This window comes from Nymphalis io, chromosome 2 (assembly GCF_905147045.1).
Source record: "Nymphalis io chromosome 2, ilAglIoxx1.1, whole genome shotgun sequence".
Classification (NCBI taxonomy): Eukaryota; Metazoa; Arthropoda; class Insecta; order Lepidoptera; family Nymphalidae; genus Nymphalis; species Nymphalis io.
Window position 1 is genome coordinate 11,272,056 of NC_065889.1, and position 72,089 is coordinate 11,344,144.

Below are 72,089 nucleotides of genomic sequence, written 5' to 3' on the forward strand. Positions count from 1 at the left end.
TGTATCTTATATTATTAAGAATACAGATCAAATTTGCTTAATCAAAAATTGGTAATCTAGACTAAAAATCTATAATGGGACTTTTATTAATTAGAAAATAATTACGAATTTCGAATTTTTTAGTGGCTCTTCTTTGTTTGTTAGTTTTACATTTCATATTACCTATAAAATGTTGATTTTGTCTCTATAGCAGTAACCCAGAAAGGCAAATACGCTATCTGATAAAGTCATGACTACGTGCCCATAGACATGGCTACGGTTAGTGAAAAAAGGTCTTATCTATAAATTGAAAAAGAGTATAACAATATAATATATTTCCTTATTTTTTATTAGTATAATCTTTTTTATCTTCATGGGTAAACGAGATGACAAGCAGCGTGGTGAAATCAACTCCAAGCATTCTTTTCAAAAGAACACTAGGCCTCTGACTTTCTAGGCTCTTTAATAACTTTATAAGCTCTTTCTTTTCTTTTTTGCTTCTGTGCCATGACATCAGGCAAACAACGTCACTTTCAAAACGTTAATTTTATATTATTTGTTTAAGTGAAAAGGTCAATGACATGTTTGCAGTTAAAAATTGTAACTTAATTTTAAAGACCTTATACAATCCAGTTTGAATTAATTGTCATGTAATAACTTAGGAGTATAATTCATTTCCTATAATGGCCAAGACTCTATTAACCATGATAATTAATCCAAGATAGTACACACGTATAGTAAGACATTTAAATTACTATAAAACTAAGCCACACAAATATTTGTCTTAATAAATTGTTCATCATAAATGATTCATGTACATGTAGACAGATGTATATACCAAATTATATTATATAATTAGTTGATTATATAAATTCGTATGTTATACATTATTTCCTCTTAAGATTTTGGTCTACCTTGTTAGACAAAATGTATAAGCGTATATAGATATTCTAAATGATCCTGTGGTTTGGTGGTCGAATGATTACTAGTTAAAACCAAGAACCACTGAACTTTCATGTGCGTTAATAGTGTTATTGGGTTGTAGTATTCTGTGGGTGCGGTGAGGGAAAACATCGTGAGGAAACCTTCATATTGTTTCAAATCCACAAATCTCAAAAGGTGAGACTGTCTTAGACCAGCAGTGGGACATTTATAGGCGCTTACTTATATATTTGGTTATTTCTGATATCTAGTTACTTTAGCGTAATATATAACTTGGAATATGTTAACTTGGTATGTCTTAACTTTTATGACTTTTATGATTATTATTTATTTATTTAAAAATATTTAAATATATCTTTCGCTTATTCATGACACCTATAGTGAAAATGAGGAACTAGCTCCTTATGTTATGTAGTGAAACCTTAGTTGCATTCTTAGTTCTAAAACGTAATAAGAGATGTCGCTACCGTAAATAGAATTGCAAATAGGAGTTTTTTTCATCAATTTTATTAATGTATAAATATATTTTTTAATATTCTAAAAATATGAATATAAAAATTAGTTAATTAATCGGCGTCATTATAATTCGTAATATGTATTGTGAACCTTTTCATGATTATTTTTTTCTAAAAAGTTTAGACTTCGATGTAAATTTATGGTGAAGGCTAGTTAATTGTTCGTCCAAAAAATCGGAATTGCGATTCAACGGGAAATGCTCTTAACATCTCTTTTAAAAAATTATGAATCATATTTATTTATTTAAAACGTCAATGTACATTCTTATGAATAATGAAAAGTATAATATTAATAAAATAAATAAAAATACATATACAAAATTTGTTTATTTCTTTTAAATTAACATGACACTAATAAGTCAAAACTATTGACAGAGAACTAAAATTTTAGAATAAATTTCTTTAAATTTATCTAAGAAATAAAAACTTTTTATTTTGTTTTTTTATGTATTAAAAGGCTTGTAATCCTCCTGTAACAAAACAAAATATATTATTTATTTTATATAGACCTGCAAACAATTTGTGTAAGCCCATCTGGATACTCTCATCACATATTGGGACTCATTGCTTCGGAGATGACTACTAACCATCAGATAACCCACTGGCCAGACCGTCTATTACTATAAATCATAAAAAAAATAAAAAATATTATACGAACAAAAATCGTACCATAGTACCTGGAAGTACTCAACTTTTCATTTCACGCTTTAAAAACAAATTCAACAAGTCATTCAACTATGTGAATTCAACTGCTAAATCGAAAGCGATTTGAACAGTGTGGACGGACTTGCAATCAAATATAATTAAATATTTATTCAATCGACGTTTATTGCATTAACTTTATGATAAATATGATTAAAATCATTTAAATGGTTTAATGGAAAGTGGCATTCTGATGATGTAGTATGGGTACTTTGTAAGCTTAAATACTGGTTGTATTGATTTATTAAAGTGTTGGTCTAAATAACACGCGTTTCATTCGGACTTATACACGATAACCCTTTTTTATAGTATAGGTAGGTGGACGAGCATATGGGCCACCTGATGGTAAGTGGTCACCAACGCCCATTGAAATTGGCATTGTAAGAAATGTTAAACATCGCTTATATCGCCAATGCGCCACCAACCTTGGAAACAAAGATTTTATGTCCCTTATGTCAGTGTATGTTATTACACTGGCTCATCACCCTTCAAACCGGAGCACAACAATTCTCCTCAAACAAGTACTGCTGTTTTGTGGTAGAAATGGTTAAATGGATAGTAGCATTCTGATGATGTAGAATGGGTACTATGTATGCTTAGATACTGATTGTATTGACTTATTAAAGCGTTAGTCTAAATAACACGCGTTTCATCCGGACTTACATATGGCGACCTTGCCAGTGTGGTCTCCGCTATGCGCTCGCACTTCATAACACAATAACATAATAATAGTTAGTACTAAATCTAAAGTGTGTCTGGGCAGTGGTGACCGCTCAGTATCAGGTGGCTCATCTGCCCGTCCACCTTGCTACATTAAAAAAATAAAAAAATAAAATTATATAACAAAATAACATGTACTTCTATATTACACATAATTCCACTTACAGTATTAATTAAGACTAATTAACATACAATAGATTTGTATTATACTTATACAATGTGTGTATATGTTCGTTAATGAAACCGTAACCTTCTTATAAGATTATAATATGTACAAAATATTTACCGAATTATAAAACCACCATTTGCGTATTTTCTCATCATTAGCCGGCAATAGTTCGTTATATTCGGGCGCATCTTGGTTAACTTTGATGTGGTCGTAACTATTCTACAATAAAGGAACAAATGTATAATAAAGTTTTGCGTTTGGATGAGTCTGTACAGCATTGTATAGATATTGCATAGATTTTTATAGATTATATATAAAAATAAAATATAGATTTACATTTAATAGTATGTGTTCTATGACTTTCTAGATTTATATGTTTCAGTTAACCTTTTATATTATACTTTTAATTTTACTGGAATTTCCCCAAGTGGTTGAAACAAAATAATCTTAATCGAATATGTTTCTCGAAATGGGCTTCGTTTTATAATTTATCTCGTGTTGAGTGAGAAGGTAAACATCACGACAAAACCTGCATGCCTCTGATGAAATAATACATGTGTAGCCATCAACCCGCATAGGAATAGTGTAATCATATGAGCTTCAAATCATATTCTCAAGAAGAGAAAAAGCTTTTGCCTAGCAGTGTGAAATTCACTGGCTGCAGTTTACCCTTCATATCAGAAAACAGCAAATAAAAAATGGTATTATGGGTGATATCTTATCTCTAGATCTGAAAGGTTAAAAAAACCTTGTTAACTTATCATACAAGATTTAATATCCATTACAAATCAGACATAATATAATTGCTTGCTATTAGACGGCATCATTAATTCAGATTCTTTATGAGAGAGAGACAGGCCTAAAGGAATAGAAAAGCTGTTGACGATAGCTTGCATATCTTTTGCCATTTAACATACCTTCGACTGCTTGAACCATTCTATTTTCTTAATCTTTTCTAATTCCTCTGAATTACGCTGAGTAATATTTTCGTTTGAAATTCCACGCTCTTTTGAAGCGATTGATTGGTCCGACCGATTATCATTCTCTTTCTTGTTTCGTAAATACATTTCTTTTGTTTTTAAGTTGTACTGACAACAAAAACGATGCAGTAACTATTTTTTAAGTATGAAATAGGTATTTCAGTTCTAACCAACATGATAGTTTTAAGAATAGAAAATTGTTGATACAATGTCTACCAGATAATTACAAGCGCAAGAGACATAAAATCTTAGGCTCCAACGTTGGTTGTGTATTGGCTATGTAAGAGCGATGGTTGACATTTCTTAAAATGCCAATGTCTAAGGGCGTTGGTGACCACTTACCATCAGATGGCTAAGATATGCTCGTCCGCCTTCATATTCTATATTAAAAAAAACATGTGTAATATATTTCTTATTTACATTAAAGCCTTAAATATGTATGTACAAATGAATATTAAAAATAGCTAATGTGTAAATCGTATGAAATTAAATTAAAACAAAACTGTTCCACTGAATACTGGCAAAACTGTAATACCAAAAAATACACACATAAAATAACACTCAAAATAATAAATGATAATATAGTATATATAAATATAAAATCAAGATTAAGATAATCTTATCTTAAAATACTCATCACTCTTAAAATACACATAACATGCCAATGTCAACTTTTGTGTTCCAGTTTGAAGGGTGAGTAAGCCAATGTAACTACAGACACAAGGGACATAACACCAATCCAAAAGTTTGTGACTCGTTGGCATTATATTTAATGGTTAACATTTCTTACAGCGTCAATGTTTATGGAAAATGGTGACCACTTACCATCAGGTGCAGATAGAAAACATACTGATTAACTGATATTCTGTTTAACTCAAATTTGAATATTTGAATGTAATATCATTTGGAGATTTTTTTATCTGATTGAATATGGATGGAATTCACAAAAAGTTTTTCGCGTTATCGCCTTCTCTTAATCGTTTTCAATTCGAAGCACTGGATGGAGGAATAGAAATGCTAAATTATTCTTATCTAAATAACTTAGCGATCCAACGCACTTGATAAAATGCCTTAACTTTGTATTACGAGTGTTTTTAGATCTTTTCAAGTTGAATATTACTTACCGATTTCTCGTCTCCATTTCTATTAAAATATATAATATTCATTAATACGTTATAATAAAAATTACAGTTATTGAATGCCAAACTTTCATAAATGGATATGTATACAATTTGACTTGTTATATGAATTGTATATTATATAAATAGCTTATATAAATAGCTGTGTATTATATAAATAGTTTAAAAAAATAATGAAGATAAAGAAAGTTTTTGTATTTTTTGTAATATTTTTGTAATGAGAACAGCGCCCAGATTATATTTTATCTGAGCGATGTTCTGAAATTTGATGTAAGTTAATAAGTTTCATATTTTTGAAAATATCGCTGATATTGGTTGCACAGTTTGGAGGAGGATCTGAGGTCCCCATCAGCAGGCCTGGCGACAGTGGAGGCGATCCGTCCCCACTTGAGTCGCTGGGTAACGAGAAAAGGCGGCACACTGACCTTCAGACTGACTCAGGTGCTTACTGGACATGGGTGCTTCGGTAAGTACCTGCACGGAATAGTCAGGCGGGAGGTAACGCCCTCCTGCCACGAGTGTGGTGCGCCTACGGACACGGCATGCCACACTCTGATGGAGTGTGCCGCTTGGGGGCCTCAGCGCCTTTCCCTGGCGACTTTAATCGGCGGAGACCTTTCGCTGCCGAGCGTGATAAATGCCATGCTTGGTAGCGAAAGGTGCTGGATGGAGATGGTCTCCTTCTGCGAAAATGTCATGTCAAAGAAGGAGGCCGCGGAGCGGGAGCGTGAGGAGAGTGCCTCCGCTGACCCGCTTCGCCGAAGAAGACCGGGGAGAAGATGCCGGCGCTATGCGCATCTTCTCCTCCCGCCGTGAGTGTCGCCGGGGCCAGGGGGTCCCACATACCCCCCCACCTCATGTGGGGGAAATACATAAATGTGTTTTTCCAGCGAGAAAAAAAAATGGTTGCACAGGTTTCATAGGTTGTTATTATATAATTGTTATCGTATTAAAACATAATCCTTTATTTTCGATAGGATACTTCTTTAAAAGCTCATTTGGAAGCTTTTCCAAAGATATGCACGAATATGTTAAAAGATCACATAAGTACGGAAATTTGCTTTAAAGAGCAGAATTATCTTAAGTGATTGCCAAATGAAGCAGCTTGTAGAAAACGATAGATTTTTTTTTAAATGTCTCATTAACAATACAGTCTAGAAATTAGAAAATGTTGACGAAAATATGATAACAATCTAAAAAAAACTTACAGATAATAGGAAGTCCGTTTCTTATTATTCAAGTCATTCTGAAAAAAATAAAAGAAATAATATGTAATATTTTCTATGTATTTTCCAGAAAGATCTGCATCGCAGTTACGCGTACAATTGTTTGTAAGTTTAATTTTTTCGATAAAATATATCATTTACTACATAATAATCACTTGATTAAATATTCTCCACATAATATGTTAAATAAGCAACAAGATAAAGGACTTCAAGGAAGGTCTTCAACATCATAAAATAATTGAATTGAGAAAACGATGAGCTCAAAAATTTTTTTATCATTATTTTTATGAAAAGTTTACTGATAAATATTATTATTAAGTGTATACAGCTATATTCATATTAAGCATATTTCAACAACGTCATCACTTTACTAAGATGCTCTACAAATTTGACTGACCAAAACCTCGAAAGCAGAGACAGAATTCAGCGTAAGTTCTAGGAATTTCAAATATATGTCACGAAGCGTTATTCACATGCCTTCTCTTGTGTACGAATTTATGTACACGAATGTGGACGATGTTTAACTTGCAGTGAATACTTGGGTCCTTGCTAAATGGTTGGTAAAATCTACTTCTAAGCTTTGAATAAACCTGTTATATTAGATGTTATCTAGCTAAATATCGTAGAAAGTGCCTTTAAATAGAGTTAAGGTCGGCCAAAGTATAATATATTTCTAAAAAAATATTGTATAATACTAAAAACACGGATAAAAACATTTCTAAGATGATTCCATAATACTGATCTGATTAGTATGGATACTTCAAAGTATTGTAACTTATAGATTCAGGTAGTTTATGTTTTAGGCCGTTTGGTTTATTTTTCGTTGGTAGGGGAGAGCAGAGCATTTTTATCTTAACCCGTTGGTTCTTTAAGTGATCCATATCCTATTTATTTATTTAGTCCCTAAATATGTTATATAAGCTGTAAGTTTAAGAATATTCAAGACTATCGCAGATTCTGAGAAAGATATAATAATCTTAAAAAGGAAATCACAATAATCATAAGTATGTCCAGTAAATTGTAAAAAAATGCGGTAAATTCAGTGCGTTTTATTTATATTTAAGAAGTAGTATATCAAACGAATGGTTAAATTAAATTATTTACATTTTTGACTAGCCTTTTTATGAAATTTGTATTTGTACGTTTGAATATAATACATGATGGACTGGCATTGTAATTAGCACTAAGAGTGCAGTTGGCAAAATATCGATTGTAATATGCTTGGATAATATTCATTTAAGGTATTTTTTTTATCCTGTAAAACTAGGACATGCTTGTAACTTTTAACACATACAACTTTGTATTAAATTTGTTTTAAATTATTTTCTAGTCATATGTTCACCAGGTACGCAGTCTCCACTCTTGGACTCATCGCTCAACATAGCCCAGCCCATTTTTTCTTTCATAAAATCATTAAAAATTTTAAATGTTTAAGACTGCAATTAGTATTCGATTATTATAATAATGATCGAGCTTAGTAATAATGGAGTGAAATATCAAATAACTAAATTTCATGATTATGTGAAATCATTGAAACAAGTTAAATACGCTTTCATTTTTTGTAAACTTTATTTTATGCGAAGATAAAGTTATTCTAATAAAAATGTAAAAAGTATTTTATGTCCACGTCACGAAAACAATTAGAAATAAGTTTTTTTTTGTATTTTTGTTTGTATTGTAAGAAAAAAAAAGAAAAGTATATTATGAATATTTATATAAATAAATACTTATAAACAAACTTTACACAAATCAATTAAAATTCAGCAATTATTGAACTTTTGTTGACTTATTGATTCGATCTGTTATTAAATGCGTCATAGTTATATAAAAAGTACGAACTAAGGATGGAAACTTTATTAAATAACAACAGGCTAAAAACTTACCGAATCATATTTATTTAAAGAAGCAACGAAGACTTTCAAGCTGAGGAAAATTTTAAACTGTTTTTAAGTTCATCCCTCTTTCGCTCAACAAATGAAAGAAATTTAAAAATAAAGGAGCGTCAAAAGTGAATTATAATTAAGCCTTACCCTTTGAGCGGTATATCCAACCTTTTTAATATCTTTAGAAGCTTATTTTTTGCGTTTTCTTTTCGCTCCTGAAGATAACATTATTAAATTAAAAATGCCTTTAAACTTATTACATAGTCTTCATTTAAGTGATATTCATTTTCGTTGCTTTATACATAATACGAATAAGGTGTAAAGTAAAAAATATCTGCTTGTAAAAGTCTTACTGCTGGGAAAAACTTCTACTCTAGAGAATAATTTTTGGAACTTATCAAACATATTTGTTGGTGCACAATATATATGGTGGTTCACCTGATGGTTAGTGGTCCTCATAGAAATTGATGCTATAAGAAATATTATCCGTTGTGTAAGGAATTCCAATAGAATGCCAATGCGCCACCAACCATGCGAACTGAGATGTTATGGCCCTTCTGTCTGTAGTTACACTCACTCACTCTTCAAACTAACTCAGCAACGATAAGTACTGCGCTGATGGTGGGGTATGTGTGGTTGAATTTTCATGTGCTAAATCTGTGGCCATCATTCATCTCGTACTTAACGGTGAAGGAAAACATCGCGAGGAAACCTGCATGTGTCTAATTTCCCTGAAATTCTGCCACATGTGTATTCCACCATCCGGCATTGGAGCATGGCGGTGGAATAAGCTCCAAAACTTCTCCTCAAAAAGTTAGACCTTAGCCCAGCAGTAGGACATTCACAGGCTGTTACTGGGTTGTGTCTACCCAGGCGGACTTGCACAAAGCATCCCACCAAGTAAAAGTTTGATGTAATGTTTAAATTAATATTAATTAAAAAAAAAACATCAGTTTGAAACTTACCAAGTCCAAAACTGCAGATTCTAATTTAAACCTTGAATGAAGAATATTTATAGCATATACCGTTTACTAAAATTATATTCATAATTTTAAAATACATAATTACATATTATATCATTTATCTGAAATGTAATATGACTTTTGTGATATAAGTTTTATCTTTTTTAAATTTCTGTCTATATAGATTTCACCCCGGGTATGCTTGAAGAAATCTCTTTTAAGGTTCCAAGCATGCTCTTTATATTTAGTTCCCTTTTGATAAGTCAATTTGTACTTATTTATTAATTCTGAAGGCGAATTTGACCGAGTTGGTTGAGTAAGAGGATCTTAATCGATGTTCGCGCTTGAAACCAAGCAAACACCATTGAATATAACCACCATTAATAACGGAAAAATTTTGAAGCCTGAAGTAGCATGGTGGAATAAGGTCTTAGAGTTCTCCTTAAAGGGATAGTTCACTGGGAATAGGAAATTTTAGGATGTTACGTTAATAACGTATTTTTTATTATTTTTGCTATTTAATTAATCATTAAATAAGGTTATGTTCATGATTTTACCTCGGCCTCCCTTGTGTATCTTTTCCATTTAATGGAACAACCTGAGTAAAAAAGATTTCTAGTTGAGAATTTTTTCGCGAACGTACTTCGTTCGAACCAACCACATAGCGGAAAAATATTCCTTTCCAACTGTGCTTTTTAAAACTGTATTATGTTTCGGTAAGAGTAAATGAGCCAGTGAAAAAAAAAAAACAAGGAATAGCAAAACTTTTAATGATGCCAAACAATTTAGTTAAATTTATGTATTCGCAATGGGTAGGATGATTATTTGAAAAATATGTAATTTCAACTGTAAGGGTCAACAACCTTTTTGATAAAAGAGGTCAGTAATAAAAATACGCTGTGTATGAAACATGTCGAGCATACATTGTTATAGCATAATGGGTTTGAACCTCAACACAATCAAGACAGATCATTAATTATTTACAACAGTGAATAAATTGTCTGTTTACTAATATCTAACTTATTTATTTTAATATATAAATGTATCTTTGAAATTATAAGCAAATGTTATAGGTAAATTATACTCATACCATAAAATAATCTGCTGGAGTTCGTCGAAATCCAGAATATAGTGTTCTTTCGTTTCTACCATCATATCTAAACAAATAATTATTGTTAACATACAGACAAAAAGACATATCTATCCTTATTAACACGAGTATTATGTAATAACTCATGTGCACTATTTTGACATAACTCATTATACGCCATTTTGATCCTAAACGTGATATAATTATTATAGTCAATATCGATTATTATTTACTATCATTGAGAATTTGTTCCGGCAGAAGAGCTCTACAGAGTATTATTTTTACCAAATAGCTATTATTTGCGAATCTCAACTGAAGGTCGCGGTTTCTATTACGGGAAATTATCTCTAAGTTTCCGTATGCTGAATTATAGTTCGTCTCTTGTCTGGATATGAATGGAAATATGAACAAAACTAAAGTAAAAAGTGTCATGATGATATGTGTATCCAACATATGGCAGATTTCCATTCTCACTCTCACTATTATTGTATGGAAAAATAAGCTCCAAATCTATTGCTTTAGAAATGCTATTTGCTTATCTTAATATTTCGTAACTAGTTTTATTGTTAAAATGAGATGGTAAATAAAGTAAAAAGGGAGAGAAAAATACCAAAAGACTTAAATTGTGAAAATAATTTTGATCAAATAAGAAATTCGTGAAAATACGAACAAAATAAATGGTACATTCGTAAGTTTCCTGAACATACATATTATAACATGCGTCATTGTGAGTGACATTCAATTTATGGAAAGTGTATCCATTACATTATATAACTATATATACTCCTCGGTTTATTCTGCTTTCACTACATAATACATATTCCTGTTTCATGCACTTTGCTGTGCTTTTATATATTTGTGGTTACTGCTTTGCTATTAAAATTACCTTAAAGGTTACGGCATAACGTGAAATTACCTAGTAGTTTCATTTATAAAAAGGCTAACAAACACCAAAATAATTTTGCAAGTTGGTCTAGCAGTTACTGCGATTAGTGCACTCAAACATATAAACTCTTCAGCATTACAATATATATTACGGATAGTTATATTGGATATCCAACCGATATAATAATTTAAATTAATCTACTTAACTAATCTTCGTTTCTATGTTAAGGTCTAAAATAAGTTGTCAGACAGAGAATACCTATAGAGAAAACGTAAATATTTATTATTTCTTACCTTATGCCTAAATTATCAATATTGCCGTACACACCAGCTCCATCCTCCATTTCCTTATGAGGAAATTTCACGGCTGACTTTAACATTCCTAATGATGGCTTTAAAAGTGTATGTCCTGGTAGAATAGGTTCTGCTTCTGGTAGATGACTTGCTCGAGATGGTAGTCCAAGTATCGAAGACATCTCACGAGGATCGAACTGATAGAATCTTCTCTACAAATAAACGAAACTAGTTTAAAACGTGATACAATGACGACAAAGCTATTTCGGTGTATGATTTTTTTGCTAGTGTCAAAAATATACTTTATAAGATTCTTAAAAATATACTTAAATTTCGCACTTTAAATTAAACTTATGAGCAAATCGCATTAGCTTGAAAATAATCTGGTTTGGTTATTGCTCCTATGTTATACAGAATTGTAGAAACAGTTTGTTCTTTCTATATCAATATATATGTCACCGTAAAATTCTAAATACCGCTAGATTTCAATCTATCTCGCGAGATTGTAAACTGTCGAAAGATTGTAAACCGTAATACACTGCTTACAATTTAACGCATTAGTGGATTATAATCTATCGAAATCCGAAGAAGAAATAATCACATGATATCCTTGATATATCCGAACGTTCATATTATGTAATTATATATAATTAAAATATTATGTACTCACTGATGGTAAATTATAATTGGCCAGTCCTTGGCTATGTAACTTCGCGTTCTGAAATGATATTGATATTTTTATATTATGGCTTATTAACAATAGCCTGACTGCCAAATGGACCAGCTGATGGTACGTAGTCACTACCGCCTATATACATTACCGTTCCTTATGTCGTCAGTGCGCCACCAACCTTGGTACCTAAAATGTTATGTCCCTTGTGCCTGTAATTACACTGGCTCTCTGACCCTTCAAACGACAACATTCAATACTAAATGTTGATATTTCGCGGTAGAATACATCAAATAAACTTATTTAGGCGTTAAAAAACGCAAACTGGGTAATCAATATTAATTCGAAAGTATTCTTTATATTAATTGAAAAAAAAAACGTTTTGCAATGTAATGCCCTAATGTTATCACAATTTATAAATATTAATATGAAATTAAATACAATTTAGGAAATTGTATAAAAAGGTCCGTAACAGAATAAATCTTACAGCAATATGTTCAAGTTGTCGGCGCCAGCTGACTCCATTACAGCGAAATATACACTGAAATAAAATTTAATTATAATTACATTATAAGGAAAAATTTAAGTACATCTTGAATTTTTAACAAGAGGATAAAGAAAGTCGATCGTTTATATATCCTTCCAATTTAATATAACTATTTTATATTTACACTTCATGTATATACCTTCACTTCATACTGAATATATAGTGCGTTTGTAATATATTGAAATGATGAACGTGCATTACCATCATTACATTTGTGATCAAATCGGTTGGAGAATTAATAGTTTAAAAGCTACGATGAAATATTGTTTAACGATCTGCTATACATAAGTCCATTACATTATATAGCTATATGTACTCCGTAGTTATAAATGTTCTACTTTGCATACTTCAGTAGTCAGGATATGTGTCACGTGCATGATCGCACGTGGAGAATCCACGGTACTGTTCTCAGAAGAACATATACTGATGTCGGTATGTAGCTATTAACCAGGTACGATTAGGCGCCAGTATAAGGAGATCTCCGATATTGTGGCTGGATTGTGTGTAATTATAATGTACTATTATCAGTAGGGAATTTGAATGGTACTGTTAACTTTTATTAATTGATAAATTAAGCTTAGAATTAATTATTTTACCTGACAAAAATGCCTTAACTGTGGCTGGAAAAAATGGCTAACCAGCGATTTTTTCCAGGATGGTTCCCATAAAGGAGATTTCAACATAAAACGTAATTTACATCAAACTTTATTTTTATATAAAATAAAATGCTGCTTGAATAAAATTATTGGTAGTATATAAAACGTTTTAAGTAGTAGTCTAAACGATATTGAAGATTACCTAGAAGACTAAGACAAAATTACGGGGGTAATTAATTAAGTAAGGGTTTCTATTTGATTTAGTCTCCTAACCTAGAAAAAACAATAACTCACGTTTATTATGAGAAAAAGTTTTAAACACTTTTCCATCTCGGTTTAAGCCCGTAATATATTACGTTTCTGTTCCAGCTAAAATGTCAATGTTTTCTTATAACGTTTGAGCAGAACTATTAAAAGTCAAATGCCGTGAAATAGCATTCATGCTATTGGAAATTAAATTTATAGAAAAAGTTATCCATTGGTCAATATGCTGGGCTAGATAACAGATGTCTTTATGCTTGGATTTCTTTGGATTTCTGCCAAACTTCGTAGACTATTTCGTTTTGATGAAGTGGCTTCAAGTAATGCTGATGTTGAAAAATGGTACAAATAGTTTAGTTTGATGAAATGTTTATAGACTAAATTTTTTCAGTTATGAGACATTGATTGGACTAGCTGGCATTCAGTTTTAAAGTGAATGAATCTTATTATTACTGAAAACAAACATAGCCAACATGGCTAGACTTTTTAATTAGTTTTAAAGATTAAAAGATTTTTTAATTATAGTAATAGTATGTACTTCATATTATATATTAATCTAAATTAAATTTTTTTTAATTTAAAGGATTGTTTTTCATTGGAGTTGTTTTTCATTAAAAGGATATGTTATGGTTAATTTATTATAATAACATTGGATGGAATTTGAGAAAAAGATTAAAGGTAAAGATAAAAGGTTTTCTTTTTATATAATTTGAGCGCAAACGGGCAGAAGGCTTACCTGATGGAAAGTGACTACCGCTGCCCATAGACACCTGCAACATCGGAGGCTTACAGGTGTGTTGCTGGCCTTTAAGGCATGAGTAAGCTTTTTCTCAAAGGCTTCTGTCATATTGCTTCGGAAAAGTCGCTGGCAGAAGCTAGTTCCACAGAATGCCAGCCAGACAGCCAGTCAGCCAGCCAGCCAGCCATCATCAGCATCTTGGTAGAATCTACATTCCATACTTTTGCAGTTTTACATTCAATTTAATCGTACAACTTGACATTTTAAAAGTGCTTCTAAGAGTCTATTGAAATAAAAACCTTTTTGATTTTGATTTTAGATTGCATTAAAGCAAACTTTGGTATCTACATAAATAAATATTCATATGAAATATTTTTAAAAGAATTTCACTACACACACTTCACCAAATATTCCGATGTGTCAGCGACGTGAAAGGCGTGTGCATATTTTAAGCTTGTATATTCCTCTAGCAACCTTTCGATCTACGTATATTTCATGCTTTATAACATAAAAACATACGTTTAATTTATAACTATTATCTCATTATCCATTTATTGGAGTGATTTTACCAGTTTTAGGACTTATTACGATATAATACAATTTGTTATAATAGTAGAATGAAGATATATAATTAAAGAAACCCAATAAGCATGGGTAAGTAATATATATGTAGCTCCTTTAATAAGATAAATATATTTTTCTTATTATTATAACGATATTATATAACAACGAAGTATATATATATATAAACGAACGAAACGAAGCATATACTATATATATATATATATATATATATAGTATATGCGCCATGCACTCACTTGGTAGTAGCAATCGGCGGCATAAGAGTGATTTATACTGAGCGTTGACGTTAACTGACATAGAAGAGTGTGATGACGTTTGTCGTCACGACATACGAGTAGTACTCTGTTTCAAGTCAAGTGTAAGATTAAAACCTTTTTTTTATTATTATTTATTAAATTATCAAATAAATAATTTTTTTTTTTTTACTATTAATAGGCCAGCGTTTGACCGTTGTCTTGCCTGATGTTAAGCATCGACACGGTCTAAGTTGTAGAACGCTTGCCTATAAGAAACCTGTTTACTTTGGATTTGAAGACACCAACATTGTACCTATCGGGAAATACGGACTCAGGCAAAGCATTCCAAAGTTTCGCAGTGCGAATGATGAACGTAGACTCAAAGCGCTTACGTAGGCGGGAAATTTCCACTGTGTACCTATCGCGCTTTGGTCGTGCCTGGCCGTTCGATAGTAAAAAGGGGCTGGAAGAATCAGTTCATGTGATTTCTGAGCACATTCTGAGCAATATTAAAAAAAATCGAACTGAACTGAATTTTGAACAAGGATTAATAATTATGTTTAATATTATTTTTTGTATGTATATCGGATACGATTGTGAAATCAGATATTCGATGGAAAAATCGTAAGCATATTTTCAGGCCTAAACTGGAACTTGCCCAAGTCAGAAAGCTGACGTATGTGGGTTGGGTAATGGTACAGTTTGACATGTGACACTGACAACTTTATACTGAAGATGCACTTTTAATAGACACAAATTTTAGAGCTTTATATAAATTTAAAAAAGTAGGAGCCTATATAAAATGAAATAATTCAGTCAAAAAACAAATTAAGCTCACCTAACCTTTTTCATTTAAAACTACACTCTCCAGATTTAAACGAAGACTCCGTCCCCGCAGGCCATATCGTGATGTTTTTTAATAAATTGGATATCTGACGCAATTTTTTTGACGCAAAAAGTTTTTTTTAGTAAATAGGAATTGTAGATTCTATTTAATATATAGAATATTAGCACTCCAATATAACTCTTTGTTTAAAAGTAAATTTTTATCACTCTCGCCAAATATATAACATTAAAATTAATTGTAAAACTGGTATTAATTTAGGGTTGAAATAGAATATCAAAAAAATATTTGAAAACTAGTTTAAACGTAGTAATTTTTAGATTGATTATAGATCTATTTAAATAATAATTTTAAATATAAGTATAGACAGAAAATAGACAACTGATTTTAACATATTACACTTTGTTCTGAAAGAAAAGATATATTTAAGCAAGTAATATATATTTGCATATTTATTTATAATAATTTTCAATTTCAAATTAAATCTATAAATTCAGATATATATTTCGGGCCGGTGAGTCGAGTCAGTTATTATTTGTTTCCTAAGCCGGATATTATAATTCTCTCATTTATTTGACCATGTTATCCCAGTCTATATAAGTGGATGTTTCGGCTGATCGAAATTGACCTGATGATTCCCTGTAAATAAAAATATATATTATTTGATTTGTAATTAGGTCTTTGGTTGTTTATTCGGTTAAATAATATCAGTTGTTTTGCTTTAAATCATTAACAGAATAAGTACGGCATTGATTTGTTATGAAAAATATGAATTAAATAAACACGTATGAATAATATTCAATATTTTTATGTAATATATATTTACGTAAAATTTATTTATAAGCAAAATAAAACATGTTATAAAAATAATATACTTATTTATTTGACCATTTTATCATATGTTATTATAGTTAGATAAATTTCGTTTTATTCGCATTGATATGACACAAATCTAGAATAGAATATAAAGGCAAAAGATGATTTAATTAAAAAATTAGAGCATCTGAAGCCAAAATTTCGCCCGCGCGTCTCTAATACGCTTCTCTCGGCGCGCGGTCTCATTTATATGTTTTTTCTATCTACAACAAACAATATTGTATTATAATATATTTTTGGTTTGGGATAATTTTGTTAACCTTAATATGATATGATTTTTGTTGACCTTTTTCTCAACAGCGCTGCAGCGACTAATTTAGATAGCGACATATATAAATAAATACATTATAAGTTTGAAGTATCGCGGTGACATGAGAGAGTTTTTCGCGGAAAAAATAGTAAGCGCCAATAGCTTTTCATCGTTAAAAATAAAACAAAGAGATATTTCAAGAAATCCCTAATAACAGCCTTAAATTATTTGTAAATATAATTGATTATCCAGTTTTTGTCTTAATAGCCTATAACGTTACAAGTATAAATCAGAAAAATTTGAAGATTAGAGTAGTGAACATTTCGTAATTTTTTTCAATCAAGTAAAAGCCGAGATGGTCTAGTGGTAAGAACGCGTGAACCGATGAAACCTTAACTTAAACTTAACCGATGATCGTGGGTTCAAACCCGGGCAAGCACCACTGAATTTTCATGTGCTAAATTTGTGATTATAATTCATCTCGTACTTTACGGTGAAGGAAAACATCGCGAGGAAACCTGCATGTGTCTAATTTTACTGAAATTCTGCCACATGTGTATTCCACCAACCCGCACAAGTATAAATCAGAAAAATTTGAAGATTAGAGTAGTGAACATTTCGTAATTTTTTCAATCAAGTAAAAGCCGAGATGGTCTAGTGGTAAGAACGCGTGAACCGATGAAACCTTAACTTAAACTTAACCGATGATCGTGGGTTCAAACCCGGGCAAGCACCACTGAATTTTCATCTCGTACTTTACGGTGAAGGAAAACATCGCGAGGAAACCTGCATGTGTCTAATTTTACTGAAATTCTGCCACATGTGTATTCCACCAACCCGCACTGAAACAGCGTGGTGGAATAAGCTCTAAACCTTTTCCTCAAAAAAAAAAGCAGAGGAGGCCTTCAGCCCAGCAGTGGGACTTTCACAGGCTGTTACGGTAAGAAAATGGTATATCAATTATTCCAGTGATTACTGACATCAGCGACGGTGGTGGTGTCCGCAGATGCCAAACTTCTCTACAGTGTCCATGCTCATCGGGTTGTCCCGAAGGACAACTAGGTGGTACTGTTACGACGGTAAGTGTATTCTGTGAGGTAAAGCAAAAGGATTAGTAAAAAAAGATAGAATAAGAAATTACATCTAGTATAATAATTTTAATAATTAGGTAAAATCGATGACGTATAATGTTGCAAATATTGTTTTCTTTCCAAAGTGCGTTATATAATCAAATAAAAAATACACCTTAAAAAACCTACAAAAACCCTTTGTCAAGCCTCATATTGTCATCTTCATGGATAAAATCAGCGTTAATTAAGTTGACTTAACTCTCTTACATTCAAATTAAGTGTATGAAATGAAAAAATACCAATTGTTGAGTTATCCAGTTGCGAATTTTCTCTTTATCAGCCTGCGTTAGTTCATTCTACAAAAGGATAATACAATAATTATTATAAATAGTGCCTGTAACGTCGGATTCAGGGTCCACTATTTAATATTATATTTATAAAGTCATGATTTTATATTTCGTTGTTTAATTATTAGACTCAACTAATCACTATTTTTACTGGTGGTAGAGCTTTGTGCAAGCTCGTCTAGGTAAGTACCACCCACACATCAGATATTCTACCACAAAACAGCAGTACTTGGTATTGTTGTGTTCCAGTTTGAAGGGTGAGTGAGCCAGTGTAATTACAGGCACAAGGGAGATAACATTTTAGTTCCCAAGGTTGGTGGCACATTGGTGATGTAAGCGAGGGTTAACATTTCTTACAATGCCAATGTCTATGGGTGTTGGTGATCACTTACCATCAGGTGGCCCATACGCTCATCTGCCTTTCTATTCTATAAAAAAATTTAAATAAATGTTGGCTCCAAATATTTAATAATTATGCAAAGTTTAATTTTTAATGTTAACGTTTGCTTACGAAGTGCACAGGGGCTTAGTGATAGAAAATAACTAAATAATAAACTGGTACTGGCCCAGTTTTGGTTTATAAATCGACGTCTAATTTTATCGATTATTTAGAGATATTTTTTAGATTTTTATGTTTAGTTATGTGCCTCTTTTGCCTTTCTAAACATTTTTTTTATTTATAGGCAGGTCGACGAGCAAATCGGACATCTGATGGTAAGTGGTCATCACCGTCCATAAAGAATCTACTACCAATCATAAGATAGGAAATCACTTATTAGTCAAGCACGTCCAAGTATCATCGGCAGTGACATCCCTGCCCATGATAAGCTATAAGTCTAATTACAGAGGATCTATTTATTAGTAATCGTATATTTACAACTTACCTCTTTTGTGATTTTGTTTCTGATAATAAAACAAATATTGATTATTATTTACGTAACAATATAAGTATAAATTAGAAAATTCCAAAGATTAAAGCAAGAACATTATGTGATTTGCTTCTATCGAAAAAAAATTACGCCTCTAAATAAACGCTTAACAATTTTGCTTAAACGTTTTAGAAAACAAAAAACGATCAAGGTAGACTTATGATAAAAGTTGAAAAAATATATGTGATTAATAGATTTCGACTTAAAATTTATTACTATAATTAAACTTTTTTCACAAGCCAATTACTGGCAATTATTCTTATGATTACTTACATTAGTGGTGGTGGTGTTCGAGTACTTTCCGAAGCTTCTCTGCAGTTTCCGTTGACGTCTGGTTGTCCCGAAGAACACTTACGTAGCACCTTTACGGTGTTAAGTGAATTCCGTTACGCAACGTAAAAGAAATAATAAGAACAAACAGTGTTTAAAGCGGCAGAAACAAAAAGCACTTACAAATTTGCACGATAATTATTTGGTAACTGCTAAAGAAAATTTTATTCACTAGTTTACTGCCTAAGTATTAGTTTAAATATTTAATTATTTTTTTTCATCAGTTACATATTATGTGTGAAGTAGGTAATTTTTTTATCTTAGATACGCTCATTGACAAATATTGTTTTCTATGTAAATGTATCAAAACGTTAAAAATAAATCACTTTAACAGTAATTTAATGAAGCATGATAAAAGAAAGTTGCGTAATGCTACTTTGGATAAAATAAGCGTTAACTTAATCGACGCTACATTTTATAATCAAACACAAAATTTATGAAACATTTACCAAGTATTGAGACATCCAATCGCGTATGTTCTCGTTATCAGCCTGCTTTAGTTCATCCTAAAAAGGATAATACAATGATTACAAATACCCCTGTAATGTTGATATAACGTTTCACTTATTAATGTTATGGTATTAAAGTCAAGATTTTATATTACGTTGTTTAATTAATTTGCTCAGCTAGTCATTAAACAAATGCTAGCTACAAATATTTAATAATTCTGTGAAGATGCGAAAGTTTAATTTTTAATGCATAAGTTTACTTTTGAAGTTCACAGGGGCTTCTACCAATCACAAGGTAGAAAATAACTTGATAATATACTGGTACCGGGTCAAGTTTGGTTTATAAACCTACGTCTAATTTTATCGACTACCGGTTTGAAGTGAGGGTAGGCCAGTGTAACAGACACAAGGGACATAACATCTTAGTTCCCAAGGCTGATGGCGCATTGGCGATGTAAGAAATAGTTAAAATTGCTTGTGATGTCCACTTATCATCAGATGGTTCACATGTCAGTCTACCTAATTTTTATACTAAAAAAAATAAAAAAATCGGGCCGAGTCTCCAAAAGTACTGTCTCATTATGTGGGTCGAATGTACGATGAGCTACCGCTTACGAATAAAAGATGTAAACAGAAATCTAAAACACCTAAGAAGTTTGACAAAATAACGGGAGTCTTTGCCAGTGACTTTTGTCGAACACTTCCTGTTTGAAAATAAATTATATCTACGTAATAATCTAGATACCTAAAGATAAATATTCAAACCGGACGAAGTCGGGGCGGGCCGCTAGTAATTGGTTGAATGGTTTCATTGATCGTATAATCGTAATATTAGTTTTTTTAACTTTCTATAATTTGACAAAAAAATATTACTTTTATTTATGAATTCTTACCTCTTTTGCGCTTGCCTTACTGTGAATAAAATAAATAATGATTAATATTTTACTTTTCAATATAAATATAAATCAGAAATATGTAACTAACGCATTGATATCCGTTTAGTCTTATTCATAACTCACATTAGCGGTGGTGGTGGTGTCCGCAGATGCCAAACGTCTCTACAGTATCCATGCTCGTCTGGTTGTCCCGAAGGACAGTAAGATGGTACCGTTACGGCGGTAAGTGTATTCTGTGAGGTAGCGGAAAAGGATAAGCAACAAAAGATTGAATAAGGAATTACATCTAGTATAATTATTTTAAGAATTGGTTTAAACCGATGTCTTAGATTCATATTTTGGCAAATATTGTTTTATTTTCAAAGTGCGTTATATATACGAATATAAGAAACCTACAAAAACTCTTTATCGAGCATTATATCATCATCGTCATGGATAAAATCAACGGTAAGTATGTCGACTTCACATTCTTACATTTAAATGACATGTATGAAACATTTACCAAGCGTTGAGACAGCCAGTCGCGTAATTTCTCGTTATCAGCCTGCGTTAATTCATTCTACAAATGGATAATATAATTATTATAAATAGTACCTGTAATGTCGGTTTCAGTTTCCACTGATTAATATTATATTATTAAAGTCAGTACAGTAACAGCCTGTTAATGTCCCACTGCTGGGCTAAGGCCTCCTCTCCCTTTTTTTTTAAGGAGAAGGTTTGGAGCTTATTCCACCACGCTGCTCCAATGCGGATTGGTAGAATACACATGTGGCAGAATTTCAATGAAATTAGACACATGCAGGTTTCCTCACGATGTTTTCCATCACCGTCAAGCACGAGATGAATTATAAACACAAATTAAGCACATGAAAATTCAGTGGTGCTTGCCCGGGTTTGAACCCACGATCATCGGTTAAGATTCACGCGTTCTAACCACTATGCCATCTCGGCTTTTTCTTTTTTTATTAAAGTCATGATTTATATTTCGTTGTATAATTAATTGACTCAACTAGTCGTTAATTGAATGTTGGGTCCAAATCCAAAAGCTTTCGATGTTCACAGGGCTTCTTGCCATCACAAGTTACAAAATAACTTAATAATATAGTGGCGTATAGTATGTATCTACATATATATATATGTACGACTACCGATATTTTTGGTATTAAGTTCATTGCTGAGTGTATATTGCTTTTCTAAGCCATTTATTCACAATGACTGCTACTACGAATCACAAGGTAGAAAATCACTTAACGGTTTTAATGAAATTTGATTTACTACTGGTGTTAAATTAAAATTAAATATTTTATTATTATAATTAAATAACTTTATTGTACATTCAAAAGGAATAAAAGACAAATCAAGAAAAAAATAAATAGAAGAAAAAGCTTAAGAATAGTCATGCTATATAAACATAATTGCGGCTATAGAAATATAATATTTTAATATTTTTGTAGACTATTTTGCTTAAATTTTTAGAAAAATATTACTAATGTATTTATTACTTACTAGTCTTGCGGCTTTGTTCCTATTAATGAAAAAAAATATTGATTAATATAAAACTTTGTTGCAGCTTTTACATTGAAAGCTTTCTCGTGCGGCTTCGTGTATGAGGATTTGAGATGATGAGGTGGCCTATATTTTTTAAGTGTAAACTATCGTCACTATAATTGTAATCTAAATCTATCCAGACACTTTTGTGTGTTTGAATAACAGATGCCATAAATTAATTGTTTATAATGCTCGAAATAAATATGTAATTTAAATTTCATATAAACATATAAACAGTACAGTAACAGTAACAGCCTGTTAATGTCCCACTGCTGGGCTAAGGCCTCCTCTCCCTTTTTGAGGAGAAGGTTTGGAGCTTATTCCACCACGCTGCTCCAATGCGGGTTGGTAGAATACACATGTGGCAGAATTTCAATGAAATCAGACACATGCAGGTTTCCTCACGATGTTTTCCTTCACCGTCAAGCACGAGATGAATTATAAACACAAATTAAGCACATGAAAATTCAGTGGTGCTTGCCCGGGTTTGAACCCACGATCATCGGTTAAGATTCACGCGTTCTAACCACTAGGCCATCTCGACTTTTTAAGTAAATCTCGTGCGGCTTTCGTAGCAAACATATAAAATGACATACAAATATAATAAAATAAAAAATGACAAAATTAAAATATTACTTACAGATTAAAATACTTATTTTTTAAGTAATTCTGAAAAAATAACAATTATTAATTCCGAATTTATATGGTAAATTTTTATATTTGTTATTTTCGTGAATATAAAGGAAAAATGTTAGAATGTTCTCCCATGAACAGCATTATTTGTGATTTTTATCTCCTAGAGTTAACACATCAAATAATTTTTTACTTACTTCCCAACCGCGTTTTTGATATCTTTAGAGATTCTAGCACTTTATTTATTAGTGAAAACTGGCTGTATATACAATCGGTTATATATTTAAAGAATTACACTAACAAAGCTAAGAGATAATACAGTTCCAAGAATTCCAAGTTTATATCACGAAGTGTTATTCAGATGCCTTCTCTTGAGTACGAATTTATGTAAACGAATATAGACAATGTCTAACTAGCAGTGAATACTTGATGCCTTGTCGAATGGATGGTTCTTGTTTATATAACTGATTTATGGTTAAGGCAAATGCAACAGTTGACGTTGAAATCCGCATTGGAGCAGCACGGTGGACTAAGCTCCAAACCTTCTCCTCAAAAAGGGGAAAGAGGATTTAGCCCAGCAATGGGACATTAACAGGCAGTTACTGTACTGTACTGTACTGATCAAAAGTTTATTAAGATTTGCCTTTCAAAATTAAAATCTTTCAACTTTTTTTTCTGTTGTTTTTGTTTACTAATCAAACGATAAATACGAACTGAGAATAAAAATTAAAAATACTAGCGTTCTTGTCATGTTTTATAACATTATGTATAAATTTATACAATGTAATACACATTTCTCAGAAAATTTAGAATTTCAGCTTCAAATGTTCGGAGTAATATCAGTCGGTGATCCCGCTTTGTCCATGATAATGAGATATGTGGTTTTCTACGAACATAGCATGTATTGCTCGATAAATAACGATAATAAAACTAGATTGCATTATTATTTTTAATGAACGATAAATAGGATATTTTAATTAAAAGACCAATTATAAGTATTTTACAAATGATACTCCATTTGTTGTGCTTTGCAATATTTTGCAATCTTGAATGTTCTAGAAATAATGTGAACTTTGGATTGTCGATTATAATATCTAGTGTTTTTGATATATCTATCTTTGAAACGGAATGAATAAAAAAGAAATGATAAAGAAATTATATTCATACCATGGAATAATCTGGTGGGTTTCGTGGAAATCCGGAATAAAGATTGTCGTTCATAGCATTATATCTAAACAAAATATAATAATTACAATTAAAAATCATGTTTGGTAGACATTTCCCTCATTTGTAAGTTTTCTGTTCCATACAAATTGCTATTGAGTGTTAATAATATGTTGAAAAGAAAAGAATTGAGATATTACGTGCCTGTAAATAAACTGGCACAGTCAACCTTCAAACTGGAATACAACAACACCAAAAACTGCTGTTTATCGATAAAATATCTGATGAGTGGGTATCTACTAAGGCACAAAGCCTAACATTAAGTTAATGACCCATAATGTCTATAATATCCTCCAGACCGATTTCGTCCACAGCGGCCAATCTCAAGAGAGATTAACCAACTGTACAGGACATATTATAGTGTACAGGTACACTCTCTATTCCCTAACTGTCATGATCCGATGGACCGGAAAGAGTTCAGGTGCAGTTTCTAAGGTACGGGAGTGTAAAGATTTCTAACTTCGAGGCTCTGGGCTACTACTGGAAATTTACGACAAAAAAACTTTTTATTGACCTGTGATTTAAACCCAGGACCTCGGGATCGATAATGTAATAATGATGGCGTTGATATTCAACTATCCATGGAATTAATACATTAATTTCTGATTATCTTCAAATTTAACAATAGTAAATATTTTGATGTTACTTAACTGATCTTTGTTGTATGTACAAAATATTTTTCTCAAATCTAAGATTTAATATAAGTTCGAATATATATAAGTAATTTATTTGTTGTATTTGAAATTCCATATGAATTATCCTACAATCATTTTATCCAAATTATCAATATTGCTATAACCAACAGGTCTATTCATTTCTTTGAAAGACTCACCTTTCTAAGGACAGCTTTAAAAGTGTACGTGGTGGTTGAATAGCAATGTTATCTCTGGGCAGACTGGCTTGAGATGGTGGTCCGAACATTGTTATCAATTCACGAGGTTCGTATTGGTATAATCTTTTCTAAAAATAAAACAATCAAGATTAACTAAACATACAAGATAAGTTATTTAAAAAAAATCAAAAATATATAAAATAATATATCTTTTTACTGCACAAAAACACAATACATACTCCTTAAAAACAAATATAATAATAAAACTATTTATAATAAAATAATTAATAAAGGTGGAAATTGGATTACTAAATTAATATAAAATATAAACCAATATCATCTGGCAATTTATTTTCTCTTCTTAAAATGATTTATAAACAATTTTAAATTTGTTTTTTTTTATATATAAAATTATAAGAAATTATTTTGCAATTCCATATTTTGTAAAAAAGGTATGGCAACGATTCGGAGTGTCAGTCAGCTTGTAGTTCGTCTGTGTAGGTACCACCCACTCATCAAATATTCTACCGCAAAACAGCAGTACTTGATATTGTTGTGTTCTGGTTTGTAGGGTGAATGAGCCAGTGTAATTACAGGCACAATGGACATAACATCGTAGTTCCCAAGGTTGGGCATTAGCGATGTAAGCGACGGTTAACATTTCTTACTATGCCAATGTCTATAAGCGTTGGTGACCACTTACCATCAGGTGGTCTATATTCTTGTCCGTCTACTTATAATATAAAAAGAAGCTTTTATGCAAGAATATGATGGCCAAGTTGAGGCAATACTTCGTGGGTACACCCAAGCTGTTTAATCTTTTTCTTGCTTAGACTTGTATTTTGACTCATTGATTATGAATATATTAGACAAAATACTCTAGTAATCGTATAACATTGTTTCAATTGTAAGATCAAATTAAGCACATGACAATTCAATCGTGCATTTTAAGTTTTAACCCGCAATCTTTGGTTAATATTCACGTGAGCCATCAGCTTACTTACAACGTATATATTGAAATATATTTTAGAAAATTAGGTATACGATAAGGTAAAAAAAATTATCTTACAGCAAACTGCTCATGGTGACGTTGGTGGAGACAGCTGATGGTGTTACAAAGAAAAATACACTGAAACAAATTTTAATTAAATTTAACTTTATCTTGAATTTTTGATGGGAGTCAGAGACCCGATTGTTATTATTAAATTCTCAAAGCCATCCAATTTAATGTATATAGGTATATAAGTACTTTCTTTGGAATTACTTTCGCTTCGTACCGAATATTAAATAGTACGTTTGTATTAAATTTAAACGGTTATGTTCTTTATATTTTATCAAAAACATCGAAGAATTAAAATTAAATACATACATACTCGTTACGTAGAGATAAATATAAACATATTAATTGTTGAAATAATATTAAAACTAGTATAGTATATGATACACTGAAGTGTGATATGAATACATAGACATAATATGAATATTGTTATTACGTGGAAAATATTAAAGATTTATTCGTTATTTATTTCATTTACACACTTAACATAGTAAATAAAATAACTCACTTTTATTATGATGAAAAGTATAGACTGTTTCATGTTTGCTTATGCCCCGTACTGTATTACGCTTCTATCCTAACTGCAATAGACAGTGGAAATTTATTTATTATGTTCGATGCAGAACTATTAAAACTCAAGTACCGTGAAATTATGGTGCGTTAATGCATTTTCACGGCATATTAGTGTATTTTATATTAGAAAATTAACATGTATATTAAATACAAATGTGTAATACATTGATGCAATACTATTTTATATAGGATAATAAAATTAATATATTAATTTTTAAAAAAGAAACGTTTAGTTCCTTTGGAACTAAAATGCTATGTCCCTTATAACAGTAGTTACACTGGCTCACTCAAATTGGAAGACAACCATACTAAATATTGCAGTACTTACTATCTAATGCTTATATAATATAATTTTTTTTAATATTACAATATTAAAATTTAAGGTATAGCAACTAAAGGTTTGTTAAAAGACTTTAAACCTAAAATTATTGAAATTGTAAATAGCACAAACTTTATGTAAAGAATTTATATAAGATTCAATATATTAACATTTTAAAAACATAAGAACAAAAAATAAAATTGAGTAGTAAATAAAGTTATTTAATTTCATTCTGTTTAAACAAGATCTATTTTTAACTGAGCACAATCATGTCTGGAAAGAAGCATTTGATAGCTACATATCAAATGACAATTTATTCGGTTCTAAGTAAGAATATTATCTTTGAACCAAACAAAGAGAAGTATTGTTTATTTTCATCTCAGACACTCATTTAACATTCTAACCCCGTCACTTGTACACACCCTTATTTGATTGCACCCGATTGCAAGTTTTGCTATTGTAGCCATTTTATTTAATATCAAATCTCTTAGACAAATACATATTTATTTAGATAAAGTTACGTAATAAAAAATATATGGTTAAAATATATAATTTTATTAAACCAAAGAAATTCTACTTAGCCGAAAAAGTTGCTATTTAATAATAATAGTATTTAAATCTAAACACAATTTTTTTAAAAATAAATATTTTATTTAATAATAATGAATATATATCAGATTGTATGTACAAAGTAACGCTTGCGTTTCTTCGAAAAATATAAAATGGAACAGCTGTGCTATTCTTTCAGAACTGACTTCTTTACTCGTCCGTGAAATATTGACAACCGACTTATGGTTATAAACTATTTTGATACGTGTATTCTTGAAATATTATAATTATAATGGTCAATATCGCTTCTGACATTTCACGAGGGTTTTCTGCGGTGAGTTTCGAGTTTTCTAGCCCTACAGAAGATATAATGTTCATTTTGTTATATAGTATGACTTATATAAAAGTATAACTGCGTAAAAAATTATAACCACAGCGTTATTATTATATTTATTTTATTTATTTATTTATATTTTAAACATATACATTTATTATAAACATTTTGACGTACATTAATCAAGGGGTTAGGCAGCATCTGGCATTGTCAATTATATAACATGTGAGTATATGATACCACATCTACTATACCACATCTATAATGCCATTTTCATCTTTTATTTTAATAAATCTGCGTCTCGCTTAATTTGCTGAAACATTGGTTTTATTATATTTTTATTAACGATATCTAAGATAACTTGGTAAACATATTTTTAAAATTAAAGTTTATCAATCCATGTTTAAATTAATGTCGATTTGTTTCAGTTTCGGTCAAATTAAACGAAATGAAAAAAATATAAAAAACTATGATAGTGAAAACAAATTAATTATAATAAACTATAAAAAAAAATTATTTATTTATTTAAAAACTTTTTTTGAATGTGGTGGCATTGTGTAGTAGGAACAAAAGGCGGACTTAATGCCTAAAGGCATTCTCTACCAGTCAACCTTTAAATATTTTATTAAATCTGATCGCCTCGGCTTCGCAGGGATAGAATAGAACGGTTATATTGAAGGACAAACATTACAAAGAAAAAATTCTTATTATTTCTTGCCAAGTACCTTCGTGGCTGTTTTTTTTTTCAATTATTATTATCGAATGTGGCAAAGGGAGGAGGTTCATCTGATGGAAAGTGGATATCTGCTTATTATCTTGAGATTGGGCTTTGTACAGGCCCGACTGGGTGGATACAACCCACTCATCAGATAATTTGCCGTTAAGCAGCAATACTTAGTATTATTGCGTTTCGATTTGAAGGTAGAGTGAGCCAGTGTAACTACAGGCACAAGGGACATAGCATCTCAGTTCCCAAGGTTGGTCGCGCATTGGCGATGGAAGGAATGGTTATTATTTCTTACATCGCCAATGTCTATGAGCGGTGGTGACCACTTACCATCAGGTGTCCCATTTGCTCGTCCGCCTGCCTATAACATAAAAAAAAAATACAAAGAACTTGCAGTTTCATTGCCAACTATTTACGAAGGAATTCGCTTTTTCTTAAAGGTTCCCAAATTATATCAGGCATTCGTAGAACAACTCAAAAGTTTCATAATAATCGGATGAATGATTTAACAACGTGAGGACCGAAATGCAAACATTATTTTTATTTATATAAGTTTTTTTTTTAAATAGGCTTAGAAAATCGATGAACACTTATTACATACAGATCCCATTAAACTTAATCGAATAAAAATAGCTTATAAGTAAAACTATAAAAGAATTTATTCCAAAAAAAAGAACGAACGATAAAAGCATTTCATTCGATCAATAATATATAATAATATTTCAGGTAAAGTTGGCACTAACGCCAATTCAATTTAGAGAACTTTTAGCTTTTTATCGCTGTCAGATAACATTTATGACCTATAATTAGAGATTTTTACTGATCCTTTTTTATTTTAGTGGAGTTAAGAGTATTATATCAGAATCATATAATATTAAAAATTTCACTAAGTATATTTAATATATGTATATTATATATCTCGGAAGCGTTTCTAACGATTTGACTCAAATTTTGCCTTTAAATGTTTTGCTTTTTAAACGTTAATCTCTCCTAAAATAATTTTTTTTTCTTCTCGTCCTCATAGTCCGAAAGGATGGTAAATAGATATGATCAGAAAGTGCTTAAATGCGTCATCAATAGCTTTACTTGCTTTATCGATTTATATATTATCTCTTTATTTATACTTGTTTGAAAATAGAAAACTAAATCATCAACAAAATTATTCTCTAGCAGGACTGGCCGTGCTAACCGTATAATTCTGCCAATTTTTTTACATCCAGTGACGATGATGACTTGGTCGTAATCGTTCCAAACTCAAAACGAGAGTCAATTTAAAGATACCCTAGCCGATAGTCGCGTGACAATTATTGCAGGTGCACTCTCATAATCCGATTGAATGGCAAACCCAACACGACCGAAGAGAGGACCCATGCTTTACGTGTGCACTGAGAATTTTTTGACTAAAAAACCCCAATAAATTTTAATGGTTCGGACCATCTAACTATCTACCATCTAGGGACTTTGGGGCTTGAGCCAAGGGCCTCGGGATCAGTGGCCTTATAGCTAATCACAGTATTTTACATGCAGTATATATATATATATACTTTTCTCGCACCAATTTGATTCCTCTTAATTGTGTTTCCATATCAGTAAGGGAATTGTAAGTAATGTTGTATTAAGATAAGACACTGTTATAATAAAACTTTATTTCAGTGATTCTGAAACGACCTTTACTGTACCTGTACTCAACGTTGTTGAGATTGATTATTTTCAGAGTCGCTAGGAAAATGGATTTCAAAGCAATAGATGTTCCGTGAAAAGCGTTTGTGCTTCAACACTTACACAAAGCATCGTTGTCAGTTCAATTTTATTTTTAAAAAGATCCATCTGTCATGCTGGTTCTTGAAATACTGTAGAAATATTTTGATGATCTTATACTTTTATAAAGGAAATGTAAAGAAATAAATAGTGGGTTATAATTTAAACCAATTTTATTTATTTTTTATCAAGAATGCTTTCGAGAATATTGTCATGGTATTTTGTGGTAGTATAGTATGGTAACACAATACCTTGTTGGTATCACCAAATATACAAAATATCGATTAACGATCAAATTGTCTAAAATTTTATTCGTTTTTCAAAGTATTATTTGAGTTTTGTATTAACCGTGGGCGAAGAAATTAAAGGTTGAAATTTATACGCGGTAATTTATAATTCAGTTCAATTGGTACATGGATCAAAAGTTCCGACTTTAGACATAAATCTATGTGACCTTTAATTTTGCGTTCCATTTATATAGCGTAATTAATATTTTTGGTGAAATTAAAAGTTAAAGGATGTGTCAATGTCCTACTTTTAATTAACGCTCTAAGAAGGTTATTAAGGTTGTCGCACTTTATTTACGGAGTAAAAAATAGATAGATTATTCATGTACTAAGCATCGTTAAAAATTGTTTATTAAAAAACTTACTAAAACCATCAAATACTTTATTATATATAAAAGAGTGAATGATAAAACCATTTTACTGGTTTTACTTTTAATTAGTGCTCGAAGAAGCTTACTAAGGTTGTCGCACTTTATTAACGGCGTAAACACTAGACAGATTATTCATTAACTAAGCATCATAAAAAAACCTTTGTGTAATTAAAACTTTGAATAGAAAAGTTGAGTGATATTTATATAACGAGATGGCCTAGGAATAACAACACATTAAATCAAATATTACGGGTTCAAATCCTGCTAATCAATTCTGAGTTTACCGTGTATAATATTTATGATTCACCAAGTGTGCGGCGGACGGGTAAATTGAACACCTGATCACCACCGTGCAAAGACATTAACCATTCTTTAAATCGCCAATGTGTCACCAACCTTGGAAACTAAGATGTCATGTCCCTTGTACCTGAAGTTTCACTGGCTCACTCATACTATCAACCTGAACACAAAAATACTAAGTATTGCCACTCAGCACTAGAATATATATATATATAAAAAAGGAGTACTTTTGATTTTTATGCGCGTTTATTGTAATATGATTAGCCGTTGCCTTTTTATCAATGAAATAATATAGCATATTATATCCCACGGCTATTCAAATAGCTATTCTATTGGGAAATCGGATTTTGAATTTGATCCGCAATTACGATTAGACCGCATTTTGTACATTAATAGTTTTCGTTTTTTTTATGTTTGTGTTTAAAACTATGGTTCTGTAACTATTTCGGTGTACAATAAGGCATATTCTATTCTTTTCTATTTTACGACTTGCTGTTTGCCTTTGTCGAAATATTACGAATGAATTTTAACTTATAATCAAACTATCCTACAAATTTTATTATGAAAATAGTTTTACAGCTCTATATCTACTGAATTCAATTTGTTATAGATCAGGGTACAAATAAATTTAATCAAGACAAAAAATGTTATTTTTTTAAATAAGCTCTGATAAGTTTTCTTGAATCGTCATGATATGATTGAATGTAAAACTACCATCATTTTAGAATATTGAATTAGCTATTAAGAGGGAGATGTTATATGTTTATAAACCCGAAGTCCAAGTATCGGGTCTTTTACCATAATCACGTTCATTTTCAGATTAATGAGAACGTTGATGGTATAAATTTGGATGGTCTTAACAACTGTAGACTTTTTTTTTATAGAATAAGAAGGCGGACGATCATATGGGCCACCTGATGGTAAGTGGTCACCAACGCCCATAAACATTGGCATTGTAAGAAATGTTAACCATCGCTTACATCACCAAAGCACCACCAACCTTGGGAACTAAGATGTTATGTCCTTTGTGCCTGTAATTACACTGGCTCACTCACCCTTAAAACCGAAACACAACAATACTAAGTATAGCTGTTTTGCGGTAGAATATCTGATGAGTGGGTGGTACCTACCCAGACGAGCTTTCACAAAGCTCTACCACCAGTAATCTCTAGAATAATAAATAAAGACTTTTCTTTCTTCAATCTTTGAGATGCTTAATGCCTTGATAGTGATGTTATTGTTCAAATATTATCAGAACCGGTGTCTCACCAAAACATTTTTAGCATGCTTTAATTACTAATATTAATAAAACATTGTAGTAATTAATATGGAAAAACAAAAAACCGTCATATTAAAAACCCACGTTGTAAGTGGTAATTCTAATTTTAATCTTAATGATTTTTGATGAAAAATCTTATTAGTATTACTTATTGAAACTTGTAGAAGAACAAAGGATAATGAAACGAATCAAATATATTATTTTCATTTTTATTTACTTTAATGGCTTGTAGTCGTCCTGAAAAATAATAAATTTTAATATTAAAAATTTTAATTTGACTTTTAATAATAGCATATTCTCAATAAGGTAGGTTATTCTATTTTTATTCTTTATTAGTTAAATGATAAAAGCCAAACAAGGGCATATAGTTTTAATTAATATTTTAAATACATAATGTATATTCTGAATACAATTTAATTATTTTTTTTACATAATGATATCTATTTTTACGTTTGCACGTAAAGCCGTTGGTCTGGTGCCTGAACACTTTCCCATCGGGTTATGGGAGTGAGGGAATAGAGTACACGTGTGTTTGCGCACATACATGTGCACTATAAAATGTTCTGTAATAGTACAGTAACAGCCTGTTAATGTCCCATTGCTGGGCTAAAGCCTCCTCTCCCTTTTGAGAAGAAAGAAGGTTTGGAGCTTATTTCACCACGCTGCTCCAGTGCGGGTTGGTAGAATACACATGTAGCATAATTTCAATGAAATCATACACATGCAGGATTCCTCACGACGTTATCCTTCACCGTCAAGCACGAGATCAATTATAAACACAAATTAAACACATGAAAATTCAGTAGTGCTTGCCCGGTTTGAACCCACGATCATCGGTTAAAATTCACGCGTTCTAACCACTAGGCCATCTCAGCTTGTACATATGTTCTGTGCACTTGATTAATCCCTTGAGAATAGTCACCGTGGCCGATATCGGTCAGGAGGACATTATTTATGATAAAACACTTGTAAAGTCGCGGCGAGTATCTAGCTTTAAATATAATCCTTGAAAACTCAAGCTATGGGTATATATATAATTCTTAGCCGGAGGATAGTTGCTCAGAGCAATGATTTGACACTCATCTAAACGCATCGTTTGCATTGCAGAATTAAATTTAAATAAATAAACAATATTGTTACTAAGGTATTACTTGAAATAAATTTTTAGTTAATACTTGCAACAAACAATACTATATTGAGTTAATTTGATACAAAAAACATTTAGAAAATATCAATTGTTCTTAACTAATTTATATAAAGTATGATACGATTAAGATTCGTAGTCAAACCTCTGGGCCATCTCCATAGTTACATTTAATATTTATAAAATTAATAATAAATAACAATAAAATAAATTACACGTTCTGTAATGTTCTTGCGTTAGAAACTTTTTACTCAAATGTTACTTATTTTGTAAAAAAAAGTCTAGCTTTAGAATAGTATTACGTCATATTAGTCAAAAATAAAATAATGTTTGTCTCATCGTTTTGAAATGATATATCAATAAATATCGGTTTATGATGTAAATATTTTTATTTATATATATATTGACTGATACAATCACAGTCAGCGACTGTTTTAAGATAAGATTACTTCGATTCATTTAATTATTATGTTGTTCTAGATATCTATTGTAGTTTTACATTCTTTTTTTACATTCTATTTATCATTATCAAACTCTTAAAATTTCAAATTGATTTATGTCATATCTTTAATATGTAGCATTGGCAGAATATTTTGCGCTCAACTATCGAAGACACATGTCAAAAAAAAAGATTGCTTCAAAATTGATAAGTGATATATTTTGAAACTGAGATGGCAAATTTTTGTCTTCTCAGTTAATTGTAATATTAAACCTGTGATATATAAAAGGAAATTTATTGATTGTTCAACTTACTTTTATCATTGTTATTATTGAACAATAGAAGAACTCTACTAACCTGATTATAGTACCACCATTTTCTACCAAAGAACAACGCAGCTCCTGAAGGACCAGCATTGCTGAATTGCGGCGCGTAAGGATTCACGTTCATATGATCGCCGTCCATCTATAAAAATATAAAGTTGGACGAAATATAAGGAAATAATGTTAAAGTAAAACAATTATGAGCTAATATTTGTTATATGTAAAAAATGCTCGCCTAAGCTGATTCGAATTTATTTATCTTATTAAATTAGCAATTCCTGTATTTAATTGGACCTAGTAATTCAGAAAGCAGCGAAGCGCGGAAAGTACAAATCTAGATATAAGCGTTTTTCTACTGATTTTTACTCTTCGGTTATTTATTAATGTTCTGTTATTTTAATATTTAAAAAAGACAGTCCTTCGAATCGTTGCTTTAAATATTAATAATTAGCTTAAAAACAATGTTTTTTTAAACATTATTAGAACCGTGTGAAGCTCGGTCGCTCAAGTACAATAGTTTCTCAACAACACAGTGAAAATGCACAAAAATTAACGGTTGACTAATGCATTCTCTACCAGCATTATATACATAGTACCTTCTGTATTACCGAAATAAATTCATACTAATTTATTTAAAGATACTCTGTTAAGGTACAAATTTAATAAAATAAAATATTCGTTATATACTTACAAAATGATTCCAAAGCCAGTTTTGTTTGTATTTATCCTTGTGGACTGTATATAGATTGCCTGGATTCCTTTCGAAGTCTGAAGATCTTGATGATGAAACGCTATCGGCACTCGAAGACTCATCACTGCTACGATCTCTGAATTTGCTTTTTTTCTTTTTCCTGTGACTTCTCCTCCTTGCCTGTAATTCCGAAGCTTAATTTATTGTATACTAGTGATGATATGTGATATAATTTACATAAAAACAGAATTATCTGATTGAGTTTCTGTCTGAGTAGTTGTCCTCTATTAACCAGCACACACACAATACACACACACAAAAAAAGCCGAGATGGCCCTGTGGTAAGAACGCGTGAATCTTAACTGATGATCGTGGGTTCAAACCCGGGCAAGCACCACTAAATTTTAATGTGCTTAATTTGTGATTATAATTCGTCTCGTACTTTACGGTGAAGGAAAACATCGTGAGGAAACCTGCATGTGCCTAATTTCCTTGAAATTCTGCCACATGTGTATTCTACCAACCCGCATTGGAGCAGCGTGGTGGAATAAGCTTCAACCCATCTCCTTAAAAAAAAAGAAGAGGAGGCCTTTAGCCCAGCAGTGGGACATTCACAGGCTGTTACGGTATGGTTAACCAGCACACTCTTATTTTTTGATTGATTGACTTTCAACTAAATCGGATGAATAATAAAATAAGCAAGCTAGCTTAACGAAACTTCTCTATTATTAACCGAATATGTATAGATATATATACATATATATATATATATATATATGTATTAAAATTGTGTACAAATTCGGATTATATTCAAATGATTACTTACTATAATTATTTCAACTCTCATACATAATATATCCAAAACAATTTAACATTTCTTTAAAATCAACTTAATTAATTTAGGATAATAATAATATCCTCCAGACCGATTTCAGCCATCGCGGCCAATCTCAACAGAGATTAGCCAACTGCGTAGGATATATTATAGTGCACAAGTGTGTGCGCAAACACAGGTGCACTCTTTATTCCCTAACTCTCATAATCCGATGGGACGGCAATCCGACACGACCGGAAAGAGTTCAGGCACAGGACCAACAACCTTACATGCTTTCCGAGGCACCTTCCGTGCCTCTGTACACACTTCCAACATTCAGACTCCTGGCTGCTACTGAGAATTTTCTGATAGAAAAACCCAATAACTTTTTATTGACCCGACTGGGAATTGAACCCAGAACCTCCCGGTCTGTGGCCTTATATCAAGACACTAGACCAACGAGGCAGTCATTTAATTTAGGATACAGAATATACTAAGAGATATTTAAAAATTATTACTGCAATTAGTCAAATAAAATACTCTTCAATTAATTTAATACAAGATGATACCTATTTTAGTAATGACTACTATACTAATAAATGAGGAAAGGGTTAGGTTAGAGTTACTAAATAAATAAATATAAAACATATACCAAAATGCAGATGCAGCGCGTTTCGGATAAGGTTTCAGTATATATATTAAATAAGTATTAGCGCTATGCAGCTGCTTTCAAATTTAGATTACTTACTACTGCTAATAACGTTGAAAGAGTTTTACTAATAACCGTATAATTTGTTATAATTTATTATACGGTTATTTGTGAAAGTCTTTTAACGTAACTATAACATATTTATATGTGTACACAACCGAGAAATACGTAATTGCTTATAAAATTTGATGAACATTATTATTAACTCGGTATAACATCTTCCATATTCTAAGAAGCTTAGGAATCGGAAGTTTCGAAGATCAAATTCTTGATGCTCTACTTAATAAATGTTCGTTAAGAATTTTTGAATTATGAACGTACTTTGTTTACTTCAAGAAAGTAAAAAAAAAGATTATATAATTATAACTTAAAGTTAAGGTAAAGTATTATAACTGCAACTAAGAATGTCACTGGCCATTCAGTGAAAAAGAAAAAAAAAGAAAAAAGAGGAATGACAGGACGCTTGATGAAAAAAGGAGGACTTTCTTGGAGGGATCTTGGAAGGACGAGGATTGGGAAAGACCGACGCTAGCAGGCACGATATCCTATTCTGCACGTGGAAAATAAAAAGAGTTGCAGTTGCGGTAGCTCGTTCGAGTAATATTAAACAATTTAAGTATTTATTAATATGTTTACTTTGGTGATATTTCATTATTTATATAAAGTTACTACGTAAATTGATTATTACGTAATGGAAGAAAGGAATTACAAGCTTACTATACATTTATTAATATTTAATTTAAATATATATTGTTAAGGCTCAGTATTAGACATAATGGGTTACTTGAGGTTAATAAGTGAGAACGTTAATTTATACTAAGTTTATTTTATTATTATTTTATGCTTAAATACTTTGAAAAGGCTTGATCATTTAGTTTATGTGTAAAGAATGAAAATAAAAATAACTTGTACCAATTAATACAATTGTTTAATTAATAAACCTTCTATATTCCTAATGCATATTTAACAAAAGTTTAAGTTTCGACGTCTCATTTTTTTTTAAATATTATATTAAAACGCCTTTACGTTATTTTCATATTTCGGAAAATACCTTGTAAAATACCGCTTACTTTGTAACCAAATTATTAGTAGTACATTAAGAAAAGATTATTTTGAATGAATCAATATTTGCTACATCCAAATATGAACCGTATACAGTGATATACGAATGATATAATGTACATACTTTGTCTTTGCTAATGATGTAGTAAGCAAAATTATAAAGCGTGACTAAAAGATTATATAGCTATAAATTACATATAAATTACTCACGTCAATTGTACCAGAATCGAAGCTGGAACAAATAAATATATTGCGTGATAATGATGTACTCCTCACTGATTTCGGCCGAACTGAACAGGTGCACTCTCTATTCCCTCACGATGGAACGGTAATCCGACATAAACAGAGAGATCAGACGCAGAAACAACGGCTTTATGAGCTTTCCAAGGCACGGGTACACTTCCAACTTACTACGGGCTGATAGTAAAAATCTTCGATAAAAAACCCAATTTTTATCAGCCCGACCTCTTTGAAACTACGACCTCGGGTCACCGACCGCATATGTTGGTTGGTCCCTAATGCTGCCTAGTTGGTCTTGTAGCTAGATACAGTTCGTACAATACTTACTCATCTAATATTTCACTGCCATTATTGTCGATCTCCGATACCTGTAAAAAATAAATAATGTTATGATCAAAGCACTTTCATTGATTAGGTATTTGTAGTAAAATATGAAAAAATAACATGTTAAAAAATATTTGTTTTCACATAATTACACTGGGAAGTAAGTAATAAGTGTCAGTATAAGTACTATTGAGGCAAATCAATCTTGTGGTAGAAGAATGATAAGGCTATATGAGAATTACAAGAATCTTAAACTAAATTTTTCACATAACGATAATTTTTGCTTTAGCATGCAAGAACGGTCTACTGAAAGTATATGTAGTTAGATATAGTAAGAGCCTGTAAGTATCCACTGCTATGCTAAAGCATCTTCCTTTGAGGAGAAGTTTTGAAACTTATTCCAACATTTATTACTCCAATGACAACATTTATTATTCCAATCTCTCTCTCTCTGTGGATACACATGTTGCAGATTTACATCTGACACATATAGGTTTCTTCACGATATTTTCCATCACCATTAGGTAAGAAATGAATAAGCACCAATTAAGCACATGAATTTTGAGTGGTGTTTGCCTGGCCTTGAACCCACAGTCATCGGTTAAGATTTACGCGTTCTACCCACTTGTCCATCACAGCTTTGTAAACACACTTTAAGACAAAAACATATAATGTACACAATAAAATAGTTTACAACCCACATAAGCCATTTACTACAATTTCCAGTCGCTTGGACTTTTTATATAATTTTCACTTATCAGCTTAACATCTAAATCTAATTTACAAAAATGCCTCACTAAAACTAAAATCATGTTGTATATATTTTATAGATTTACAATAAACACGTTGTTACTTTTCGAATGTGTATAATATGTATAGTATTTTCAACTTACCACTTCATCACCTAATATTCTGTTTAAAAAAACATATTAAGCAAATTTCTTATCATAATAAGTTAGCAAAATGAATTGAAAGGAAATATGCCTTAATAAACTCACCGAAGTTTGTCTTCTCGCTTAAATTTTGTTGGATCGATTTCTATAACCAACTGGAAATATAAAACCCTAAACTTCGAATGTCAACTTTAATTTTGCAATAAAAAATATTGTGTCGTGTCTCTTTCCGTAACAGCCTGTGAATGCCCCACTCCTGGGCTAAAGGCATCCTCTCCTCTTTTTGAGGAGAAGGTTTTGGAGCTTATTCCACCACGCTGCTCCAATGCGGGTTGGTAGAATACACATGTGGCAGAATTTGAGTGAAATTAGACACATGCAGGTTTCCTCACGATGTTTTCTTTCGCCGTAAAGCACGAGATGAATGATAATCACAAATTAAGCACATGAAAATTCAGTGATGCTTGCCAGGGTTTGAACCCACGGTCATCGGTTAAGATTCACGCGTTCTTACCGCTGGTCGATCTCACGTGTCTCATTAATATTATTATTTATTATTTAAAAGTTAAATATAATGTTAGGATCATTTACACACACAATCACAACTGTAAGCTTATTAAATAATAAATGGTTTTTTAACAACTTACCACAGACGAACTCCTAAAAAAACAATTATAGATGAGACAAACATTTCCTTCTAAAATGGAATCCCCCCTCGCCTCGTGGGCATTTTTGGACCGCTCTTTAAGCTCCGCCAGATCAATGGTGGGACGAAGGTGCTTTCATAAAGCAAAGTAGAAAGAAGTAACCATCGCAAGTCCCACTGCAATTACAAGATAGATGTTGATTTGCGAAGGGGAAAAAATAGTTTAGATATCTTTCGACGCGAAGGGCGGCCATTTTGAATATTTCTAAGGTAATTAAAATACATAGATTAAATATTGCTTACACGATTATCATATAATTTCAGAGGATTATGACTGGACTTAAATCGGAACGTCGAGGAAATCATTATTAGTGTATATTATATGAGCAAACGAACTTACAAGGTGAGGTTCGATCGATATTATATGAGTACGCTTCATTCGAGATATATCAACACCCGCCCAACCCAAATCTCAAGAAGAAAATTTTGAGTGAATTTATAATTATCTCTAAAGAATGACAAGCTCAAGAATACCATGCTATGTTGATGGAAGGGGAAAAAGTCAAATTAGTCACTTTTATCCCTAAAAACCGTGCGAAGTTGCCAACACAATAAAAGGACTACAGTGTATATTTATATTAAAGAATGAAGCGTACGAAATATAATCATATTATGAATGTGAAATTGTGTTTTTTTTTATTGTTTAACAAGCAACAATGATATTCATACAAATTGCTGAAGAGTGAAGACTGCCATTTATTCCAGAAATATCTATTGCTGCGATAATGCGATCAAAATGTAGTACTTAGTAAATAAAAAAAAATCTTATATGACAAACCTTTTATCGTATTTTTGCTGGATTTTTAGTATTGCTCGTAACAATGCTACCTACAAATAATAGTATAGTATAAGGTCAGATGTATATTGAAAGTGACTTATAGAGACATAAATTAAATAATAAGAAAATATTTCATTAGTGGCAGAATGTTGTAATACCACTTATTACACTCACTCACTAACATAATTATCATAAGCCACTGGAAAAAAAACAACGACTTTTAAGTCGATATTTTTTTATATAAATATCGATGTAGATCGATGATGAAATGTAAATACTAATTATATCTGGTTCCGTTTTGTTTACAATGAATTAATAAAAAAGTATACAAAACTATAAAACTATTTGACGACGACATAATTTGAACCAAATCTGGCACGCTTTCTTGTGCAACGTATTACATTGACATGTATTAGTTAAACAATACTGTGTCTTCTTTCGAATGGCAAATCAATAATGACAGAAAGAGCGAAATCAGGGCGTATATATTTTACTATTAAATAAAATGTATATTTAAGCATAATATGCTTTAATTGTAATTATTATAATGAGTTGTTTCGACGTCTCACTTCATGGTGATCAGGATCGTAGTCTCCCCAAAACAGTCGAGGATTTCGCAATAACTTCCGGTGAAACCGGAATAACAGATAATGATAATAAAATATCACTTGAAGGCACATCGCACTTACCAGTAAATCGTTGGACTTTCGAAAGCCAGTATACGACACGCGTTCGTTAGTTTTTCCAAATCTAAGAAATATTTTTTTTAAGTATATAATATACTTTTTTCCACCGCCACTCAGTACTCCCTTTTATCTGTATAGCGCGTGTACTATATACATCGTTGCTGTATATTTTAATAGTAATGAAAATATTAAATTTTTAAACATATTTTTATTTATTTTACTCCATTTGTTTTCGTTAATTATAAAAAAATATTTTTAATAAGCATGAATTTGATGCTTCCAACAGTTTTGCGTCTGGCGACGGCTTTTTCTTTTGATATAAACATTGCCTTGTGCTAATAGCGGGGAGACAATCACCAAGCTTCCTTTATCGACGCTTATAAAAACTTACTTATAAACTATCTTATAAACTATCAATAGTCTAGCAACGACTAATTAAGATAAACGTCAGGCTACTATTGTTTCTCCAATATTTTTAAAAGTTATAGTATAATTTATATTATTTCCAATGAAAATCATTGTTTAATTCCTAAGTTGTTTTACCAGATTGTTAAAAAAATTATTAAGCTACATCCGAATCAGAGGCCGCTAAGGATCGAGGCACGCAAAGCAAACGTGCTTCAACTCAAAGTGTGCCTCGACTCGCACATGTCGGCCTCTGTCGGTTTTTTGACAGAGCTCAGAGGTCCAGCGCGTGCCTCACGTAGTTCGGACGTGTGTAATTTGTATCGTGTAGATTTGTAGAACAAAACAGTGTAAAATGAATTCATTATTTCTTGTCTAACTTCTAAAGTAATTTTTGCGATACAAAATTACATCCTAACTAATACTGTTATTTATAAATATTTTTGATCAAATCATGATTTTAAAAAACCGGCATTATAAATAACATTGAGTAAACATTATAAAAAAAATTCTTACGTTATTCCAAGATTTTTCAAATTCCCGTAAACAGCAGTTCCACTAACGTCTCTTTGTGGGTACTTCGCAGCTGATTTCAGCATATCTAAATTTGGTTGCAATAACGTATGCCCTGGTTTTAAGGGCTCGGCTCGTGGAAGATCTTCTATAGACTGGGGTATATCTGATTGATCATTATCAATACGCCTGTTATGTCTCTGAAAGTATACATAATAAGTTGAATGTAACGAATATATTTTGAAATGAGAATAGTCGATAACGATCCATGATCAAAATTCAAATTTAATGTTCTGGCTTTATTTGGAATCTATGCTGGAATATGTGTCAGTCCTCCCAAACATTGGTTATTTATTTAACCATTTACTTAACCACAGTAACAACCTGTGAATGTCCCATTGCTTATCTAAGGCCTCCTCTATTTTTTGAGAAGAAGGTTTGGAGCTTATTCTACCACGTTGCTCAAATGCGGGTTGGTGAAAACACATGTGGCAGAATGTCAGTCAAATTAGAAACATACTATACATAGGTTTCCTCACGATGTTTTATTTCACCGTCAAGCGTGAGATGGGAGATTAACACAAATTTAGCACATGAAAATCAGTGGTGCTTGCCCGGGCTTGAACCCATGATCATCGGTTAAGATTTCCGCGTTCTAACCACTGCTTAACTAATGACTTTTATTAAAGTTATGTTTGTGTATTTCTTGATACTTATACTTACAATTTTGTATTTTTAGTTATATAATAATGTATCATCAAAATTTTTTTGTAGTATTATTTACTACGTTGACGTTGACAAAGGCAAAAATCGCAGTTATAGATTGAAGCAAGCATTTATTAGTTTTAATTATATGAATTGTTTTTATAAACGCTTGTTTGCAAAAAGTTATTTATAGAATACAAATAATGATTTTATGGATGTTAGCACATCTTGGGAATAAAAGATCGACTCCTGGCTATTTTTTTTACACGGATGTATTTAGCGAATCATTATATGAAAGAACAACTGTTTCTTTCGCCGTTTCTTCACAAAGCTGGGTGTTTCTTTGCCGAACCGGTACCGTACCGTAACAGCCTGGGCTAAAGGCCTCCTCTCCCTTTTGTTTTTTATTTTTGAGGAGAAGGTTTGGAGCTTATTCCAGTGTTGGTTGGTGGAATACACATGTGGCAGAATTTCAGTGAAATTAGACACACGTAGGTTTCCTCACGATGATGAAGATTTTCCTTCGCCGTAAAGCACGAGATGAATTATAAACACAAATTAAGCACATAAAAATTTAGTAGTGCTTGCCCGGGTTTGAACCCACGATCATCGGTTAAGATTCACGCGTTCTTACTATTGGGCCATCTCGGCTCACCGAACCGGTAGTACTTTCTAATTTGTCTATCAATATGTAAGTGTAATGTTTCCATTTGATTTGATTAATTTAAAGGAGAACGTTATACAGAAACCTGCATGTGTCGTATGAAAATCTGTCACATGTGTGAACTCAACTTACATTGGTCCAGCGTGATGGAATAAACTATAAACTTTCTAAAAAGAAAAGCCTTAAGCCAGCAGTGAGACAAGTTTATTCACTGTGTATTTTATAAGACATATAGTGGTGTTCACAGTGACATTTGTAAAGCTTACTTATATAAATTTATAGTCTCATAGAAGTGAAGTTAGTGTCTTTTTGTTGTGAAACATTGAATACAAGTATTAAAGGGACGGTTGTTGCTTATACGTAAGGTATTCTATAATAATCAAACAAAAGTTATGAGTGCCTCAAGGAATGCAAGATACTACGATATCGATATATTCCTTTACTGGAGGTAGGGCTTGGGTGCAAGCTCGTCTGGGTAGGTACCACCCACTTATCAGATATTCTAAAGCAAAACAGCAGTACTCGGTAATGTTGTGTTCTGGTTTGCAGGGTGGGTGAGCCAGTGTAATTACAGGCATCTTGCTTCCCAAGGGTGCTGGCGCATTGGCGATGTAAGCAATGTTAACATTCCTTATAAAGCCAATGTTTAGGGGCGTTGGCGATTCCTTACCATCAGGTGGCCCATATGCTCGTTCGCCTACCTGTACTATAAATGTAATAAATAAAATTACCGATTTAACCAAATAACCACAAAGTTTATTACAAACACAAACATTAGTTTCAGCTTTTAAATATATCATTGTGCTCACTCGCGCGGTTTCCAATTTCTAAGTCAGTTAACGAATTTTCTAGTTTCAAACAATTCATCCCAACGAAAGGATTTAGAATACACTATACATGGATATTCACTTTGTGAGTTACCCTTTCAGTGACATGAGTTTGTCTATAATTAGTCAAGGCTTATAAGAAACGTAGCACTGATTTATGGAATAACTTTGACCAAGTTGAAATCATTATATACTGTATCAAAGTGTCCTATTGTGGAATCTGCTAAAGTTTTTTTTGACTGCCTCTTTTGTCTAATGGTTAGATATAAGACCGCAGTTTCCGTGGTCCTGGGTTGAAATCCCAGGTCGAGCCAATAAAAATTATAAGGTTTTTCTATCGAAAATTTGCAGTAGCAGCCTGGAGTATAGAAGTTGGAAGTGCCTCGTTCATTCCCGTGCCTCGAAAAACACGAAAAGTTGGTCCTACACCTGACTCTTTTTGGTCGTGTTGTATTTTCGTGTGTTATTGCCGTCCATCGGATTATGAGAGCGACGGAGTACAATGCATTTATGTTTGCCCACACATTTGTGCACTATAATATGTCCTGTGCAATGGCTCTAACCTTTTGGTCGGTAGTCTGACCATTTGGTTGGGAAGACATCATAGTTTTTTTTTTAAAAAATAAAGCTTGAAGTTAAAATTGAAATACATTCTTTCTACTTGAGTGTATTTGCTTATGTTTGTGTAATAAACATAAATTACTTTTAGAATACATATTTTATGAGCAATTCACTGTAAGATCTTTTTAATGGGCCAATGTGAATTATTCAGGAAAAAAATAATAATTTCAATGTTTATGTATTGAAAGACATTTAATAAACTAAGTCTCCTGTTTAGCTTAAGGACTTAGTTTCCATCATGATGTACCTTAACCGCCGAGTAGGGATTAATTATAACCACTTTATACTATAGTATACAGACTATAAGCTAATGGGAATTATAGCTTATTTATTTTGCACAATATATTGCATTTTCTACCAGGCAACCTTAGGAAGCGTAGAATACAATTTACTCATCCACGTACATTGTACATACATATATACCAAATTATAACTACGTGACATATGAAATGAAATTTAGAGGATAATAAATTCTTAGCTCGTCGTTTAACCGCTTCACAGGCTTTATCTACTACGGCTACGATTCTGGTTATTCTAAAAGCATATAATTTGTCAAAGGAATAGTTAATAATTCCTACATCTAACATTGAAGCTGATATAGTCGGTTTAAGAATTTCTCGTTAAACATGCTAATGTTTAAAAGAAGCATAATAATAAGATTTATATCTGCAAAGGATTTAATATGACTGGGAGTCAGACATTTCATTCAATACATAAACGTTTGTATGGTTTCAGTGTATCAAATATAATGTTATTCCAACCTCAAACAGTGATAGTATAAATATTTTTAAAGATTTATTAAAATTCATAACATGAAATTAGAAGTTATTTTTTATGATATACATACAGGTAGATGGAGAAGCAAATGGCCTTCCACGAGGTATGTGGTCACCACCGCCCATAAATAATCATGATGTAAGAAATATTAACTATTTCTTACGTCGCCAATGCGCTACCAATCTAAGGAACTAAGATGTTATGCCTTTGCGACTGAAGTTAAGTGTGGGTTAATCACTTTTCAAACCGGAACACAATAAGTATCACTGTAAAGCGATAGTAATATCAGATGAGTGGGTGGTACTTACCCAGACGGGCTTGGATAAAGCCCTACCTCCTAGTGAATTATTTAATTATTCTATACGAAATATTAATAATGATTAAACCCTTACTCTTAATGCTTCAAGGAGATATTTCAATTCATTTTTTGATAAATCTTCTGCTAAAGTCACATTGATCTATAAAACATAAGTAATGATAGATCATGTTATTTTTATACGTTAATTAAAAACATCAGTCAAGTACATAAGTCAAACATACCCAGGAAATGAGCAAAATAAATAATCCCAAATACATTTTTTGCTTCACCAACTATAACTACAAAATAAAAAATAGCAATTTCTTATTATAACTTACTTGAACATTCATCGTAATTGAATCTATCGTCGTAATTATAAATATTATAAAAAATACTGACTTTACCTGAGATGATTAAAGGCATTTTTTTATTGCCATTCCACTTAATGGCAAGTGCTCATCATCCCCATAGACGTTAGCGCAGTAAATAATACTAAACATTCCTTACATCATGCCCCACCAATCTTGGAAACTAAAGTGTTATGACCCTAGTGACACTCTCCTCACCTTTCAAACTGGATTACAACAATACTAAGTATTACTGTTATGCGGGTTGTTCTGTCAAACATTTATTAGTCCGGAGTCAGGAAGTCAAATACTTTATCTTTTATAATCGTACATACAAAAAATCTGATCAAATATTAATAGAAAGTTTTGCAAACAGTTAACACTACAGAACTAAATCTATATCATGCGATTCCAATTTCAACTCCCACACAATAGAATCTATTGTAGCGTGCACATTTACTATTTGTTATACAACTCGAGTTCAATTCGGTTTCTACTCAAAGTTAAATATTGAATGCAAACCGTGAAATAGAATAGTACGAGTTAATCGTACGTTTCTATCTTTCAACGCAGACTTTATTAGAATTCGGAAAAACATATTTAACAAATAAAATGGTATAACTATGCCACTAAGGAACTACATTAATTAAAAATAATTTCATAACTGTAAATGTTATTTACAGGACAATAATATACTGGTTCTATTAACTAAATAAACATCTTTATTTCAATCAATCTGTCAATCTTTATCCTATCGCAAACCACTGCTGAACATATGAATCTCTGAGATGCGTCAAAACTTCGCTAGGGCTAGGGGATATTCTCCCGGGAACCCTTTGGGAACATCATGAGGAAATATCGTGTGTCGGATGAAAAACTGGACCACCGACCTATTCTATAGAAGGATGATAGAATGAACTCCTTCTCATCAAAAGGTCTTAGTCACCAGTGGGTCATTTGCAGACAATTATTCATTTCTAAGATATATTTGTTAAAATGCCTACATTAAAAAAAAAGTTAGAATTACCCTGATAAATAAATATAGTATATATATCGTTTACTTAAATTGTTCTGTAGGACTATTCTAAAAGAACAAACGTAACAATACCGTAAAGATATGCGACATTTAAAGCATATACGCATCAAAATAGCATATCGCTGTAAGTTTTTCAACATAATATAACGAGTGAGTAATACGAAATGTATTCTATCAGACTGGCACTGCTTAATATATGTTCATCGTCAAATATGTATTTTTTTTTATTTCAATCAAATCAATCAATCAATCAACAGCCAATCGTTGTCCACTGCTGAACATAGGCCTCTCCCAAGGTGCGCCAAAGCTCCCTGTCCTCCGCCTTCCGCATCCAGTTGGTGCCCGCTACCTTCTTAAGGTCGTCGGTCCACCTGGCTGGAGGGCGCCCTACGCTGCGCTTTTTTTATTTCGACTTGTCTATTTGTATCATATACAATTGTTGCATGATTTATTTCAGATAATTATAGTTGTACAAAAGCTTTAACACACTCCTACTCGCTCTCGTGTGAATTTATTTTAGTAATACTCATTCATAATGAATACTTAAGTAGTATAAAAAATATATTTTCCCAGTTCAAAGGCCTTTTAGTTTCAAATTGAGTGATATTCATATATTATATGCATATTTAGGTTATAGTATTTTAAATTGACATGTTTAATAAACTTGAATATAATCGGTTATATAATTAATAAGAACCAACGATTTCAAAAAGCGTTGACTAACGCAACTTATTTCTAACTATTTGTCGAGGGAGCAGAGTTGATTTTTCAATGACATTATTTTCTCTAATAAAAAGAGCAGTCCTAGTATTCAATGGAACATCCCTGCTTTATCAACATCTTGTTTAGTATGTGCTCAAACACCGAACAAGAAGGGTCAAGTGATTTTAACAATATATCAGCCAAAACTCTTCCAAGTTCATATTATTTCGGTAATGCTAATATTCTAATAACATAATGATTAGAAAAAAATTGTTTAGTCTATTTTTATAATTACAGAAAATAAAAACAAAATGTAAAAAATATTTTATGTATCTAAAAATTGATTTATATAACCAAAAAATATTTGCTATAATATACTGTAACATCACAATTATAATAATAATATTTACTTAAGTTTATAATATAAAAAAGTAATAAATAAAACATAAGTAAAGGTATATTATTAAATAATTTTCTTTGGAATGTCAAACGTCTTTGGTTGTGTTTAGAACATCTAATCTAATAAGCAGGTGGGCGAACGTTATTAGCGAAACTTCCCATAACGTTACCGGGTGGATAATAATTTGCCACGACATAAATTTGGCCTTCTTTTGTTTTTGCCACACCCACGCCTACCTCCTTGCTATCTTCCCACACGACCTGTGAGAAATGTCCTGAACTTAAATGATCAGGTTCTTGACCGAATGAGTGATTTTTTATTTCACTATACCATTTATCGACTGGGTCTCTTCCTGATAACGTGAAATTGGGATCGGACGACCAAGCGTAGAATATGTTCTCACCATATTCGTTTTGGTCTCTGTGTTCCACTTTTCCTTTCTTAGATATAGCTTTGGCCCAATCTTCTGCGTACTTACACAGCTTCTTACTTAGTTCCAGAGGTGGCACTCTATGTCTTATTCTGTAATCGTTATGGGCTTGGAGAAATTCTTCTTCAAACTTTTCTGTTGATATCGAAAATGATTTGATTTTTGTAACTAATTCATTAGCTAAATCACCTAAATTTTTGCTGCTTCTAAAATTCGGTGATGGAGGTCCAGAGATATATTTGTTAGGTGAATGTGGGGCTAGATTATTGTTGGATTCTCGTGGCGAAGTAGATGAACTATAACTGGAACTAGACCTGAATTGAAAAGCTCCTGGTGGTGGAATATTCTTCACGAATTGACCAGAGTAATTACCAGGCGGATAATAATTAGCTACGACATACAATTTTCCAGATTTGCTTTTAGCGTTACCTATTCCGAGTTCCTTTGTACTTTTCCATATTATTTGTGTGAAGTGACCACAATTTAATACATCGGGTTCTTTTCCAAAAGAGAAATCATTGATCTCGTTATACCATCTATCAACGCAATCTTTTGCTCTTATTTTTGTATTAGGGTCTGGTGACCAACCGCAGTATACACTTTCTCCATAAGTCTGGTTCACACTGTATGCCATTTTATCGTTCTTTGCTAGTTCTTCAGCCCATTTTTGGCTTATTTTACAAATATCTTTATTCAGAACTAGCGGTGGAACTCCATGTTCTCTTCTATATTCATTATGAACTTCCAGCGCTTCGTTCTCAAAATCATTCGATTTTGATCGGAATAACTTACTCTGAAAAAAAGAATAGAAATTATTAATTTATCTGTTTCAAATATATTCTATTACTTAATTAATATCATATATCTAAACTAAATAAAGTTAGTTGAATGTAATAAAAAGCAAAGACCAATAAAATAAAACAAATAAATTCATTGGAATACTTAAAAGACTAATATAATCTTTTAAGTCACGCATTACTCATAGCGATTTGTTAAATTTGTTTTCTTTCTTTGTAAAATCACATCATGAGCAATGGTATTTATGAAGCTGATTTTTATCGCGATGATATCACATGAAGTGGAAAGTGCGGTTCCAACCTTATAAATAAAAGAATAATTTCAGTTATGCATTGTGCTCTTTGCTTTTGGAGTAGTATTTTATTTTACACATACACAATATAATGGTTAGTATTTTAATAGAAAATTTATGGCAATACCGTTTCGTAAAATAGCAATTAACATTTTTAATATATATCAATAGATTCATTTCAGTTTTCAAATACAAATAAATACGTGACATAAGCAGAATATTTTATGCCAAAAGTGCAGTAAACGCCAATTTTTTTATTTGATTTATGAATATTAACTAAAAACAACATCTATGTATTAGAATCAGTAGATATAGGTAAAGTATTATACAATTTAATAACGAGTACAATAAATAAATGAAACAAATCAGGTTTCTCTAATATATTATTCTAAGCTCCCAATATTTTATAAAATTAATTATAAAAAGGAAAACAATTTAAAAATCTTTAGAATAATGGCAACAACAACTACTACATTGTGTTGTCTTCTTCACTCAGATGTCAAATCAATAATGACAGAAAGAGCGAAATCAGTGTTTAACTAAACAACCGCTAAGCAACATTTATAAATAAGTTCGTTAATGTTTAAAAATGGAACATGACATATTTCCGTAACAGCCTGTGAATGTCCCACTGCTGGGCTAAAGGCCTCCTCTCCTCTTTTTGAGGAGAAGGTTTGGAGCTTATTCCACCACGCTGCTCCAATGCGGGTTGGTGGAATACACATGTGGCAGAATTTCAGTGAAATTAGACACATGCAGGTTTCATCACGATGTTTTCCTTCACCGTAAAGCACGAGATGAATTATAATCGCAAATTAAGCACATGAAAATTCAGTGGTGCTTGCCCGGGTTTGAACCCACGATCATCGGTTAGGATTCCCGCGTTCTTACCACTGGGCCATGTGACATGACAACATGACATATTTAATATAAAGTAAATATATGCTGAAGCAAAAATGGGAGCGACATATAGTATTATGACAACTACACACTACTTTGCCCTTGGAAACTGATTTATCAATGACTAACGCAGCTACGTCGATACGTTTCCGCTTTTGTAAGTAATAAATCTTTTCATGAAAAACATGAAATGATATTTAATTTTCCTTCGCTCTAATTCCGATTATTGTTTTATTTCATGTTATTGTATATGGCTCGCAATAAGTACAATAATTATATGGTTTAAGCGCTAGAAAACATTTAAAACTATTATTTCTTCTGATTAGTTCCGCCCGATATTACCCTTGTTAAGCGTTACTGCACCGCTCCTGTATGTTATAGCATGATATTAATATTTCTCAATAAATTGACTTTTTAACGCAAAAAGATTTTTTGTAATCGGTCTCGTTGTTACTGAGATTATCGCGCTCAAGCAAACAACCTCCTCAGCTTTATAATAATACTATATATTTTAATGACGTATCAAAATATCCATGTAATATAATAACAGCTATGAAACTAAAAGTCTGACTATCGTAAAATACTATCCAACTAGCATATGCTTACCAATAATCATTTACAATCTATTGAAAACGTAAAACATTTTTACGACCAATAAAGATATTTGTCGGAATTACAAATAACAATTCCCACTTGTGTTTAAAATTTGGCGAAAATATCATTGAATTTTGCACATAACGAAAAAAAAAAATCGTGATTCAACGTAAATTAGATATTTGTGATTTTTCATTAAATACATAATCCGTTTAAAGGAAATCCATCAAAACATGAGCTAATACGATAATTTTACCGGTTGAGATAAGGAATACGATAATTAAATACTTCGTTATGCCTTAGTGATATTGACTGTAATTTCTTATAAGAATTGCAGTTGATGCGAATTTTTTTATTGTATTGTATATTATATATAACGACTTAACCAATAAAAATCGTTAAGGTGATTAGGTATACAACGGTGTGTCTTCCTCTTTCGAATGTCAAATCAATAATGACAGAAAGAGAGAAAACCCGTGTTTAAGTAACATCCCCTGAACAATATTAATAAGTAAGGCAGAAAGTTTATTGTACATTTTAATTAATTGTATGTAAGCAATATAATATCGGGATGGTTTGCGTTCTATGAGGGAGGGAGGCTTTCGTCCGGTCGTGGACGGCGATAAGCTAAAAAAAGCAATATAATAATAATTGGTATTATTAACACTTGACGTGCAACAAGGAATGTAATTAAATTCTTTATCAAACACTTCCGTATTTTTTAATAAAGGAATTTTCACACGTATTGAGAATCATGACAATTAAAAAATACAAGAAAATATCATTAAATTATATATAAAGTAAAATGATCACAAAGCTCACTGAGTTCCTTTCTTTTATTCTAGCTAATACATATATTTTTCGATTTTCGTATTGTTATATAAATATAAGCCATTTCATTTGAAGCGGTCACTCAATTTTATAGATACTCTCGACAGAGACAACATCCATATTAACATTACGTTATCAAGAAAATATATACACTTATAGTACGAGATAAGTTATTAGAAATATATACCCTCATCAGTTATTTGATAAAGCTTATATGTTAAATAATTGCATACAGTAAGTAATTACATAGTACATTGATACATAGTACATTGATAAATCGCAAAAGGTTGTCTAGCTAAATCACGGCCCAAGATTGTCCATTAATTTTAACTTTAATTAACTTTTTTTTTTTGATCAATTACCCCGATTTGTTATTGATGAAAATCGAACATTAGTCGAGATATTTTTTTTTTTTTATAGTATAGGAAGGTGGACGAGCGAAGTATACGAAGGTGTAATTTATGATTATTTATTAGGTTTCATGCTGGAAACTTGTACCAGTTTAAACTGGTTATGTTTCAATTGAAAATATAGTAAAGTTTAGATAGGTTGGGATGCAATATCGATTTTTTTTTAAATTATTGTTTTGCGAACCCTGCATGAAACTACAATATTTACAACTCTAATTATATGTATATCCAATATTGACAGTTCATAAATGTTAACAATGCATAAGTTAAAAAATTAAATATATTTGTTACTTGATTTATTTACATTTATATAATATATAATAATAATAATAAAGTAGCAAGAATGCTAGCATTATTTCCGCGTTAAATAGCAATTCTCTGGACGAAAAACGAACCCTTTTAAAGCCCAGTTCAGGCAATGAGTTTGATATTAATTTATATACCTTTCTATTCAAGCTAACATAGTAGAAAAATATTGTAACTATATTAAAGTTCACAATTTTCATGTTTTTTTTGAATGGATTAATTTGTTTTATTGGAATATCTATAAAAGGTAAAATCCTAACTGATTGATAAAAATTATTAACGCAAAGCTTATGCTAGATTTGAAATTTTCAAAAGGTCTTCGTTTCGATTTTTGGAATGAATGAAATTAGTATAATTTTTATATATTATTTTTAACTATATAAATTATGATATCGTGGAGTGGTCAATAGACTTAAAAGGATTTATTTATCATCCAATCTCACCCTTTTACGTATATGCCTGTAAATCTCAATTCTAGTGAAATAACTGATCACCTCTGAGAGACAAAAAACTCATGACGCTGTTCCAGTATGGTTTAGTATATAAAGTGATAAAAACTTATCCGACATTCACAGTTTTCCTCTCATCATGTTTCCTTTAACACCAATGGTGAAATTAATCAAGCATATTAAATTTCAATGAACTAGCCCGGATTTCCTGTAACCACGAGCTCGGATTATTGATTGGCGTTAGGATAAAATAAGCAATAATTTCCTTGAGAATACTGCAAAAGAATCTACTTATCGTTTCTTCCTCATCCTTCTATGGCCCTAAAGTGGGTAAACAAAACTTCTCAGCCATTTCGTCCTACGCATTATTAGGGGCTCTTCATACATACCAATAAACAACTTAGACGAAGTACACTAATAGTGAAAACGCACGTACTTAAAAATTAATCTCCCAAAAACGTTGCATACTAATTAGGTGACTTGTGGAAAATTACGCGTAAACGCTGCAGCAAAGTGGACAGCCCTAAATTTCCCAATGCTGGACAAAAGTTCTCTCTCAAAGATAAGACTTCGAGTCTATAGCAATAATGCTCCATAAGGGTTGCCAGCCACACAAGAAGCAGAAAGCCATTCAAAAAATGCAGGTTTTCTTTATTGATATTCTATGATATTTTTCTTCTCCGTCGAGCAAAAGATGAATTCGAAGGCACAATTTTCGATAGTGGGTCACGTGTCAGATAGAAAAATGAAATATTGGCACTTTTCTGTCAAAATATTTATCATTTTTAATTGAATTGAATCAATCAATTATAGTTAAGTTTATACATTATACTAAATTTATTAATGCGAAAGTAACTCTGTCTTACTGTTACGCTGTCACGGCTAAACCACTGAACTGATTTTTATAAAACTTGTAAATAATAAATAAAATCATATAAATTACTACAATTAAGAAGCTGCAAAAAAAACGCTACCGTTTTGTTATATGTGTGAATATTTCTTATTTTGTGACGGAAAGCGTTATGTATACACGACCTTTAACACGCCTACTTATGTTTGCTACAAACCAACGAAATTTCTATTAAACTCGCAAATAGTCTTTTCACTTCGGCAAGGCGATATGGCAACTTTTATATTGCGTCTAGCAAAAATGTTGTGACTAAGTTATATTTTATTAGTCATAGTTGGAATCCGTTGGTAATTGGGATCTAAGAATAATTTTTTGAAGGAAATTAAGAGATTAGAACTTGTTTTAGAAACGTCGTGACTGAGGTTTCATATTTTGTTTCTGTGTGTTTTCTTTGTGATGCCTTGTTGGGCTATAGTTAGCCCACTTGGCTGCATAATGATATCCTGGATTCATGTTCCTGATTCAGCCAAAAACATTTTTTTAATGCACTGTAAGGACATAAGGATGCATTTGTTAACTATAATAATACCTACGCAGTTAGCAAGTCTCCGTTAAGAGTGAACGTGAAAATATATAGTTAGGAGGATATTTTCATGCTTATATAAGTCAATATTTTACTAATTTTTATTTTCATATAAATCTTAACAACAACAAAAATATTAACTACAAATTAGTTTTATCCGACGCATACAAAATAAACATTTGATTAAATTATTATAAATTTCGAAATCATAATTACTTATATATTTTTAATCATAAAAAGTAGGTATTTAAAAAGAGGTTTTATATTTTTGATATTTGGCACACAAAATTATATCAACATCAATGTTTTCGTTTTTAAAAACAATTAACCCATTCTTGGCTCGGTCATGTATAATTTGCTCTATGATCTAGGTCGTTCCCAGCAATATTAATTAAGGATCAAGTAGAACGGACGATTGTACTAACCCGCTATATTACGGGAACCGGTACTTACGGATAGCGCACTGTTACGGTAATTTGAATTGCGTACTGACATAAATTGCACAAATTACTTTTAATTAAGAAATATTTAATTGCAAAAGTTTTAAAATTCGAACGTTATATAAATTCAGTTTGATATAATTAGTTTTAATAAAATGCCAATTAATCGTGATAGTATCTGATTCATGTATTGATTTTATCAGATATTACGTGTTTATGTATTTCTAAGTGTGTCATACGAGTATATGTATATAGAAAAAGTGGTCGCCATTTTATGCCTCTCTATAATTATATCAATACTCAAATCAATATTTAAATATATTTTATTCCTAGATTCTTTGAATCGTCATTTAACTGGATTATTTTTATATAGAAGTTATCACCATTACTTATATAATATCCGTAGGAATGTTTTATTTCGATTATTTTTCATAATCTCTGAGTAATCAGCTTATAATGCAAAATATGGATGGTCATATATTATATTATAATTAATATACGTCTCGCTAGCATTGAGTTATAATACGTCTAAATTAAAAATACTCTCTTGAACTTTTTTAATGTACTTTATCCTATAAAGTTTATAGGTTACTTTTATTTCTAAAGGGCAAACGAAATTTGACTCTGTATTGTATACATTATAATACTCGTATAACAAACAATGGCTTGGGATAGGTCAAAACACTTTATTATAATTTATATTTATATTACTACCAAAAAAGTAGACAATGTGTATATAGGCGCTTTTAAGTAATCGCTGTATGATTAGGGAAATAATTTGGGTGTTAGATTGTTATATTATCTATGAAAGTATAAGCTTTATTTACGGTAAAACCGTTAAGAGCAGGGCAGTAACCGTAAATGTCAAGCAATATGGCATTCTGTATTATAATCCATATTTAATGGTGGTAAAACCACGGTGCAAGTTATTCTAATATGATCATGTAAAGGTCTAAGTGATTTTATATACTTAGATTCTAATTATGTCAAAACTGCTAAATACATTCGAATTAAACGTTATACGTAGATGAATGTTTCTCAGAATGTCCAGGTAGAAAAAAGTAATGATAATTTTAAATTGGTTGAGATGCGTTAAAAAAAAATATATTTTTTTAAAGTAATAAAACCTCCTTACACAATTTATAAAATTAAGAAAAAATACATTGCTTTTATTATTCGTAAGCGTTAGCTTAATTTAACTGAACAATAAAATAATAGAAGATGTCCTAGAATAAGACACTAAATTTTATTGTTATTTTATATTTCTAAATAAACAATTCTTTACAAGATAATTTGTACTTTTCGAATCGGAATTGAAAATACTCAATTTCGATTCAAGAAAATGAAGAATTTGACAGAATAAAGTTCCCTTAATCGAACTTCGATCAAGGAAGACCACCTTGCCTACCTAAATCTGTAGGAGATATCAAAGAGCACAATTTTGGAATCAAACTCAAGTGCACTTTCTATTCCCTCCCTACTCTAAATATAACAAACAAACGGATGGAGCAAATTTAAGTCGCATGTTGTTATATATGCCAATACATAACCACAGGAAGAATCGCAAACAAGGGGGCCGAATGGTAATCGCTCAACTTCATTCATAAGCATTATAACTTTAGGATGTAACAAATAATCCTTATATTGCTCTTTGATCTTTATATCTCTTATGTCGAGCCGAAATTTCCCTTTGGCTATAATATATGCATATTAAACAAAGATTTATTTTTATACACTCATTAAGAAAATATATTTCTTAGTAATATATAACTTTGGCTTCCTAATAAATAAATATAAAAGGTCTATTCTAACCTAGGTAAACACCACTGAATTTTCATGTGTTTATAATTAATCTCGTGGTCGGCTGTGAAGGTAGATTTTCCTCATGTGTATCTACTAACCGTCGTCGAAGCAGCGTGGTGGAATAAGCTTTAACCCTTCTGCTTAAACATGAGAGGAGCCCTTAGGCCAACAGTGGGACTTTTACAGGCTATTACTATTTTTCACTTTGTCTGTAATGACACTGACTCTGAGCGGGTCTACCCTTGAAATAGGAATATTTATTTATGTGTAATGATTGAATGAATAAAGTGTGGCTCGAATACCTTCACAAGAACACAGAAAACATTTACTACCGATAGAAATAAAGCTTCTAATCTGCCAGATCGATTTAGACAAAATTACATTAGACAGCTTATTAATTGAGTAAAGCTATGAGACTGTGTAACGTCACGCTACGACCCACTGGGTTACATTTAAATCGGACAAAACCGCACGAATCAGCTAGTTTTGAATAATTTATTACTAAAACTTAAATAGATATCGTGTCAGTCAACAAAAAAGTATTCAATTTACAAAGCCTACAATAACGAAAATGTGAATTTGAATTCGCAATGCAATCATAAAAATATTAAAAAATCAAATTATATGACATTTGCAACCAAAATAAATTCACTCTTCGGGGAAGACGACGTGCAAAAAAATATTGACGTACGGCTGGCTGTTTTAAGTTTTGTATTATTTTGTAACATGTGCTTGACCCGTTTTGTTATATTACTCTCATTTTACTTGATTTTTTTTATTTGCTCTCAAAACTTTCGATGTATTAATTTTGTTTATGTGTTTAAATTATTTTTGTATTCAATTATATATTATTGTATAAAGTTTTTTATTGTTATTTTAATTTGTATTTATTTTTTTAGGACCTATAGTCAAATATAATAATAGATTTATATATTAAAATACAGTAAAATTTTTAAAATTAAAAAATAAGCGATAGCACTTAAGAATATATTTGTTGCTGGCTGTTTTTTCACCCTAAATCGATTAATTTTTAAAGCTGGCAATGTTTTTAAGCTTAAATTATGAAATTACGTTTATCATTATCATCATCCCTTTGTCTTCCACATTGTATTACGTTACATACTAATCTTAATAACTGTTATTAATTTCAACATACCATCTCGAAACTATGAAAAGTATATTGATGAACTTGTCAGGCATTTGATTATGAGCTTAATTTTAATGTTCCGCCTCTTCGTTCTAAGGAACGAAAGTCAAAAGTTTTTAATTTAAACATCATTAGGTTTCAACGACGACATTTCTAAATCAGTTTGTTTAATAAACAAGATCTGTTTTATCTCTATCTATTTCTGTTAAAATAATATAATGACGTATTTATTTTCAAGATAAGAAATAGAATTCGAAAAATAAAAATGATGATGTGTGTGTGTGTGTTCTTTTGACAATATTAATATATGTGTGTATTAGTAAAAAATATAATTACCATTTTTTTTTTACAAGCGATGTATCCAATCGTGAATATATAAACTTTAAACGTCCTTGTATGACCGTAACACTGATAATCCTGATCAATTTATGCGCCCCACTTCTTCATCCTTTGGTCTGAACGCGAATGTTACTACCATTATGAAATTTAGTAGTGTTATCATAAAATGTCACTATCTCTCTTCACGGCCATATATTAGAAAGAGCGGGATATAGTCAGCGATAAACGCTAACTTGTGGAAGCGCCCTATCAGAGATTACAGATTTCAATGGAGCTGTTTGATTATACGATTTTTTTGTTCAGTATTTAATAACCGAAAACGTAAAATTTTTAAAATCGAACAAAAATGCAGCGTTTTTCTTATTCAGATTGTAAACAGCGCGGCGAGTTTCGAGTTTGAAGACCAACTAATCGTAAATTCGAAAGGAACAATGGTTTGATTGTAATTAGTCCGGCGGAATTCCGGAAAATGATGCATCGCTTAACACAAAGAGCTAGCAAAAAACATGAAAGTCACGAAAATTGATACAACACGTAACAAAAACACGGTGACACTGTTTGACCCATTATTGTAACGGAACGTACATATCGAGATACCTCAAAAAGAAGTATAGACCATGTTATTTATATCTACATGCTATTTGCGTTCTTATTTACTGTCTTTAAGGCTTATTGTTGTATCCATTTAAATGTAAATTAGATTTTTTTGTTATTTCCGCTATATGAAATCTAAGTAAGGTAATTCGCCCGTATTCAAAAATAATTGATAAATTAAAATGTATTATGTTTTCTACAATTCCAACAACCGCACTAGCTGTTATCTGCCTACTTTACTCGTTTTTATTTAAGAAGGTTTGAATTGAATGGATACAATATTAATGTCATTCACACAATATTCTTCCATTATATTATAAATAAATTACTTAAAGAATATAGTTCTTTTTTATTCATTTAATATAAATTATAATGATGAATCTTGTTATTAAATTATTTTCATATATATTTTGACTGCCAGCAAACACCAATGTTGACAGGTTGTTAGCCCTTGGCTATTTAGGTAATTAAAAAATACTTTATATTCCATGCGACATATTTCATATAATCAACTTCTAAATGTTATTATATTATATTTCGGCCAACCAACAGAACGCGACAGCGTTACGAACTACTAAACTTCCGTAAAATAATATTTTAGGTACTAGCAAAACTCGCGGCTTCGTCAGCGTAGACTTCACTTTGACGAAATTTCTTTAAAATCTGTCATTTTAACGTACATCATACCTATTCGAATTATACGTATAAAATGTTTTATTTAAAAGCAGTGGGAGTTTAAAATAAAAAAAATGTTTGTTTTAGTTTTAAATAGCCGTATTAATTTAAAAAGACGGAGTTATTTCGAAATCACAGGCAGACACTTCAATTTTAATTCTATCTATACATATATATTTCAAGTACAAATTCGAGCAAGGTTATTAAATTAAACAAAAAGTCAATGTCAATTTGATGAATATTCAAGTTAGTATTATATTATATATTACTTGCAAATCTGTACATTTGAAATCAATGCTGTACTCATCTTATAGAATTTAAATGTTTAAGAATTTAAGCGAATAAAATTATTGTTATTGCTATAGTATGTTATAAAATACCTACGAATACGAAGAAAATGGTAGATATTTACTGTTTATTTTACGCTACAATTCTTGAAAATAGTATAGTTTTAATAAAAAAGTCTAAAGTACATAAATTAAATAAACACGTAGTCGCTTTGTCTGTACATGGATAATTATGATATAGCGTTATTAAATTGCTCATAGAAGGTGGGAATACTTTGATAATTCAATTCAAATTTAAACCCATCTTACTTACCATCTGAATGTAATTAAGAGCTAACGACCAAGTTTACTCAGGTACTTACTGGCTCTTTGTAAATTTTGCACTCGTCCCAATTTCGTTAGCGAAAAATAAACTTCACTTTTTAGCGTAAGCGCACCGCATTTTAAGTGTAGCCTAATTTTCGCTTTGCATTCACTTCACTTTCGACTATTAGAGAAGCGGAGAAAGTCATTGTAGCTTTTTTACTTATATTTCTTATCAATTATTTTATAACATTTGTAACTATTTGACAATTAGTTATCTATTTTTTTACATTTAACGTACAATTCTAAATTTAAATTAATATAATGTTAGCTCTATGAAGCTATTAAAAAAATCAACGGTATAGATAACGGGCGGTGCGTTTTTGGTTTAATTGCTTCCGTTCAAGATATTTTGACCTCAACAATAAATAAGCCTCGTGGACGTGAACGAAATGAAGCGATCGTTGAAGTGGATTCATTTTAAACCTCATAATTAGTAGTTTCTTTTATTGTGAATTATTAAATGATATTAATCGCTTACGTCAGAACTACAAATTCTGCTAGCTCCCAAATGTCAAGAGTCCAAGGGGTCTGGACAAGATAACATCGACTGAACAATTCCTTTATATATAATACTTAAATGTATAAAAATTTACGTAGATATTTCGTATATGACGTGACCAAAGATTTACGGAAGCCGAAGAGTACGTTCTTTGAAGTTACTGACTGAATTAAAATTTTAAAATTGTACATGAATAAGGTGATTGATTCTAAATCAGATATTTACATGCATTAAAAAGTTGATAATACATTTTAATTGCACCGGTAGAAAGTACTTACAGTGTACTTAACTACATAAGAATTATAATATAATTATATAATAATTAATATATACAAATAAATATTAAAAATATTTACTGTACAATTCATAACTGAGTGGAATGGTAGCAAGAATTATTAATATGATTACTATAGAAATATAATAATTACAGTATTATTAATATTTAGTAATTAATTACGACAAAGATTTGTCAATTTCTGAACCGCATTAAACCGTGTTGTGATGATATTGTCCTCTTGAGCGTTTCTGACTATGGCGGTCATTCTCAAGATTAAGCGAATGCACAGAAAATATCAAAACGTATTAAAAACGTATCAATATACTGGTGTTAGGGCTTTGTGCAAGCTCGTCTGGTTAGGTAATACCCACTCATCAGATATTCTATCGCTAAACAGCAATACTTGTTATTGTTTTGGTCCGATTTGAAGGGTAAGTGAGTCAGTGTAATTACAAAGGCAGGCACAAGGGATATAGCATCTTAGTTTCCAAGGTCGGTGGCGGATTCGTAATGTAAGCAATGGTTTACATTTGTTACAATGCCAATGTCTATAGGCGTTGATGACCACTTACCATCAGGTGGCCCGTATGCTCGTCTGCCTACCTATTATATATAAAAAAACGAAATATTCTTCATATAATTTCTTACACGACAGAATTGAAACGAAATGAGACAAAAATAAAAAAAAAAGTTTGAAGTGCTTACTTATTTTTTTTTTTTATTATTTATATCTACTCCATGTATTTCTCTATACAATTAAGCGTGAATAATTTCTTATCACTATTTGTCGATAACTGTATTAGATATGCTAGATTAAATAGTTAATAATAAAATTAACGATAACATTTTGTCATTATTAGAAAACAATTTTATTTATATAACCATGAAATACATTTTTGACTCACAAGACAATATTCTCGTAGTCGAAAATGTGATAAAGTGGTATTTAATACTATAGCTTGAAAGTGTCAAAAATATACAACCGGTAGCAATACATCAGAAGAAAAAATGTTTATTTTTGTAATATTTGCTTATATATCTTTTATTTTAAGAGATGGCAAATGGCTAAAGGGCTTAATCCCATGGGAGTGTTATATTATCGAAAATGTTGTTATTTTTGTATTAACCTTATTAACTTTTAACGAATTACTCGTTTATTAAAAAAATATCTACAAAAATCAGTCATGTTATAATATTTTGTTGAAATTTAATAATTCAATTTCAGATAAGGGTATGTCCTAGATATCAAGAATTAGTTAAGAAACATTTATAAATTCACTATACAAGTATTATATTCAATTTATAAGTTCACTAGCTGCTCTGCGTGATTTTTCTAGCATTTAATGTTAAGCCTTCTCGGTCTTTTTCAATAAATAGCTTATCAGACAAAAAAAATTATTTCAAATCAAACTGGTAGATTTTGAAATATTTGCGCCCAATTAAACAAAAAAAAATCATTGTAATAAAATACAGTAGAATTTTAAAATTAAAAAAATAAGCGATAGCACTTAACAATATATTATACATCAAACTGGTAGATTTTGAAATATTTGCGCTCAATTAAACAAAAAAAAAATCATTGTAATAAAATACAGTAAAATTTTAAAATTAAAAAAATAAGCGAGAGTACTTAACAATATATTTGTTGCTGGCTATTAGTTTGGACAAGGGCTCTAAGAAGCAAAGAGATGTTGTATATTATTTATTACTAGGTGAAATTTTAAGTGACTTCAATTGTTTTAGACGAGAGGACTAATTATTCTTAACACAGGCTGAGTTAACCTAGCTAGGATAGCCAATACCCGATCTGCATTTGATGATCATGTTTTTGTACACTGGGTCTTATATTGTAATAAATCAACATTGTCTTTTTTTTTTTTTTTATATTCGCCGGGAGGGCAAATGACTCTACTCCATCTGATGGTAAGTGGTAGTAGAGTCCAAACGCGACGACGGCCAGTACAGACGGGAAAAACGTTCTGCACTAGCCGCCTTCGCCTTGCCGGCCCGCAAGATGCCTCTTCACGCCTCGTTTGAAGGAACCCTGGTTGTAAGAGGAGGGGAACACGTGAGCTGGTAAGGATTTCCATTTTTTGGAAGTGCGACAAAGAAAGGTGTAAGTAGTAGTTGTCTTGCTTCAATGTTTTTTATGAAATAAAAAATATAAAAAGAATTTGATTTTTTTTAGTCCTCGTGGTATATACCGTTACTTATACATACAATACCAATATCAATCCTCATAATCTTCATATCGATCGCGGTTTAAATATATTTAAATTTATATACGTAATACATAATATTATATTTTACAGTAATAGAAGAGAAAAAATGGATTAGTGTAATTAATTTTGAGGGAATTAATTATGCAATGAGACGAGATAGTCCAGTGGTTGGAACGCATGAATTTTAACTGATTGTTAGCACTTTATTGATGGCCTGTGGCGGTCGGTCGAATATAACTGGTTATAAAATTACATCTGGCCATTAACTGTCATTATAGAAGAGGACAACTGTCATGGTAGCGGTTTTTAAGAAAATGGAGGAGCTAAGAAATTAATTATATTTGGAATAAGATTATAACGGAGAATAAATAACATTATATTGACAACGGTGTCTTATTTCGAACCAGCTTAAAGGTCAGAAGTTGGATTCCACTGGGATAACTTTATCTCGGTGATCACCTAGACTCCCTACTAAAATATATTGTATTGTTTTTAATAATTATTATTATTGAGAAATAATGAAACAGTCATTTTATCTTATTGTTGAAACTTAGATTTTATTATGCTTTTTTTTTTTTTCGTTATGTTTTTTTTTGTTGTTAAATTATTTACACTATATTTACATTTTTACATAACTCCATATTATATTAAGAAATAATCTTCGTGAGTGACAGTTACTGGTTGTTTACTTTTACTTTCAGTTAAAACCAACCACAGTAATATGGGTTATCGAAGTTATCGTTATATAGTTAAGCAAAACATAAAATAATAATTATAATATGTGCAATGAACAAAACCCCATTGATGTTAGTAAAACATCCTATTCTTGCATTTTATGATCTAAAGCTCGAGACCAACTTCACACGGATGCGTCTAAAGTGGGTATAGCTGGCATTATATTGCAAAAACCAAATAAAGATTCCCATTTTTGAAACAAAGATGCATTGATTGTTAATGATTATATATAAAAAATATTGCTAGTTTTAATATTCACTTAAAGTATTATAAAATAAAAGAATTTCCACGGAAGCGTTTATAAATGTAACAAAGTCTGTTAACGATAAAGTTTTTCCCACTTTGGTCTCAATTTCTTCGTAGCACTTTATGAACATTTTGTATTCTAAGCGAAGTGCGTTCTTCGTGGAAGTCTAAGTTTTTCAAGTGCAATATAAAATAATGAATCACGTAATTCCAAGTACGTAAGTAAAAAAATAAAAAGTAAAATTTTTGATAGAGTGAGTTGTTATGTTAAGTGAGTTATCGATACCAACATCAATGTACAAAATGGTTAATATTTCTTACATTTCCAATGTTTATGGTCGATGTTGACCAGTCTGGTTACCTATTTGATAAAAAAAATCAAATAATGAATATGGTCACACGAAGTATTTGCTGCGAAAATCCTTTACCAAAAATTCCTTATATTAATAAAATCCAAGCATGTAAAAAATCGCAAGCGGCAAGTAAACGTTACATAGCGGCTATTTAGTTAAAAAGAGATTTCACTCTTTCTGTCATTATTGATGTGACATTCGCAAGAAGAAGACAGTATTATTTAACTAATCACCCGCTGGAGAACGTTTATAAGCAAGGCCGCTAACCTTTGTCTATTATATTAAAATATGCTAATATCGTTTGATGTTTATCAATTGATATTATCAAATTTACACTTCGTAAAAATAACAGTTATCAATTTACTTACAATTATAGAGCAGCCAGGGATGACGCAAGGAGTCTTCATCGCTAATTAAATCGATTATAATTATCGCAATACGTAACCGACTTTCAAAAAGACATAATTTTTATTAAAAATACTTTTCACTGCTGATGCTCTATCTCTAGTGGCCGACATTTTAATCGGAGATAAGTGACGTTTTAGATAGGTGTCTGGTCTGAGATAAAGGCAGAAGCGAGTTGTATATATTCGATCGAAAAGTATTATATTTTTGGTAAAAGAAAAATATAAAGATTGATGAAGGAATAAATAATAAATATTTATAAGAACAGATGATATATAGATATAATTTTTTTTATAGTATAGGAAGGCGGACGATCATATGGGCCACCTGATGGTAAGTGGTCACCAAACGCCCTTAGACATTGGCATTGTAAGAAATGTCAACCATCGCTTACATAGCCAATGCGCCACCAACCTTTGGAACTAAGATTTTATGTCCCTTGTGCCTGTAATTACACTGGCTCACTCACCCTTCAAACCGGAACACAACAATATCAAGTATTGCTGTTTTGCGGTAGAATATCTGATGAGTGGGTGGTATCTACCCAGACGAGCTTGCACAAAGCCCTACCACCAGTGACAATAAGAGTGATAATAAACCAATTACGGGATAACAAAATTGACAGTTTTTTTTATTGTCATTGCACGGTTGTTTATACGTGTCATGATCAGATATAATATGATAATATATTGTCAATGACATACGAGTGATGAAATTACGGCACCCCATTTATAAAATATAAAAAGTGACTTATGAGCTACACGATAACCGATGTACATACTACACGTAACAAATACATAATTATACTGCTAATAATAGTAATAACATTAATCATTTAATTTATTTATATTGGACTTGAGTAGTGAAAATACGTAGCTACTGTAAGAATCATGTCTGCGTTAAACAACTGCAAGAATGTTGGTACCAAGAATATACAGCATGAAAATTCTCTTTTTTTTTGTATTTCTAAATGTAATTCGCTAGTAATTATTAATAAATATTTTTTATATTCATTAAATATAAAGTATTTTCTTTATTGCTCAATAGACACACACCATTCGTATTGTGTGTGTGTGTTAAGCACCTAAACTTAACATTAGTGTTATAATCAGATTAAATAAAAAAGCAATTTTGCGTTTATACCTTCGACCAAACTATAAGCGTCAATATTTATTTTAGCGATAAATGAAATCATTTACAAGCGACAAATCCCTTTTTAAGGTCAATTTAGGGGAATTTTATTTCGAAATTCAACATTTCCTAAACTAAAAATAGATAATAACGATAAAAAGAGTTTCATTATAATCACATTTTGGATATATAGTTACGTTAATATACGTATGGCCTTACTTTTAAACATTATGTAGAGGATTAATAATTAAAGAATTCTGTCTTCTTCTTTCGATTGTCTAATCAGTGATGTCAGAAAAAGATGAATATATTTTTAATTAAGCACCATTTAAAGGCAAAATTATTTTAATTAAATAATATTATAATAAATTTATTATAATAAATTTAATACGCAAATAATAAAATAGCTTTTTCTTTTAAATTTAAAACATAACTTTAAGTAATTATATTACTAATCAAATTGTATTGTTTTTACCATACAAGCATAAAATATATAAGTCAAACCTTTGTGTGACTGGTTTAAAATTAAGCTTCAATATATGACGCAGATATTACGCTTGTACAACATCACATCGTACAAATCATTCGCAGCATTTCCCATTGAAACTTATTTCCGATTTTCTGTTACCAGTAGCAATAAATCAGGGCGTTAAAACTTATAAGGACTTTTCTCACTTTTTCCCCGAGCTAAGGCTTTCTGTTAATGTGAATTATTTATCAAAATCCCTAGAGGATTTGGTTCTTTAAAAGAATTGGTTAAAGCAATTTGTCTCCTATACAAAGTGCAAGTGTGTAGTGACATGTGTCCTTCTAGTATTATAAAAGTAGAAGTGTTTGCTTGTTACGCTTTTACGTCTAAACCACTCAACCGATCGCCATGAAATTTTGCACACACGTTGTCAGTAGGAAGGAGTACAGAATATAAGACAAAGAGAACACTACCTCCCCTTCCCCCTTATAAGTGGGCAGAAACTAGATATATTACAAAACTAAAGAGTTTGTATGGCTTAACGCGATAAACAAAGAAATCTTAACTTTAAATTGAATTTTTCTACTTGTTTAAATAGTAAGTTTTTTTGAGAAAGGAATTATTTATATTTCGATGTCGCCTTTTGTGAGTTATATGCCGTGACGGTAAACGGCATATCACTCTCTTATGCCCTCATGCTTCTACTGCGCCTACTCCTACTATACTTTGTTACTATATATTTTTATCACAGTAAACAGCCTGTAAATTCCCGTTTGCTGGCCCAAAGCCTCCTCTTTCTTTTGTAGATTGCATCAATGTTGGTTGGTGGATCAAGAGTTTCATTCGAAACATGTCGGTGTTTTCACGACGATTTCCTTCACAGCCTAGCACAATATGAATATTTACACAAATTAAAAATATAAAATGACAATGGTACTTGCGTGTATTTAAACCCGCAATCCTTCGTGCTAATCACTGATATATCTCGAACTCGGTTCTATCTTGATTATGGACACTAAGCCTAACGACAGCCCTACAGTGTTTCTATTTTAGTGCTTTAAGCCGAGATGGCCCAGTGCTAAGAATGCGCGAATCTTAACCGATGATCGTGGATTCAAACCCGGGCAAGCACCACTGAATTTTCATGTGCTTAATTTGTTATTATAATTCATCTCATGCTTGACGGTGAAGGCAAACATCGTGAGGAAACCTGCATGTGTCGAATTTCACTGAAGTTCTGCCACATGTGTATTCCACCAACCTGCATTGGAGCAGCGTGGTGAAATAAGCTCCAAACCTTCTCCTCAAAAAGGGAGAGGAGACCTTAGCCACACAATGGGACATTCACAGGCTGTAATTGTACTGTACTGTACTGCTGTAAGAAATCTAAGCTCTTAAAATTCAAAGCTATTCTAATTCTATCAGTATAATGTGCATCTTATCAATTAATTACAAAGAAAAAATAATGTCACAGAGAAGGTTGTTTTCGAAAAGTGTAAAATGAAAATGGTGTTCTATCCATTGTTCAAAACGTTACTATCTTAAACAAAGATAAATAAAACGTCTGTATCAAATACGGGTATTCCTTTGAGCTATTTATAAATGAATGCTTACGTGACAATTAAATTTTATTAAATATACTCAATTACTTATAATATTAATATTAACATTTTGAAAGTAGTCTATCATGTAAATAATTATATTTTATATATTTCATTCTATATAATTGATAAATATATAATATGTACGACTTATTTACTTGGTCATACCGATAAAGGCCAGTCGACAGGGTTTATTGCCAGCAGGTCTGGATCACAACCAACTCATCATATATTTTACAATCACATCTGTTGTGTTTCCGTTTGAAGCGGAGTAGGCCAGAGTAACTACAGCCACAAGGGACATAACATCTTAGTTATCAAGTGTCGCATTAGCGATGTAAGTAATGGTTAATATTTCTTACACAGCCATGTCTTTGGGCGGTAGTGACCACCTACTTATTTTATAAAATAAGTATATCAATATTTATTTACATTAAAGCCTTAAATAAATACAGTACAGTACAGTAACAGCCTGTTAATGTCCCACTGCTGGGCTAAGCCTCTCCCTTTTTGAGGAGAAGGTTTAGCGCTTATTCCACCACACTGCTCAAATGCGGGTTAGTAGAATACACATGTGACATAATTTCAATGAAATTAGACACAAGCACCTGCATGTTCCTCATGATATTTCCCTTCACCGTCACGCATGAGATAAATTATAATCACAAATTAAGCTCATGAAAATTCAGTGGTTCTTGCCCGGGTTTGAACCCACGATCTTTGGTTAAGATTCACGCGTTCCAACCACTAGGCCATCGCGGCTGTTAAATACAAAAAAAAATATATAGTTACTGTACAAATCGTGACCGCGTGGAATGGTGGCAAGAATACTAACAGCATGTCACCTTTGAATTGCAATTCCGATTCTCTGGGCGAAAAATGAACCAGCCCTGCTATCACCAGTAAAGGCAATAAGACGGGTTGTAATATTTTATGAAAAGTAATAATATAGTTTTCAACCTTTTTTGTATTTATGAAAGAGTTTGAAGTATAGTATAATATTTAGCAGAATTTCAGACATGCATGTCTGAATTAATCAAAATCTCTTTATAATCGGGCTTAAAGTTTCGTTGAAAAATTCCTTAATACCACCTTTGCTTCCTCTACAGCTAACAGAAGGATCGCGTGTTTGAAAATACTTCCTGCCTTCGACGTTACAAAAGTATTTTAGGAAATAAATAGAACTGCGTCGGGAAATAGAACGAGTGTAAAAATTGTATGAGGAATACGTATTGCAAGAGATCGTGTAAATTATATTTAGCTAGAAAGGCATACACGAGAGCGGATGCACAGCGCATTGTACAGATTGGTCATGACCTCGTTTCGCATCCTTGGGGCTCCCGTAGCTTCTGGCGTCTGACCAAGTCTGTGCAAAACAATTTCTGCCAACCTTCGCTGCCACCGCTCAGAAATCCGGACGGATCGCTAGCTCACAGTCCGCAAGAGCAAGCTGATCTCCTGGCTAAACTCTTTGCCGACAATTCCGTCATCGATGATTGTAGTGCGCTGCCACCTACAATACCTTCATGTGGCCATACGATGCCTGACATTAAAATCAGGCAACGTGATGTGCGTGCGGAGCTGCAATCACTTGATGTACGGAAAGCTAGCGGTCCCGATGGAATACCAGCCATAGTGCTGAAGAAGTGCGCAGCGAAGCTGTCTCCTATGTTAACGCGCCTGTTCCAACTTTCTCTCTCTTCGGGATATGTGCCGGAGGCTTGGAGAAGAGCTAATGTGCAAGCGGTTCCCAAAAAAGGGGATCGGTCTGACCCGGCAAATAATCGGCCTATAGCTATCACCTCAGTACTTTGTAAGGTGATGGAACGGATTTTAAACAACCAACTGATCCATTTCCTAGAAGATCACTGTTTAATTAATGATCGTCAGTACGGGTTTTGACCAAAACGGTCCACAGGTGATCTTCTAGCGTATGTAACACACCTCTGGGGTGAAGCTATCGACAAGCATGGAGCTCGATATCTCCAAGGCTTTCGACAGGGTCTGGCACAGAAGTCTTCTCTCCAAGCTGCCGGCATACGGTCTGCCTTCTCAGCTATGCACCTGGATTGCCAGCTTCCTACACAAGCGTAGACTTCGTGTTTAAGTTGATGGTTGCGCTTCACAATTCTATGTAGTGAATACTGGGGTCCCCCAAGGATCTGTGCTATCCCCCACACTCTTTCTTTTGCATATCAATGATATGCTCTCTCTTGGGAGACATTTACACATTGCTATGCAGACGATAGTACAGTGCATGGTGGATACCACGGACGCGCAGTGGCTGGGCGAGCGGAAATTGAGGAGAGGCGGAAAGATCTTGTCATTGAACTCGATAGGACGTTAGAGCTCATCGCCAAATGGGGCTCTGATAATCTTGTTGAGTTTAATGCGAAGAAAACACAGGTATGCGCTCTCACGGCGAAAAAGTCAACATTTTTCCCTCTTCCCTCCCTCTGACCACAGAGGGAGTACCAACTCCGCTGGTGATGCAAAGCAAAATCGCCATGCTGGGGATTGACGTTCGCTGCGACCTTAGTCCAAGGGATTACATCGAGGCTGTTATAAAAACAGCTTCACGGAAACTCGGAGTTCTGAACAAAGTGCGGCGTTTTTTCACGCCACAACAACTGTGCCTGCTGTACAAAACACAGGTACGGTCTTGCGTGGAATATTGCTCGCACCTTTGGGATGGCTCCGCTAAGTACCTACTTGAGGCCTTGGACCGGTTGCAGCGACGTGCCGTACGCATTATTGGCGACGTAAAGGTCACAAACACCCTTGAACCTTTACAATTGCGTCGTGAGATAGCAGCACTGCGAGTGCTCTGAGGAATTATTTTCTCTAATTCCTGCTTCCCCCTTCCTTCTTAAGTCCACGCGAGCTGGTTCTCGATGTCACCGCCTAACTGTGACATCAATTCCATCGCGCACAAAGAAATTTGGCAACTCCTTTCTTTGTCGCACTACCAAAAAATGGAATTCCTTACCAGCTCACGTGTTCCCCTCCTCTTACAACCCGGGTTCCTTCAAACGAGGCGTGAAGAGGCATCTT

General features: G+C 31.8%; 4 protein-coding genes across 7 annotated transcripts; all 4 read right to left on the reverse strand.

Annotated features, from left to right (window-relative positions):
• Positions 1-1,744: 1,744 nt before the first annotated feature.
• LOC126773438 (uncharacterized) lies at positions 1,745-13,729 on the reverse strand. Of its 2 annotated transcripts, XM_050494397.1 has the most exons (14): positions 13,594-13,729; positions 12,644-12,697; positions 12,157-12,204; positions 11,487-11,698; positions 10,308-10,374; positions 9,775-9,815; positions 9,221-9,251; positions 8,403-8,470; positions 8,256-8,295; positions 6,355-6,392; positions 5,132-5,150; positions 3,945-4,115; positions 3,145-3,246; positions 1,745-1,906 (listed from the first exon to the last, which is right to left on the reverse strand). In XM_050494397.1, the coding sequence occupies exons 1-14, from the start codon at positions 13,627-13,629 to the stop codon at positions 1,880-1,882; spliced, it is 954 nt and encodes a 317-aa protein (XP_050350354.1). In that variant the 5' UTR covers positions 13,630-13,729; the 3' UTR covers positions 1,745-1,879. The 2 variants fall into 2 exon arrangements, with proteins under 2 accessions (XP_050350354.1, XP_050350362.1); XM_050494405.1 differs by lacking the exons at positions 1,745-1,906; positions 12,157-12,204 and adding an exon at positions 2,763-2,843.
• Positions 13,730-16,385: 2,656 nt separating this feature from the next.
• On the reverse strand, positions 16,386-27,052 carry LOC126773456 (uncharacterized). 3 transcript variants are annotated; one of them, XM_050494418.1, is made up of 15 exons: positions 26,911-27,052; positions 26,415-26,474; positions 25,346-25,473; positions 24,457-24,520; positions 23,297-23,325; positions 22,615-22,633; positions 21,611-21,667; positions 21,232-21,341; positions 21,106-21,124; positions 20,213-20,269; positions 19,707-19,795; positions 19,389-19,407; positions 18,457-18,513; positions 18,068-18,177; positions 16,386-16,600 (listed from the first exon to the last, which is right to left on the reverse strand). In XM_050494418.1, the coding sequence occupies exons 1-15, from the start codon at positions 26,941-26,943 to the stop codon at positions 16,531-16,533; spliced, it is 921 nt and encodes a 306-aa protein (XP_050350375.1). In that variant the 5' UTR covers positions 26,944-27,052; the 3' UTR covers positions 16,386-16,530. The 3 variants fall into 3 exon arrangements, with proteins under 3 accessions (XP_050350375.1, XP_050350369.1, XP_050350380.1); XM_050494412.1 differs by having other exon boundaries at positions 19,707-19,816; XM_050494423.1 differs by lacking the exon at positions 16,386-16,600 and adding an exon at positions 16,877-17,040 and having other exon boundaries at positions 19,707-19,816.
• A 6,040-nt stretch (positions 27,053-33,092) lies between these two features.
• LOC126773488 (uncharacterized) lies at positions 33,093-47,036 on the reverse strand. The gene is made up of 14 exons (XM_050494443.1): positions 46,923-47,036; positions 46,761-46,817; positions 46,613-46,678; positions 42,630-42,826; positions 41,712-41,772; positions 41,023-41,072; positions 40,186-40,198; positions 39,644-39,693; positions 39,539-39,557; positions 38,649-38,689; positions 38,292-38,313; positions 35,497-35,676; positions 34,840-34,947; positions 33,093-33,136 (listed from the first exon to the last, which is right to left on the reverse strand). The coding sequence occupies exons 2-14, from the start codon at positions 46,794-46,796 to the stop codon at positions 33,113-33,115; spliced, it is 867 nt and encodes a 288-aa protein (XP_050350400.1). The 5' UTR covers positions 46,797-46,817; positions 46,923-47,036; the 3' UTR covers positions 33,093-33,112.
• A 1,940-nt stretch (positions 47,037-48,976) lies between these two features.
• On the reverse strand, positions 48,977-59,314 carry LOC126773403 (uncharacterized). Its single transcript, XM_050494348.1, has 2 exons — positions 59,173-59,314; positions 48,977-50,226 (listed from the first exon to the last, which is right to left on the reverse strand). The coding sequence occupies exons 1-2, from the start codon at positions 59,173-59,175 to the stop codon at positions 49,123-49,125; spliced, it is 1,107 nt and encodes a 368-aa protein (XP_050350305.1). The 5' UTR covers positions 59,176-59,314; the 3' UTR covers positions 48,977-49,122.
• Positions 59,315-72,089: the final 12,775 nt, after the last annotated feature.

Bases quoted from the DNA above. Each gene is read 5' to 3' on its own strand.
- LOC126773438 (XM_050494397.1), bottom strand. From the start codon at position 13,629: ATGGAAAAGTGTTTAAAACTTTTTCTCATAATAAAC. The intron at 12,205-12,643 runs GTAAGATTTATT...ATATCATTTCAG, and splicing joins GACAACTTGAACATATTGCT to AACGCGAAGTTACATAGCCA. The intron at 9,252-9,774 runs GTAAAATCATGA...TCTTCATTCAAG, and splicing joins GATACACAAGGGAGGCCGAG to GTTTAAATTAGAATCTGCAG.
- LOC126773488 (XM_050494443.1), bottom strand. From the start codon at position 46,796: ATGTATTTGGGATTATTTATTTTGCTCATTTCCTGG. The intron at 38,314-38,648 runs GTAAGTATTGTA...TATTTGTTCCAG, and splicing joins GGCAGTGAAATATTAGATGA to CTTCGATTCTGGTACAATTG. The intron at 33,137-34,839 runs GTTAGTAGAGTT...ATTATTTTTCAG, and splicing joins AATGGTGGTACTATAATCAG to GACGACTACAAGCCATTAAA.
- LOC126773456 (XM_050494412.1), bottom strand. From the start codon at position 26,943: ATGAAACAGTCTATACTTTTCATCATAATAAAA. The intron at 23,326-24,456 runs GTATGAATATAA...TTATTTTTTCAG, and splicing joins ACCCACCAGATTATTCCATG to AATTACTTAAAAAATAAGTA. The intron at 19,817-20,212 runs GTAAATGTTTCA...GTTGCGTAACGG, and splicing joins ATTGGATGTCTCAATACTTG to AATTCACTTAACACCGTAAA.